The following is a 59,812-nucleotide window of genomic DNA, read 5'->3' as shown; positions in this document are numbered from 1 at the left end:
TATGATTTTATTTTCACCACCTGCAAACTCACAAAGAGCTCTTAAAAGGCACTTTACCTCCTCGTTGCTCCATGTTTGCCCTCTGCTCATTTTGTTTTGGATACATTGCTTGTTCCCTTTGTTAAAAAATCAAACATGGCATCTTGTCATTACTTCCTGTTTTTGGTTCGTTTAGAAATATTTGGTCCGTGTTATGTACATATTTTATTCAAACTGCACCAGAGTTCATTTGGAAGCGGAGCGAGACTCATCTTTTTAGCAGTCTTGGCCCGATTGTTCGGTGCGCACCAGAGTTCAGATGGCAGCGTTCACACTACACTCAAATGAACTGCACCAACAGAGCCAGAGTTTGTTTTAATCGAACCAAACATGACAAGTGTGAACACACCCCTTTTAGACTTTAGTTCCATACACTTAAAAAAGGTTCTTTATTGGAATCCAAGGATTTCATTAAGAACATCCATGAAAACTTTTAATCACATTGCATTTTTTATAGTGATTTCATTATTAAAAAAACATAATAATATATTCAACTAAAAATGAAAAAAACCTCAGGCCATCCAAAATCCAAATGATTTATTTCTTCAAAAGAACAGCTTTGGAGATATTTAGCATTACATCACTTACTCACCAGTGGATCCTCTGCAGTGAATGGGTGCCATCAGAATGAGAGTCCAAACAGCTGATAAACACATCACAATAATCCACAAGCAATCAAGCACACAACTCCAGTTCATCAATGAATGCCTTGTGAAGCAAAAACCTGTGTTTGTAAGAAATAAATCCATAATTATGGAACATGGTTTTAACTTTAAACCTTACTTCTGGCCAAAATTCCAGTCCAGAATTCATAGTAACTCTTCTTCCAATGAAAAAGTCCATCATTTGTTGTCAAAATCCTTTATTTGTGACCCTGAACCACAAAACCAGTCAATAGGGTCCATGTTTTAAAACTGAGATTTATACATCATCTGAAATCTAAATAAATAAGCTTTCTATTGATGCAAGTTAGTTAGGATGGGACAATATTTGGCCGAGATACAACTATTTGAAAATCTGGAATCTGAGGGTGCAAGAAAATCAAAATACTGAGAAAATCGCCTTCAAAGTTGTCCAAATTAAGTTCTTAGAAATACATATTACTAATCAAAATGAAGTTCCAATATATTTATGGTAGGACATTGACTAAATAACTTCATGGAACATGATCTTAACTTAATACCCTAATGATTTGTTCCATAAAAGAAAAATCGATCATTTTGACCCATACAATGCATTTTTGACTATTGCTACAAATATACCCATGCTACTTAAGACTAGTTTTGTGGTCCAGGGTCACATTTGTTTAGAACAGTTATTGTCTTGTCTTGATCAGTGCATATTTCTCTCCTGATTCAGACAAAACGGCAGAAATCAATATTATGAATAGAGGACTAACAGTTTAGCAAAGCTTTGAAGTAAAAAATTAAAAATCTTGTGGATTATTAAGATGTTTTTATCAGCTGTTTGCTCTCTTATTCTGACGGCACCCATTCACCGCAGAGGATCCATTGGTGAGATCCATTGGATGGCCTGAGGGTGAGTAAATTTGGCGTCCTTTATTTTTAAGACGGTAAAGAAGCGCATGCACACGGCAAGTGCATTTTGTGTGTTTACAAAAGTTTTAAACATCGCACAGCGATCGTACGTGAGCTAAGTTCTCGCCTACACATCTCCCTCCTCCCTCTTCACCGTTAATGAAGCCTGTTCAAACCTTGTAACTGCAACCTTGTAACTGCGCTTGCTTTTTTCTTTCTCCTTAGTCGCTCAGGCTATTTTTAACACCCAGCAACAGTGCTCATTTATTTCAAAACGCTTTCAGTTTTCTATACGATTCTAAATATACCGCTCAAGGACAAACACATCCATATGTGTTCGATGGACTTCTTAAACTTTTAAAGACTAGCATTACATATGTTTCATTGGGGCATCAGATGCCTGCTTATATTTTGGTTCTGGCAGACATTCATCACCTCTAGGTGATGTGATGTGTCAGATTTTTTTGTCCTAGGGTTAAATAAGCCTGAGTCACACTTCCTGTTTGTAATATTTCACATCCTATGTGGTATCTGACTGCCATTATCCACATCTTTTTCCTCTTTTTTATGTCCAGCCTGTGCAATTATGGCTATTACTGATCAAATAACAAATCTTTTAGACTTTGAACTATAATGGATGTAAATACGCGGAACAAGGGAAGACTGTTATACCGCCATAGCATTTGACGTCGTTCGGAACATATGCTATCAATATTGATAAAAAAAGTTGCTGGATGATGTGGACCTGGCCCTTGGGAGACAGATCTCAGCAGAGAGGGAACTGTCACCCTAACCCTTGAGCTCCCACTGGACTTCTTTATTTATTACGTGGGTGGCACGGCCATCTGCTGAAATCTGAAAGATGGGGGATGGGATTTCTTGGAGAAAATGTGTAATGCTCATAATCTGTTCACATGTACGTCTTTTAATATGCGTTGAACTTTGGTCATTTTCGAAGAATTGACGGGACACTTGAGTAATTATCTCACATTGAATCCCGAACACGACGAAATAGTGGCTTTCCAGGAAAAATCTCGATTCAGCTCAGATGGTTGAGCTTCTTGGCTTATGTTGTGTATGGCACAAAATCCATCCTAATTTGGACTCCATATTCAGGACAATATGGATAACTTTGTGACTACAGCACTTGCAGTATCCCTGTCTTCGTGTCTTTTTCTACACGTTCTTTTTTTTATTTAGGGGTTTATACTAGAAGCTGATACTTGACCATCTCTGTATCTCTGCACCCATGGCAACAGAGCTGCAGTATCTTAGTAACTAAATTTGCGCATTGCAAGAGATGCGAAATGATGCTTGTTCTCAAGCAAACCAGTAATTTAAGGAGTCAGAGCATTTAACCTCTATCCCAATGAAGTCCAATAATTGGAATTGAAGTGACTTTTATTAAGAAAACTAAGAATGGAAACTCACTTTGTCAGTGCGTTCACACCTTTGGACCACCTGGAAGGTCACATTCTGATTCTTTCTGGTTTCAAGAAATGTTTTTCACCTTGTCATCTTTGTCAAAATTGTACACCTGATTTGCATGGGAAGGAAATGGTTCAGATTACTAAGGAAAAAAGGAGGGGAAAGGTGCAATTTCAAATTTCATGACAATTAAGAGTGTGCATCTGTTGTTTCAGTCATTCATGGTGATCAGAGAATAATATGTTTTAATGGCTCGATTGTGACGTGTTATTTGAGGGGGTGGATGGGAAAATTACTCTCCTCATAACCCAGTGTAACATTACCCTTCTAAACGGCAAAAATAGCTCTTTTATTTTCCTCTCGCAGAATGAAAATAACTAACCTTGTTATTTTTAGAGAGAATACAGCTATTTATAGACAGGCATATAAACATTTGTTTATTCTAAACAAATGTAAATGTTAACCTAACATATATTCATTTGAGTTTCGCTGAAAACGATCACAGCCACAGCAAAACAGATTATAAAAAGGCTTCTACTGAATAGGTTTCACAATAATAAAAATTCTGTTATCATTTACTCATGTCGTGCCAGACCTGTACGCACATCTTACTTTGACTGAACACAATAGAAGATATTTTAAAGAATGTTGTTTGCAAAAGAGAGATCGTCTTACTATTGGGAGATGAGAGGGTCTGGAGAAAGCATAATTGTCAACTTGGATCACATTACAGACTTGACATAATTGAATTTCAGTCACTGCGACACTCCGGATACCATAGAAATGAATAGGAAGTGTCGTAAGCTGAATTCCACCAGTCTGTGACTTCTATAAAGCAATTTTTTTGGGTGTAAACTTTAATAATAGCTCAATCCAAAAGTACTGTTTAGTGTAAAACATGTTGAAGATTAGCCAATAGGCTCTTGATTAAATAAATGATAAGCTATTTCCTTAAAAAAGCTGTTTATTCAATACAGTAAAGCTTGTCCTCCATTGACATCCATTAAAAAAAAAACAGCGTCTGGTCTCCTTTCATGCGCCGCAGCATTTAATTTAGCTGTTGCGCTTTTTTGGCTAAAAGTTGCAGGCTTGCCTTCTAGTGGCTTTGGTTTAGGTTCCTTTTAATGTTTATTGTAGTTTTTTCAGTCTGTTGGAGCAAGAACTGTTTCTTGGAAGCCCCTTTCCACCACTATAAAAAAAAAAGTAATTGTGACTTTTTATCTTGTAATTGCGAGTTTACATCTGATGTCAGAACTGCATGATATAAACTCACAATTTTTCTCAGAATTGTAAGATATAAACTTGCAGTTCTTAAAATTAGCTATTGCAAGTTAAAGTCAGAATTTCTAGATATAAATTCGCAATTCTGAGAAATTAAGTCAGAATTGTGAGATATAAATCGCAATCTTAAGAAATGAAATCATAAACTCGCAATTTTTCTCAGAATTGTGAGATATAAACAGTAATTTTGAGAAATGAAATCATAAACTCGCATTTTTTTGCAGAATTGTGAGATATAAACCTGCAATTTTGAGGAATGAAATCTTAAACTCACAATTGTGAGTTATAAAGTCATTTCGAGAATTTTTGAGAAACTTGCAATTCTGGCTTTTTCTCAGAAATAAGATATAAATTCGCAATTTCGAAAAATGAATTCAGAATTGTGTGATATAATCTTGCAATTGCAAGTTAAAATTAAAAAATGCAGGATATGAGCTCACAATTTTGAAAAATCACAATTGTGAGATAAACCTGATAGCACACGTACATCACAGAGACATCTATTTGACGTCTACATTTACATCTGCAAGACACATTTTTTAGAGTGTTTGCTCATATGGAATACGTCTGTTGAAACTTTCAAATAGATGTATATTAGATGTCTTTAAGATGTTTATGATTTAGAATGTATGTAAAACTGACATCTGAAAGACATCTGTCAGACGTTTGTACACAGCAGATGCTTTCCAGATCAAGAGATCTTTAACAGACATCTTGCAGACGTACGTATGCTATCTGGGAAACTCGCAATTCTGAGAAAAAATGTCATATTGTACACATTTCTGGAGGTTTATTTTAGTTGTTGATGTCCTTAAGAATATATATTTGCGGTATAAGTGCCAAAATCCATCTCAATATATTTTTACAGCTCCTTTTTTAGGAGCTCTGTCAAAAACAGGCCGATTTTGGCCCATCTAATTAATATTCATGAGCCTCTCTTCTGATTGGCCTGTTGTTTTCTGAGTGACGCACAGCCAGGCCAACCACAGGTAACTACGTCATGTATGCTGTAAGCGAGCTCAGATCAATACAGAGAGCCCAGCTTGCTGGTACTCAACAGGATATTTCAGAATGATCATTAATGTTTTTTCTTTTTCAAACACCGAATGCAGTAAGCTACATAACTGTTGCTTTAGTAAAGCCCCTTTCACAATGCGCGCTGATTCTGGAAAATTACGGGAACGAGCGCTGTGTGAACAAAAGCCAGAACCATAAAGGCAGTGTTGTAGTGATGATGCAAGTTATCATGCGACTCTTCACAACGAAAAAATACGTGCAAAGTGGAACGAAGCGGCGATCGGGCAGAGCCAGCTCCTCACTATCAGCGCTGAAGCACAGTTTGTTCAGGTTAGTTTCGGTTTAGTGAGTCGTACGCGTCGCATTACATCTCACATCCAAACGTCACATGTCTTTATGGGTTGTGTGTAAAGCACGAACAGATTCCGGAAAACAACTGTGAATGAACCAAATCAAACAACTCCGGAACAAATCATGGGACACATTATCCGTGTATTTACCGGAATCGCTGTGTGAAAGGCTGAAGTTGACTTGCCAGTGGTCTCTTATATTAACGTTGTTCGGAAGCCTGTGCAATGATGTAGTTTCCTGACATCCATGGACTGAACAGCGTTTTCTTGACTTGTTTTCGTGTTGTTGTTGCTCAACAATGTTATGGACGCGATGTTGTCTGGGTTTGACAAAAGGAGGTTGGGACGGTGGTTGGTGCTGGGGTGGTGACTGAAGGCGGCGACTGAGTAGATCAGACGTCACATCTTTACGGAAGTCACAGCTGCTCGTGAAAATGAACAGCTACTTTAAGCAGGCTGTGTGCAGTTTACTGTAGATTGACTGCTTTGAAACTCATATGGTAGTTACATAGCCCCTAGACCTCAGTTATCATGAAAAAAAAAAAACAGGAAATTTAAATTTTGACAATATGGGACCTTTAAACATAAATATCTCACAATTCTGACTTTATATCTTGCAATTCTGACTTTCTAATTCTGAACTGTTTGTTTATATCACAGAATTGTGAGATAAAAAGTCGCAGTAACATTTTTTTATCTTTTAATCAGTCTTTTAAAATGGCTTTCATAATGTTTAATTACCAACATTCTTCAAAATACCTTCTGTGTTCCACAGAAAAAAGTCATTAACACTGTGTCTACACTGCACGCGACAAAGCGACTGTTGCAAACTATTTGAACTTTGTCTGGGATTCATCAGGGATTTGTTGTTGTGTCGCGCCACATCCAATGTAGACAGCATTACTAAATATAATGGTGGGCCTATTTCGCAATATTAGGCTTAAAATCTTACAAAACCAAAGAATGTAAAATATTAGAGCATCATTATCTGATATGATTGTCAGTGTGCTCAGCTACTCCTATCACACCTACATCCATCTGCTGCACTGCCCACAGGCCCTCTGTGCCAACACTGACCATCAATGAGCTCATCATTTCACTGCTGGAGCTACACTAGGCCAAATTCACACTTGTCATTTGACAATACACTACATGCCGTTATAATTAACACACAGATCCTTTCACACACATAGCAGTAATAAATCAGACGCTGACTCAAACAGAACTTCCTACTGTGTGTGAGATGACCAGTCCATTGATGAATTTATGTTAATGAATGTCCTGCAAAAACATTTTTGGTACTCTAATTAGCATTTACAGCTATCGGTTTTCATATTGTAGTCATTTTGTTGCTTTCTATTCATTAACTTCTTTACTTTTTGTCAATGAAGTATGGTAAATGTAAATCAGGATGACTTTAAAGCTTTTAAAGTTGAGAATGGGCTTTCCGAAAAAGAGTGTTATTAAGTATAGTAGCCCTAAAATAACACAAGTAAAAATAATATAAATGTGACATTTATTTTTTTATTAACTTTTGACCTTAAACGTGACTGTAATAATGGTTCTTTCAGCTAATATCAAAACAGGTAAAACTCAGCATGTGTCCACCAGTGTTACACTGTCACCATGTGGAGACACCTGAGTAATACAATTTACTTTATTTTGATCATAAACACTCACAATCAAAAGAATATTTAACCAAATTATTAGCATAAACACAAAATGTGAGCATAAAGACCAGAAAGGAAAAATAAAGATCATAAAAAAAAAACAATTGAACGAAGGATTCGATTGTTTTACTATAACAATGTAATTATGCAAAAAATAAAAGTCTGAGTAAACACAAGCAGAAGAAATTCAATAATCACAAGAGAAAAGGCAACAATTTATGTAAGAATGGTTTCACTAATTATTTACATAGAAATTGGTTCTTTTAGAGACCTGGATTTTTCTTTTGTTTGTTAGTGTTTTATGAAATTACACTAGATGAAAGTTCTCTGGAATGTGTTTTGTATGTAGGTTAGATAATTATTTTTAGTTTTCGCTGGTACTAATAAGAAATTCTATCTTGACGCATCGTATTGAAATATCTGCCGCAGATATATGTGTGTGTGTTTGTATGCTGCATGTATGTGTGAGAATGACAAAGTGAGAGGAATGAATGTTCAGATGCTTTAGCGCTTCCCAGAATAGGCCTGCAGTCACCGGCCACAAAAAAACATGATTTCACATCATTAGGTGGTGAATTGTAGAACTGTGTTGCCAATTTTCAACACATAATAGCAAAAATAGACTAAAAAAAGAATTAGAAAAAATACTCTGTCATACAGTGTTTGTCCTACGTTTGTTTCTCCATCTCTCTCTCCTCAGAAAGCATGAGGCCCAACATAAACGGAGAGACGAAGAACAGAGCTGGTCTGGTAGTTCATGAGAGGATTGACAGACACCATCTCCAAATCGAGAACGTACTCCTTCGGTCCAGTCACTGCTCTGGCCAAAACCAACATGGCACTGATGTTGTTGATTTGCTGGAAACAAGAAATGACAAAAGTCCAGAATGATGAGAATCTGAGATTTTTCATTTAAACTCAGACTGAAAGTTTTGGGATTTTCAAAACTTAAAACTAAGCTTCAAACTAAGAAGTGAAAATGTTAAATAGGACAAACATATTTAGAATACTGCACTATTTTAAATCACTAACCAATATAAACAAATATGTGTTCAAGTATTAAAAATGTTCTTTTTTAAATTAAAACTTTTATTCAGCAAGTATGCATTAAATTAATCAAAATCGACACTAAAGACATACAGCTGAGGTCAAAAGTTTACATACACCTTGCAGAATCTGCAAAATGCTAATTATTTTACTAAAATAAAAGGGATCATACAAAATGCATGTTATTTTTTTTTTTGTACTGACCTGAATAAGATGTTCACATAAAATACTTATTACTTAATTTATAAAAATGACAGTGTTCAAAGGTTTACATACACTTGATTCCTTATACTGTGTTGTTACTTGAATGATCCACAGTTTTTTTTGTTTAGTGATAGATGTTCATGAACCCCTTGTTTGTCCTGAACAGTTAAACTGCCTGCTGTTCTTCAGAAAAAACCTTCAGGTCCCACAAATTCTTATTTTTTTATTTTTTTTATTTTTTTTTTTTTTTTAGCATTTTTGTGTATTTAAACCCTTTCCAACACAATTTTTTCACTTATGCTTTAGAAGGAAACACAATATATTAAGAGCTGAAGGGTGAAAACTTTTGAACATGTGCACATTTGTCTTATTTTGCCTAAATATGATAATTTTTCATTTAATATTGCCCTTTGGAAGCTACAGAGGATACTTTCATGTTTCCCAAAAGACAAAATAAGTTACATTTACCCTAATCTTCAAATTCAAAAAGTTTTCACCCCGGCTTCCAATTCATTGTGTTTCCTTCTGAAGCATCAGTGAGTGTTTGAACCTTCTGTAATAGTTGCATTTGAGTTCCTCAGTTCCTCAGTTCAAAAATGCTGAAAAACCAAAGAATCTGTGGGACATGAAGGATTTTTCTGAAGAACAGCAGGCAGTTTAACTGTTCAGGACAAACAAGAGACTTGAACAACTATCACAAAAAAACAAAAACAAAAAAAACAGCTGTGGATCATTCAGGTAACAATACAGTATTAAGAATCAAGTGTATGAAAACTTTTGAATGAGTTCATTTACTCTTGTGGAATACATGTAAATGTCTTTTATGTGAGCCAGGTCAGTACTAAAAAAAAAAAAAGGCAAAAAAAACAAACAAACATGCATTTTGTATGATCCTTCTTATTTTGGTAGAATAATTAACATTTTGCAGATTCTGCAAGATGTTAACTTATTTACCTCAACTGTATATAATGTTGCAAAAATTTAACTAAATGTTTTTTGAGCTTTCGTTTTATCAAATAATCTTGAATTTACACATTTTTTTTCCACGTTTAATTCTTACACAATTATTAGACGGCACAGCTGTTTTTACAACATTGATAACAAGAAATGTCTCTTGACCACCAAATTAACATATTAGAATGATTTTAAAAGGATAATGTGACACTAAAGACTGGAGTAATGGTAATGAAAATCCAGCTTTGCTATCACAGTTATAAAATACATTTTAAAATATATCAAAATAAAAAACAATTGTTAAAACTGCAATAATATTTCACAGTATTACAGTTTTTACTTTATTTTTTATCAAAGCATAAAAGACTTCTTTTTAAAAAATATGGACCCAAATGAACCTAAAGGAATGTAATATAATAAAAAAGAATGCAGAACAAAACCATTTTCACCAGTATTTACTCTGATTTTTAAACTGTGTTGTGTCTCTGACTAACCCGTATGTAGAATTCTTCATTTTCATCTCCAGAACGAATGCGGAAGGAGTTGTAAGCTCCTGGATAGACACTTGTGGCCTGGATCTGGAAGATGTCAGAGGGAACGGAGCGTTCAGAAGTGATGCTCATGTATCGATGCACAATGGAGAAGGGCATGTCACGACACTCTGGCTTCACTACTGGACATATACAACGACTGGACCGAAAGAAAGTGATGCAAGAAAAAAGAGAGAGGGGTGTTAAAGAGATAATTCACCAAAAAATGAAAATTCAGTCATTAATTACTCACCCTCATGTTGTTACAAGACCTTTGTTCATCTTCGGAACACAAATTAAGATATTTTTAATTATATAATAGACACTCACTTCTCTGAGACCTGGACGTAGGGGTCCTGGCAGTGGTTGGAGCTGACACACTGATGTCCACCATGGATGTTCACACAGACCTGTCCCTCCCCACACTGATGAGCGCCTGTCTCACACTCATTTATGTCTACACACAGAATTATGACAAAATGAAACCAAGTGAAATATGATTATATGAAACAAGTTTAAAAAAGGCACTTTGTTTCAGTACCCTGGCAAAGTCGTGTTCCAAGTAGCTCGTAACCTTCTGGACAAACACAGGAGAATTTTCCAGGCTCGTTCACACACTGAAACTGGCAAAGGAAACTGGAATAGCTGCACTCGTCAATATCTGTGAGGAGAGAATGAAAGCCAGTTACATTCAGCACATCATCAATTGGTCAAAAACTATTAGGGTAATGTCTTACGCACTAACCATTGCATGAGAAGCCGTCGGGTCCTAGGTCATAGCCTTGTTCACAGCGACACAGGAACGTACCATAACTGTTGTAACACCTTTGCTGACAAGATGCTCCCATCTCACACTCATTTACATCTGATGACAAAGACGAGACACGTTAGAAGCTTGTGTACTGAAAAAAAGACAGAATTATAAGCGATGGCATCGTCTATCAGCCCAACCCTACAATACATACGTTGATATGGTGCTGTGAGTATTTAATAGGGTTTGTACAGATACTGTAAAATGAAATTCCAGGACTTTTAAAGGAACACTCCACTTTTTTTGGAAATAGGCTAATTCTCCAACTCCCCCCGAGTTAGTAAGTTGAGTTTTACCGTTTTGAAATCCATTCACCGTTCTCCTGTTCTGGCGATATCACTTTAAGCGTAGCTTAGCATAGATCATTGAATCCTATGAGACCAATAGCATCGCGTTCAAAAATGACCAACGAGTTTCGATATTTGTCCTATTTAAAACTTGACTCTTCTGCAGTTATATCGTGTACAAAGACCGGCGGAAAATGTAAAGATGCAATTTTCTAGGCCGATAAGATTAGGAACTACACTTCCATTCCGGCGTAATAGTCAAGGAAGTTTGTTGCTGTAATATGGCCGAAGCAGGCGGAGTAATATCACGCAGCGCCTGAAATTAGTTCCCAGCTAGGTAACTTCCAATGAGGAACGCTCCCTGTGCATGCAGTTGGTCATGTTGTGCTGCGTGATATTACTGCGCCTGCTTCGGCCATATTACGGCAGCAAACTTCCTTGACTATTACGCCGGAATGGGATTGTAGTTCCTAATCTTATCGGCCTAGAAAATCGCATTTACATTTTCCGCTGGTCTTAGTACACGAAATAACTGCAGAAGAGTCAAGTTTTAAATAGGACAAATACCGAAACTCATTGGTCATTTTTGAACGCGATGCTATTGGTCTCATAGGATTCAATGATCTATGCTAAGCTATGCTAAAAGTGATATCGCCAGAACAGGAGAACGGTTGATGGATTTCAAAACGGTAAAACTCAACTTACTAACTAGGGGGGAGTTGGAGAATTAGCCTATTTCCAAAAAAAGTGGAGTGTTCCTTTAAGGACTTACTTCAAACAGAGATCTCACTTGTCCAAATTCTCTTTCAAATTAAAAAAATAAATAAATAAACTGAAAGAAAAGTCAAAAAGTCAAATTTAAGTACTTCAAGCGCTTTAAGCACCTTGTACAAACCCTGATTTAAGACATATTGCTGCTGCACAAATGGCATATATGATAACCCATAACAGATCCATACAGTTGGAGCTGGGGAGGTGGAGGGTTTTAGAGGAACTCTGAAAGCATGCAGCGAAATGCTCTAGTGGATGCTAAAGCAGCAAGCTCATTGGCTGCGCATACAACATGAACCAATCAGCTTGTGCCAAGTACTTTAACGCTGTGAATATTATCAGTTTGGTCTCAAACTCAATTCCTGGAGGGCCGCAGCTCTGCAGAGTTTAGCTCCGACCAGGTCCAACTCACACCTGCTTGAATGTTTCTAGTAATCCTGAAGACCTTGATTAGCTGGATCAGGTGTGTTTGATTAGGGTTGGAGCTAAACTGTGTAGAGCTGTGGCCCTCCAGGAATTGAGTTTGAGACCAATGATCTAGAGTTTCATGACAGACCTTGGAATTAATGATATGAGCATGTAAGCAAATTTTGGTTGCTGGAATATGTATCTGGTTTTTAAGAACTTACCAACACAGGATCGGTTGTTTCCTGCTAGCTGGAAGCCAGGCTCACATTCACAAGAGAAAGATCCTGGCACGTTCACACAGCGATGCTGACAGTACCTGTACCTGCATTCATCGATATCTAACAGATACAGAGATACAGAAGCATAGAAGCTTAATCTTATGCTAAATTAAATGGACCATGTTGATTCTTGACCTCAAAATGCTATAAATCTTGAATTAAACTCTGTAAAAGTGGCAATTAAAGATGCAAGACAGATGTTAAGACACGTTATTTGTGACCCATGACCACAAAACCAGTCATAAGGGTCAATTTTTTGAAATTGAGATTTATACATCATCCATTGATCCACACTTTCCATTGATGTATGGTTTGTTAGGACAGTATAGGACAATATTTGACTGAGATACATCTATTGGAAAATCTGGATATTGAGAAAATAACCTTTAAAGTTTTCCAAATTAAGTTCTTAGCAATGTATATTACTAATCAAAAAGTTTTGATATATTTATGGTAGGAAATTTGCAAAATATCTTAACGGAACATGATTTTTACTTAACATCCTAATGATTTTTGGCATAAAAGCAAAATCAATTATACTGACCCATATAATGTATTTTTGACTATTGCTACAAATATACCCATGCTACTTAAAACTGTTTTTGCTGTCCAGGGTCACATTTGTTTTCTTACCCACACACTCTATGCCAATCTTGTTGTAGCCTTCAGGGCACTGACAGGTGTAGGTGCCCACAGTGTTGATGCATTCCTGGCTGGGCTGACAGTCATGCATGTTCAATTCACACTCATCGATGTCTGTCCAAAACATGACGAAGAGCTTCAGGATAACATACTGATGCACATATACAATATAAAACCATATAATTTCCCTGAATTTGGCTTTAAATAACTCACCCATGCAGCTTTCTCCTTGGGCTCTGTAGCCTACTGGACAGGGGTTAAAGGAGTCATTACTCTCCACAGGCACGCTGGGCTCTGATTGGCTGGTGGTCTCAGGTGCGGTGATCACGGAGGCGGAGCGAGGAAGGCACAGGTAACCACCGTAGTGATTAAAGCATTTCATCTCTCCCTGACAAGCCTGCTGTATAGTCTCACACTCGTTTATGTCTATTTAAAGAGAACAGAATTTAGGTTTATATTCAGTTGCATTGCTGTCTGCAGGGTCAACTCATAGATTTCATCAAAAATATCTTTATTTGTGTTCCGAAGTAAACGTAGGCCTTACTGGTTTGGAACGACATAAGGGTAAGTAATCAATGACAGAATTTTCATTTCTGGGTGAAAACTATTCCTCTAATTAGGGGCCAAGCACCAAACGTGCGTAGGCACCTATTGTATCCGTTCTGTTTCTTCTTATTATTATTCTTCCGCCGCAAGTCTATGGCAGCCCCTAGAACCGCTTGCGGGAAAGTTGTATAATTTGGCACACTGATAGAGGACAGTCCCAACATTAACCATAGCAAGTTTGGAGTTTCAAAAATTCAAAAATCGTAAGGTTTATTTTTTTTTTCTATAATTAATCATTTGTAAAACCTACTTTTTCGAACTCGTCCTAGACGGTTTGTCTGATTTTCACCAAAATTGGCTCAGATCATCTTCAGACCATGCTGGCAAAAAGTTATGGAATTCAAGTTGATTGGACAAACAGTTCTCGAATAACACGCTAATTAATTCTACGAAAAGCATGCAAAAATGGATGTGAGGCCATATCTCCTGCAGTGTTACGTCACAGTGCCACCTAGTGGTCAAGAGATATGAAAATTGGCTATTTTTGCTTATAACTTTTCAGTGCTTTGGCCAAAAATCTCGAAACTCATCCCGTTAGATTCGGAGGAGCATGCCGAGTCGAACCATATGCAATTTTCCCATGTCAGCCATTTTGGGCGTCAGCCATTTTGAATTTTGTTATAAAATGCTATATTTTACAAACGCAATAACGTATCGTTACGAAACTCGGTATGTATCTTCGTCACCATGCCCTGACAATACACAAAAAGTTTGGTGGCAGCGCCACCTTGTGGTCAAAAGTTTAGAAAAAATGCTAATAACTTATGAGAAAAATGACTTATTGTAATGAATATGATCTCAAAATATTCCATGGGTCAGGCCGAGAACATTGATACCAATTATGCCAAAATTGGCCTAACTTCCTGTCCGCCATTTTGATTATTGTAGAAAACCTACTTTTTCAAACTCCTCCTAGACCGTTAGTCTGATTTTCCCCAAACTTGACTCAGATCATCTTCAGACCACGCTGCCAAAAAGTTATGGATTTCGTGTTGATATTCGAAACCGTTTTTATTTAACGCATCAACGAATTCGCTGAAAAGATGCCCAAGTGCATCTGAAGCTGTATCTCTGCAAAGCTTTGAGATATTTGCACCAAATTTTGTATGTGGCATTGTCACCTCACACTGATTACTAGACATCAATTTGGTAACAGCGCCTATTGGTCAAGAGTAATAAGCCATTCATTAACTGCTAATTTTGAAATTTCCAAAAATGCTAATAAATGTAGATTGCATTAGCCTATTGTAATGAAACTGGTCTCAAAATATTCCTTGGGTCATGCCGACAACATAGATACCAATTATGCTACAGTTGGACAAACTTCCTCTCCGCCATTTTGATTCATGTTGAAAACATACTTTTTCGAACTCCTCCTAGACCGTTCATCCGATTTTCACCAAAATCGAAACAGATCATCTTCAGACTGTGCTGATAAAAAGTTATGGATTTCATGTTGATAGATGAAACCGTTTTTTTAGGCTTGATGCTAAAATGATTCTGAGGCTTTATCTCTGCAAAGCTTTGACATAATGACACCAAACTTTGTGTGTGCCTTTGTCACCTCACACTAAACACACCACATCGTTTTGATAACAGCGCCACCTGTTGGTCAAACGTAATAAGCCATTAAATCATGTCTGTAGGCGTTCTACATAATTTTTCTGTCATTTTGACTAAAATAATCTTAAAATGGCTTCCTTTCACTCAATGTTGCAGTTGGTCTGGTGTTCCATGCCATCCTTAGCTCCTCATTTTCCCTTTGAATGCTTGGCCCTGTAATTGCTGCTTGCAGCTATATTTTTTATTGTGTTGTGCTTGGTTGGAATATGTTGTATCTAGAATATTACACTGGGACAGAAAGTATTTTAACATCAAAAAAACATAAACATAATTTAGCCATGCTTTTATATGAAGCAGCTTTTTAGACCAATAAGACTTCACAGTGGGCGGGGCTACCTTGCTTGTAATCGTCTGTGCTTTAACATGTTGTGTCAATTCAGGACACAGTGTATTTTAAAATTCAAAGATGCAGCCAGACACAGGGGCAGGACAGAGGGATTGTGCATGTGACATTTAACCAAGATAATTAGAGGAGAGATGCATCACTTTCTCATCATCTCTCTCTCTCTCTCTTTTTTTCTCTGGCACATGACCTTCCACCCACCTCGACAGAGTTGAGTCTGCACGTCCCACTCATAGCCATCTGTACACTCCTGGCAGAGAAAACACACTTTATTATGTGTTATCTTTAATCATTAGCAGTCACACTCAAACACTTGTATTGACAGGAACATGATTTCTAATGCAAACTGATGTCTGATAGTATACAATACCACAACCACACTATGCTGAGTTACATAGGAAGGTACTTAGACATGTACATGTTCAAGCATGAAGGGGGATGGAAGAGGAAGAGAGAAGAACAGGGAGAAATTGTCACAATTACTTACAGTGTAAGAGTCACGTTCAGCAGGAGACTGACAGATTGTAGCAGGAAGAACAACCAGACCCACGCAAAGTAGCACATATGTGGCCTTCATAGTTACCGGGTACAGGACATTCACCCTGCCACACACACAGCTGGATGGATGAACAAATGTATAGCTGTCGTTAAGAGGCCCAATAAGAGAAAGAACAGACGTGCTATGGGGGTCTGTTCTGTTCCCGTCGTCTCCTCTAGGAAAGTAAGGAGGGGGCAGACTGACAAGTGGGGGTGAGACCTTGTAAAAAAAAAATAACAACAAAGGTAATTGCAAATAAATGTGTTAACAGGAATAGTTATTTTTTAAGCAGTGAAAGTGCCCTGTTGAGAAGGCCAGCATTGCTGATCACCTCCATATGTTTTGGATACTGGTGTGCTGGTTAGGATTGTTAGCTAGCTTTACAATTTACACTTACAATAAAGTTTAGTGTTTTTTAACAGCATTTATTAACCCTACTGAAAAGCTGGTTGGCTGGTCTTAGTTGGTTTAAGTGGACAAAAACCCTCTAAAGCCTGCTGACCATGTAAGACCATCAAAGACCAGGCTGGATGACCAACTAAAACCAGCCAGCCAGCTTAGGCTGGTTTTAGCTGTTTGTTGTTTTCATTACTTGAAATTAATTTTATCTGAAATAAAATAGTAAAAAAAAAAAAATTTAGTTTCAACATTTTTCATTTTGAATTGAACCTAATGCACCAAAAAAACTAAAACTAAAACAATATTTAATAAAAACTACAGACGTGTTAAAAAAAAAGATAAAAACACAACAAAATTACTAAAACTAAATTCAAATAAAATAGAAAATATAAAAATAAAAACAAATCCAAAATGTTAATAAAAACTACACTACCAAAGTTTTTGGACAGTAAGATTTTTTAAATGTTTTGTAAGGAAGTCTCTTTTGCTCACCAAGCCTGCATTTATTTGATCTAAAGTACAGCAAAGACAGTAAAATTTTGAAATATTTTTACTATTTAAAATAACTGTTTTTTATTTGAATGTATTTTAAAATGTAATTTATTCTTGAGATTCAATGCTGAATTTTTTGCATCATTGCTCCAGTTACATGATCATTCAAAAATCATTCTAATATTCTGATTTGCTGCTCAAAAAACATGTATTATTAGTAGAAATTTAGCGTAGACATTTTCAGGTTTCTTTGATGAATAGAAAGTTCAGAAAAACAGCGTTTATCGGAAATAGAAATCTTCTGTAACATTATAAATGTCTTTATCATTAATTAAAAAAAACATTATACTGACTTTCGAATAGTTTAGTGTATCATGTTGCAAAAGCATTTTATTTCAGATAAATGCTGATCTTTGGATCTTTTCATCAAAGAATCCTGAAAAAATGTGTTTAACTGTTTTAAATATTGATAATAACAATAACAAAAAATATTTCTTGAACAGCAAATCAGCATATTAGAATGATTTCTGAGGGATCATGTGACACTGAGGACTGAAGTAATGATGCTGAAAATTGAGCTTTGATCACAAGAATAAATTACATTTTAAAATATATTCAATTAGAAAACAAAAATTTCTAAATGTTACTGTTTTTGCTGCACTTTGGATTAAATAAATGCAGGCCTGATAAGCAGAAGAGACTTCTTTAAAAAAACATTAAAAATCTTACTGTTCAAATACTTTTGACTCATAGTGTAGGTTGTATTTAAACCACCATTTTTTAGAGTCTATGGCTATAATTTTTCAACAGATATTGCCCCATGGCATATATGATAAATATTAAATGCGGGTTTGAGATTTTGATCTTGCTATAACTAGGCAGTTCTTAGAAACAAGACAAGTCGGTGCATATAATCAGATATTGCATGACGGATTTTCCATTCCTCACATTCAGTGATCTGGAGATAGTTATTCACACATGCATCTCATCCTGACTACTGTATGCTTAAAAAAAGTTCTAGTTGAGTCAAATACAGTGTATTATTCAACATCACAGAATTGACATCAATACATTACTTTATAACAACAAAAGTAGAAATAGCTCTTTGAGGTAATAACTGGCAGTTACCACTTTTTACAGTATTTTTATTTTAAGGCCTTATTATTTGTTTTCATAGCTGTAAAACAAATCACAGACCACCTCAGATATCATTATCCCTCCTGGATTCTCATAACATCTGCCTACACTTGTGTTTCAAGACTAAAGATGATCTTTCTCTGTAGCTGTGTTTGCTTTTACGGTTACATTTTAATTGCTCTTGTACATCACTTGTTTTTATATGCCTTCTGTAAATACAGAATTTCCTTTGATTTCTAGGGACTTGCTCTACTGTTTATTCTGGAACGGTAGAGTTGGCCTGCCTAAGAGGCAGAAACATGGCCAACATCTGAACTCTACAGGATATGACTACACAGGCAATTCCATGCACTCAGATCCGTCCAAAAACAAGCCAACATCCTTGTCAGTAATCATTACCTACAACTGTTTTCAATTCAAACTAAAGGTTTCTGCCACATCTAAGCATTGCTCTGACTACATTTCTGTCACTCACTTCATTATTATAAAGCAAAAATGAGCTTCAATGTCTTGGAATAATAAACATTTCTCATGGATGCTGCATTTCTCAATAATCTCACTTGTATTATATACTGCTATGTAAATGCTGTAAATGCTCAGGAGTCAAATACAGATGGTTTTAAACTCACTTTCTGAAGTCTGTCCAGCTGAAATTGTCTTGTTCTTCTGTCTCCGTCTTCGTTCAGTTAGAGCTCTGTGACAACAGACAGGACCTAGGCAGGGATAGCTGTTTAGAAGTGTATTACGAATGTGAGGAAAGATGCAATGCTATAGAAAGGAGCTTAGGACGTCCCACTTCTTTCCCTCCACCCACTCCTGAACGTCCCCTGCATCTCAGCCACCCTTCACCCTCCTGCCTTGTTTTTCCTCCAGGCCCCAAGGATTCAAATTCCTAGTTTCCAGACCAAATCCCAAATACATAACTCAGGGAAGAACAAAAAATCCAAACCAATCCATCTGGGTTATATTAGGCAAATCCTGTGCAATTACTTCCCATTTTTAATACACTTTGCCTTATTAACTTTCATCCCGGTGGAGCTCGCTTGAGTCCGACACTGCTGGATATTTACTGGGGGATGTCGAAAAGGAATGCAGACACAAATTAACAGGGTAGAAAAGGAGGCAAGGCCTCCTGATTTAACTGTAAAACACTAACTGGTGCCAAGAACATCATGCGTCTTGATTACACAAAGGTTTGAGCACCATTAAGACAATGGCTTTGATGGAAACAACAGAGGTAGCCTACTTTCAGAAACAGCAGGAGTGCTGGGGAAAGTTCCCGTGAGGACTCTTCTGCAGAAATTTGGAGGAATTTTCCATGACCATTTGTAGGGGGTGACAGCTGTCCTAGGTCTGGCCTTTTATAAGGTAGTAAAAGTGTCTCCTCATCCATTCACTTTAGAGCTGACCAGCCAACTGTAGCCCCCTGCTGCTCACCCACACCCGCTGGGCACACAAACAGGTAGCTACTTCACTGTGGGAAAACACTGATCACATACACACTTTGAGATAATTAGTCTACTTTACACTCTATAAAATAAGGGTTCCTAAAGGGTGTTTTTGCAGAAATGCCATAGAAGAACCATTGTTGGGTTCCCCAAAGAACCTTTCAGTGAACAGTTTCCTAAAGGAGTAAATTAAAATTCTGTCATTAATTACTCAGCCTCATGTTGCTCCCAAACCTGTAAGACCTTCGTTCATTTATGAAACACAAATTAAGATATTTTTGATAAAATCCGAGCGCTTTCTGACCTGCATAGACAGCAATGCATCTGATGCTTTCAAGGTAGTGACAAAATAGTCCATGTGACATCAATGGTTCCCAAAGAAAACAAAAACAAGTTTATTCAAAAATTCATTTTCTTTCAGTGTTTCACACGTGTTTCACAAAAGTAGCTCAACGCATTTCATCAAAAATATCTTAATTTGCGTTCCAAAGATGAACAAAGGTCTTAAGGGTTTGAACTGACATGAGGTTGAGTAATTAATGACAGAATTTTTATTTTGATGAACTATCGCTTCAAATGAGTAGTTCACTTTCAAAACAAAAATTTACAGATAATGTACTCACCCCCTTGTCATCTAAAATGTTCATGTCTTTCTTTCTTCAGTCATAAAGAAATTATGTTTTTTGAGGAAAACATTTCAGGATTTCTCTCCATATAATGGACTTCTATGGTGCCCCCGAGTTTGAACTTCCAAAATGCAGTTTAAATGCAGCTTCAAAAAGCTCTAAATGATCCTAGATGAGGAAGAAGGGTCTTATCTAGCAAAACGATAGGTTATTTTCTAAAAACATTTACAATTCATATACTTTTTAATCTCTACACAGAGTACACAGAGCTAGACAAGATGAGCATTTGAGGTTCAAAGGTATATAAATTGTAAATTTTTTTAGAAAATAACCCATCGTTTTGCTAGATAAGACCCTTCTTTCCTCGGCTGTGATGGTTTAGAGCCCTTTGAAACTGCATTTTGGAAGTTCAAACTCGGGGGCACCATAGAAGTCCAATATATGGAAAGAAATCCTGAAATGTTTTCCTCAAAAAACATAATTTCCATACGACTAAAGAAAGAAAGACATGGACATCTTGGATGACAAGGGGGTGAGTATATTATCTGTCAATTTTTATTCTGAAAGTAAACTACTACTTTAAGGAGGTTTTTTTTTCTCAATATAAGGAACCTTTAGTGCAATGAAAAGGTTCCTTGAATGTTAAGGTTCTTCAGGGTGATTCTAATGACCACTTTTACAAACAACAAACAGAGCAGATTTGTGGACAACACTATTTTTTTTACTTAAGTTACACCTACTGTACAAGAATACTTTGATGTACAAAGTGAGCTGAAATAGCAACATTTTCAAACGAGAGAACGACTGGCTTTTTAATGGTCTGAAGAAAGATTTGGTCAGGCTAACTGGAAACCAGCATTGGAAATCTGTTCTAGTCATGATACATTTTCAGAATGCAGCTTTTGATGACACCCATGTATCTGTCCCATATTACTTGATGCCTAAGGGGAAAAAAAGTCATATTTTTAGAACATTTGAGAACATGTGAGAAAGAGATCACAAACACACATAAATGCATATATACCAACCTGAAAGCCTCAAGTGTGTGTACAGAGCTGCTGTAGTGTGTGAGGAAAAGTCTGAGGTCTCCAATTGTCCACTTATCTGACCGACATGGTTCAATGAACTGAGAGAAGAAGCGATAATTATTCTGTCACACTCAACCTGGGAGTATTCAGGGACAAGTATCACCTCATGGCATATAGCTAATCTATAGTTTAACTGCATTACCTTCTCCACAAGATCGATGAACAGATCGCGGACATCTTTGGTGTGTGTGAGTTTTGAGGCGATGTTAACTAGAGCTCTTGACAAATTCTGAAGTTCACCCCCAGCAATAAACATCCATGTAATCCAACATAAATAAACAAATTAATAATATAAAAAGTCAATTGTAGGTGCCCTTCCTGAATAAAAATATTACTATTTAAAAAAAAATCTTAAAAAATATCTGTGTCTGTGTTTAAAAAAGTGAAAAAATTAAAAACATCAATTCTTCTCACCTTAAAACTGGTCTCCATCTCACTAAAGACTTTAATTTTCCCTCTAAGCTGTGCACACACCAAGCTATAATGTTAGTAGAGAGGAGAGATATGTTAGAGAAAGTGTGTCATAAGCATTACACATAACCATCTGAACAAATAATTTGCATGCCTTTTGTGTTGGTCCAACATGTCCTTATCATTCACCAAAACTTTCAAGTCTTTCAAGTCATGCAGAAACTCCTTTTCCAGATCAACATCCATGTCTTCCATCATGTTGTCTAAGAAAGCATGAAAGAAAGAAAACAAACAGCATGAGAATGCATATACACTACCTGTAAATCATTTTCTTTTAAATTAATTTTGCTTCCCTAACAGATTTTGGGGAATACTTCCCAATTTTGACTCTTCCTTTTACCACTAATACAAAGACACTCACCAAAGCTCATCTGAAATATATCCTGAATATGATGCAATCTGACAGTAGTGTTTTTTTTTTTCGTGAGTGAACTGTATCTTTAAGGTGAACATCTTACCAACTGCCCCCACAGTCCAGTAGCTGATGAGCTGACCAGCGCAAAAGGCAAAGTCCTGGAAAGACAAGTATTGTAGCTTTCTCTTCCCTGTCTCGAAACGGCTGTTAGCAAAGAACACAATGGCAGCATAGTCCCTGCAGAGAGACATGGCTGAGTCAGTGAGAGGACAGGGGAGAGTGTGAAAAGTGTGCCAGGAACAGAAGAGAGCGTATGAGGAGAAAGATGAATGAAGGAGAGAGACCAAGCAAAACAGTAAGAGCATGAACACAACGGAAACATACGTTTTATGATGTGCCTGTGTGTTTTCTAGGTTTTGGCAGGTTTACGATTGCTTTTAATTATAACTCTTAAAGCTTACTTTGGTGAAGCTGGTTGTATTAAGTCGCACATCACAAATTTATGTAACCTCATGTAATTCATTTTTATCTCTAGAACAGGTATGAAATATTGTGCTTGGCTCATATTTATATCCCTTGAATTTGAAAGTTAGAAATGGTCACAATTTTAATAGGTAGGACAGCTGCGTTTTACCACTAGTCATACGCTTCATTTGGCCCTATGTGTGAAAGTCTCACCTTGCCAGAACATTTGACAGGAGAAAGTGACGCTGTATGTTCTCCACTAGGGGGCCTTTTAGCTCTTCCACCACTTTAAACACACGCTTGAAATTGTCAAACTGAGAAAATGGTAGAGAAGTTAAAACAATGCATCTTCCTTGATTATCATCTTGATTCTGAATGAATAAATATTTAAATACTTACTAAATATAATAATACTTATTATTTAATATTTAAGTAGTGCACATTGACAACATTTATGTAAATAAATATGTGAATAAAATAATAATAATCATTATTTAATATTTTTAAGTATTGTACACTAACATTTATGTAAATTATTATGTAAAACAACAGGAATTATTATACTTATAAAAATACATATGCATACAATAATATGATTATTATTGTATGCATATGTATCTCAAATGAATGTAATGTATTTCTGTAAATTAGTACTGAAATAATAACAATTATTTTACTTTAATATTTTTATAAGTACTGTACACTGACAACATATTTGTAATATATGTGAATATGGTAATAATAAGTGTTATTATTATTATTATTTAATATTTCTAAGTATTGTCCACTGAAATTTCTGTGAATAATGTTAACAAATGTGTACTAAAATAATAATAAAAATTATTATACTTTCATATTTTAAGTATTGCACACTGACAACATATTTGCAAATAAATATATATGAACACAATAATAAGCAATATTAATATTTCCAAGCATTGTACACTGTATTTCTGTAAATATGTTAATAAATTCATAATAAAATAATAATAACACAATTTTTTAAAATCATAATCAATCACAATCATTTAAAGATTAATTGCTGTGCACTGACAACATAACTGTAAATAAATACATATGAATAGAATAATACTTCTTATTATGATTTGTAAGAATTGTACACTGACAACATTTTAGTATATTAGCATGTTAACAAATCAGTACTAAAATTAAAATAAAAATTTACTTTAATATTTGTAAGTACTGCACACTGGCAATACATTTGTAAATAAATATATATGAATATGATGATAATAATAAATATTCTAATTTAATGTCTAACTATTGTCCACTTAAATTTCTGTAAATAATACTTAAATAAATTAGTACTAAAATAATAATAATTATTATTATACTTTAATATTTCTATGTATTGCACACTGACAACATATCTGTGAATAAATATATAAGAACAAAATAACAAATATTGTTATTCAATGTCTGTGAATAATAGGTTAATAAATTAGTAATAAAAAATAACAACAATTTTTATAATAACAATCAATCATTTTTATATTGACAATCACAATCAATCATTTAAAATTTAAGTACTGTTCACTGACAACATAATTGTAAAAAAGAAATTATGAATATAATAATAACTGCACGTATTGTATACTGACAACATTTTTGTAAAACAATATGTTAATAAATTAGTACTAAAATAACAATTATTTTACTTTAATTTTTCAAAGTATTGTCCACTGAAATTTCTGTAAATAATGTTAATAAATTAGTAATAAAAATTATTATAATTTTTATAACAATCATTCATTTTTATAATAACAATCACAATCTGTCATTTAATTTCTAAGTATTTTACTGACAACATAATTATAAATAAAATATTATTGGTATTATTTGTAAGTATCTTACACTAACAGCATTTCTACAAAACCACATCACTAATCATGCAATCCTTTCTTTGTGAGACATTCAAAAATACAAAAGGCCAGAGTGTCTGCAGCACCTGTCGACGACAGCTCTTGAGTGCAATCCCAGTCTTTGAACTGATGTCGTCCAAGTCTTTTTTGGTCCCTTTGGAGAGTTTCTTACCCAGCACCTCCCTTGCAAATGCGCTATCAAACTCATAGTACCTACAAGACAAATGTGCCAACAAACAAACAGTGACTAAAACTAAAAAAGCAACAATATTGTAAAGCACAGATGCAAACTAGCATGACCGCAGACCTCTCAATAAGCATGGTTTGACGGTGAGGAGGGATCTGGAACAGAAGCTGATTGGCCACTTTGGAAGGAGACTGGAGGAGCCGCTCACACATCTGGAATGTTCTGAACTGGTCCATTGTGTCGCTGTGCAGAACTTCTGCATTGGCTTCACACTCCTGGAAGTCACCTGCTTCCATCCGTATCCTCACTGCATCTGTGACTATATACAAACATTGAAGAGTATATCATTACCTAAAAAGCAAGCACTACAAACTCATATGCAACATTCAGAATCCAAAATGTATTAACCTGAGTGTCCATCCAACCACAGTTGGTACACGTCTTCATCCAGGACAGTGGTGTTCCCCACAAAAACATCTAGTTCCACAGACATTTTCTTAAAAGCAAAAACAAATATATATTTAAAATATATATTAAAAATACTGTTAGCAAATAACGTAATGAAACAATTTAACAAATACAAGTCATAGCTTCTTTTTATTGAGTTGTAACAACAAAACGAATCTCAAAATGGATTTTAAAATGATAATTGTACCGTTCAATGCTCAGTTGTCGTATTACACTGTTTATATGTTATAGGTGTTTTAGAAGATGTGTAGAGGTTTAAAACGCGAATCTAAAGTGATACATGAGAACTGTAAACTGATGATGATGATGATAAAAACTTACCGTTTATTACCGTATATTATGTTCTGCACTGGAAAGTCAGTCAAAAAAGATAGTGTTAGCTGATGTTAAAATACTGGAGGAACTGTCGTCTGCGGTATCGCTCTCTAGGACGCATCTGAGAGCTGAGCTTATTGCGCAGTTAGAATTCCAAACACGCACGTACAGGTCTGTTTATGCGTTTTGTAGTAACACAAACAAATAATACCAGTATAGTCTATGAACCCTGACTGATACTGTTATATATGCAAAGCTGTCAAACTCCTCACAATCGTCTGGATCCAGTTTCGGGTTTTACTCAAGCTGAACTACATTCTCTATGGACATTGCCCTCCGTTGAGCGTTTACGCAGGGCCATTGAGCGTCAGCTAATACGTGACTGCCACCTGCTGTTGAGGAATAAACAAAGCACAATGTTGTAACCAAAACTAAAGCAGATAAAACAAAATGTGCAGAAATGCATTATGGAAGCCCGTTTCCGCCACTGAATAAAAAAAGGTAAGTTTATCTTACAATTCAAACTTTTTTTCTCTTAATTGCGTGATACGAACTTGCAATTCTTACTTTTTTCCTCAGAATTGTAAAATATAAACTAACAGTTGCGTGTTATAAAGTCAGAATTGTGAGATATAAACTCGCAATTCTGAGAAATAAAGTCAGAACTGCGTGATATAACATCACAATTGCCTAAGCTGGTTGGCTGGTTTTAGCTGGTTTAAGCTGGTTTTAGCCTTAGCAGGTTTTTTTCAGCTGGGAATTGTGGGTTATAGATATAAATTCGCAATTCAGAGAAATAAAAGTCCCAATTGCGAGTTATGTGCATTTTATGTCTCACAATTCTGAAAAAAGTCTATATCTCTAAGTCTAAAAAAAGTATTTTATGTCTCACAATTCTGAAAAAAGTCTATATCTCTAAGTCTAAAAAAAGTCTAAAAAAAGTTTCTCATTCTGAGAAAAAAGTCAAAATTTCGAGTATCATGCAATTCTGAAAAAAAGAGTCAGAACTGGGAGTTTATATTACATAATTCTGAGAAAAAAGTCATAATTGGGAGTTTATATTTCATAATTCTGAGAAAAAGTCGTAATTGGGAGTTTATATTTCATAATTCTGAAAAAACAAAAACAAAATTGAGTTTGTATCATGAAATTCTGAGAGAAAAGTTGTATTTGGGAGTTTATATCTCATAATTCTGAGAAAAGTCAGAATTGGGAGTTTATAACTCTGAGAAAAAAGTCAGAACTGGGAGATTATATCTCATAATTCTGAAACAAATTAAATAAAATCAAAATTGTGAGTTTGTAAAATATATTTCTTAGAAAAGTCAGAATTGGGAGTTTATATCTCAATATTCTAAAAAACAATCTGAATTTGGAGTTTATAAATCATAACTCTGAGAAAAGTCAGAATTGTGAGTTTATATTTCATAATTCTGAGAAAAAGTTGTAATTGGGAGTTTATATCTATATATTTATATATTATATATTTATATTCTGAAAAAAAAAATTGTGAGTTTGTATCATGCAATTCTGAGAAAAAAGTCAGAATTGGGAGATTATATTTTATAATTCTGAAAAATATTAAATAAAATCAAAATTGTGAGTTTGTATAATATAATTCTGAGAAAAAAAAGTCAGAATTGGGAGTTTATATATCATAATTCTGAAAAATAATAGTCTGAATGGGGAGTTTGTATATCATAACTCTGAAGAGAAACAAAAATCTGAATTGCGAGTTTGTATCAGATAATCCTGGGGAAAAAAAGTCAGAATTGAGAGTTTGTATTTTATAAGTCTGAAGAGAAACAAAAATTGCGAGTTTGTATCAGATAATCTTGGGGGAAAAAGTCAGAATTGGGAGTTTATATCTTAATTCTGAAAAAAATCTGAATTGCCCATTTGTATCATGAAATTCTGAGAAAAAATTAAATTAAATTCTTAATTTATATCTCATAATTCTGACTGGAAAAAGAATTGTGAGATTAAAAATTGGCAATTACCCTTTTACATTTTTTTATTCAGTGGTGGATATGGGCTTCCATAATGCATAAACCTAATACCCGTATTACTTTAAGTTTGTCCTTGTTTAATGTTTCTGGCTTAGACTTTTAGGCTTACTCAAGTACTTTATTCAGCAACAGCTAAATTTAACAACAGACTAAGGAAACGTGTATTAAGGCATTTTTGATCAAATATCTTTAATGTTAATTGACTAAATCTGCAACTTTACCAAACCAAGTCTTAAAGAATTATATTTTCTTAGGTATTGATTTTCTCCTAAAATGTCCTCCCGATTTATTATTTATGTTAAAATAAAGCTTCAATTGGTGTTGGAATAATTGTACAATTTAATGATATTTTGGAAAAAAATACATGAACATAATTTTGATAATGTGAATGTAATATATAATAATATTATATATGATAATATTTATAAAAAGTACAACACTTTTTTATTAGCCATTTACTACCGTTCAAATGTTTAGGGTCAAATTTTAAAGAAATTAAGGTAACACGTTACAATAACGTTAATGTACTAACATGAACAAGATATTTATTACACTATTTAATCATCTTTGTTAATATTAGTCAATAAAAATACAGTTGTTCATTGTTTGTTCATGTTAGTTCTCAGTGCATTAATTAATATTAACAAACATCTTGTGATTGTAATAATGCATTAGTAAATGCTGAAACTAACAGTAACTATTAATAAATGCTGTATAAGTACTTACTAATGTTGATAAACGAATTCAGAAAATATATAGCAATTCTATATATCAAAACAATATATTAAGTGCCACAGCCTTTTTCGAAATTAATAAATGTTACAATAATTTAAAAAAAAATGTTTCTTGAGCAAAAAATTTTGAATGATTTCTGAAAAACACTGAAAACTGGAGCAATGGCTGCTGAAAATTCAACTTTGCCATCACAAGAATAATTACATTACACAAAAATACAAAACTGTTATTTTAAATCGTAATAGTTTTTCACACCATTACTAATTTCACTGTACTTTTGAATAGCAGTGTATATTAGCTATTCACCTATGATACAAAAAATTTGATAGAGAAACAACAACTTCTGAAACTGTGGTTTATTATGAAAACAAGTAAAACGAATTGTGCATGCAAGATAATAATTCTCAAGGTATCACTGAAATATATTTTAACATTTCGCTTTCTTTAACAAATATACGCTTATTATGTTATATAATCCACAGCTGATCTGAACCAGCAGACTCAGCACTAAACATGACCAGCATCAGTATTTATTCTATGTGTGGGTCATTTAACTTGCAGATGGGCATATGTGCCTCAAAAACCAACTCCAGCCTCTCTCTCTCCCTTTCAAGAGCAGCGATCTCTTCCTCCAGTTGCGTCTTCACATGTTCCAAATGATCCGTCTCCTAAAAAGAGAAAGCACAAGCTCAGGACATACGGCTAATGGCTAAACATGGTTTATAACACAAATATAATAAGTACTAATCTCACATTCTCTAATGTGTCTATACGCATCCGACGACGGTCTCGACACCTGGCAGCTGCTACTCTGTTCCTTTCCCTGCGGATCCTTATCCTGTCAAGCTCCTCAGAGGACATCTATAAACGGCCGAGGAGGTGTTAGCAAAGCAAGGCCATTCCAAATTTCATTTAAGAAGTCTAAAAGAGTGATGGTGCTGCCATCTTATGGTTGACATCAAGAAAAAAAAAAACACACTTCCAAATATGCTGTTCCTGTTACTCATCCTTTGGCACCAAATGACAACACGATCCATCCATCTGAGTCTGCGCTTTAAGATTCCCGCGCAAATACTACAGCGCTGACTCACTCCTTTGTGATTCAGGTGTGAGTCATTTCACTCATTTACCATAAATGAATGAATCACTGAAACCCTTCAAGTTTACTTTCACTATTTTCTGCATTCTAAACTCGGAAATATTAGAAATATCAGTAACTTACATGTTTGTTAGCTTGTGCTCCTGCACTGTCCCCCATTGATCCGTTACAGGGCGGGTCAGGACTGGGGCACTGTGACAAACAGGGGCAGTTAGGCATGGCGGTGGGTGTGAATGAGGAAAATGTTCCCAAGGTGGAATCTGATTGGGAAAGTACAGAGGACTGGAGAAGCCATTGAAGATCTGGACTAGATGAAATTACATCAAGATTTGGGGTGGATGTAGTGTCCTCAGTAAGATTCTGCAAAAATAAATAAAAATAATACAAATTTTTATTAAAAGTTTGAAAGTGTAATAATGTTACAAATTACACACATTTAGGCTTAAAAACAGTTTAAGAATTGTTACAATACAATTCAGAATTCTTCTGTTCTGCTGTATTATTTTTGTTTGATTTCTTTGATTTAAAAAAATCAAACTAAATATCTTACAGTATTAAAATAAATAAATAAACAAATACGTACCGAACGTATGTGAAGAGCCGCTGAGTTTTCCAAGTCCATCCATGCTGGAGAAATTTGGGAATCGTGCATACGATAATACGATTCTCTTCCTTCATTATGATTCATTATGATTTAATCCGATTCGTATTCTTTGAGTTCATATTAGGCTATTTATGTTGGTTAAATTCGCTTAAATCCATCTTCGCTGCTTAATTGCAATACAGGCCCACGACGGCAAAAAAACGCTAGGAGCCAAAATAACAAAACTAGGATAAATCCATCAGAGCGAATGTTGAAAAAATAAATCAAAACACGTGCTACAAGATTTCTTAAAGTGTTTCAACGCCTCCTCACACCCACACACTCTCCTCCCCATCACTGGAGCATCTATCTTTTCCAATCTGCCGCCTTTTCTCCTCTGTGGACACTGAAGTCTCTCTAATGGATATTGCTTATGAAGACCTTCTTGGCAATAGCGCCAACTGCTGTCACTGAAATAATATCCACTAGGAAACCGAGTAAATATCCTAAGTTTAATACTTGTGGTTTAAGAGCTACAGAAGCTTCCGTAGCTAACACCCTTCACATGTTGAATTTTACTTACAGACATCTTTCGCCAAGTGACGTGTAGCTTTGAAATGTATGAATAAGCGAACCGTTGAAGAACTGGAAGGATATCCGTGAATCACTGAACTGGGTAGAAAACAGATACATGCCGCATGTCATGTTTCACGGCGGGCTGGTCTGTACTGTAGAAAAAAATTAAAATTACAGAAAAAAAACGTGAAATTTCACAAACAAACTCGTGGATGACAATTACTTGTATTTTATCAACTAAATAAATCGTTTTCAGATCACCATGACTGCATGTCAGGGTCATCTGTTTTGAAAATATCACGTATTTTATTCTTTTAATGAAAAGACACATTTTGTTTAAACATTTGGTCAATACAGTAACCCTAAAAATGTCTTAACACACACTCACACAGACCGACAGACGGACAGACAGATAGATAACTAAGCTAGATAGATAGATAGATGGATTGAAGGATAGATAGATAACTAAGATATAGATAGATAAATAACTAGATAGATAGACAGATAAACAACTAGATAGACAGACAGACAGATAGATAAATAAATAATATAACACTTTTCAAGCAACTGCTGAAAAAAATCATCTCTTTCTAGACTATTTTCCTCAAAAAAAATGTTTTCCTCTTTTCTTATTCCTCCCTTAGCTTCTACTTATCTAAACAATGCCTGATATATGGTATTATGAGCACTTCCTATGTTGATCTGCCTTTTTAGGATGAATTGCTTGTTGTATTCCCCAATTGTTAGTCTCTTTGGATAATACCGTCTGCTAAATAAATAAATGTAAATGTATAACTAAAATAGATAAATAACTAAGATACAAACAGATAGATAGATAGACAGACAGACAGACAGACAGATAGATAAATAACTAGACAGATAGATAGATAGATAGATAGATAGATAGATAGAAGGATAGATAACTAAGATATAGATAGATAAATAACTAGATAGATAGATACTGTAGATAGATAAACAACTAGATAGATAGACAGATAAATAAATAACACTTTACAAGCAACTGCTGAAAAAAAATCATCTCTTTCTAGACTATTTTCATTAAAAAAAATGTTTTCCTCTTTTCTTATTCCTCCCTTAGCTTCTACTTATCTAAACAATGCCTGATATATGGTATTATGAACACTTCCTATGTCGATCTGCCTTTTTAGGATGAATTGCTTGTTGTATTCCCCAATTGCAAGTCTCTTTGGATAATACCGTCTGCTAAATAAATAAATGCAAATGTATAACTAAAATAGATAAATAACTAAGATACAAACAGATAGATAGATAGACAGACAGACAGACAGATAAATAACTAGATAGATAGGTAGGTAGGTAGGTAGGTAGATAGGTAGATAGATAGATAAATAGACAGACAGACAGACAGACAGAGAAACAGACAGATAGACAGACAGATAAATAGATAGACAGACAGACAAATAACTTGATAGACAGACAGATAGACAGACAGACAGATGATAGATAGATAAATAACTAGATAGACAGACAGATAGATAACTAAGAGATAGATAGATAAATAACTAGATATAGATAGATAGATAACTAAGAGATATAAATAACTAGATAGACAGATAGATAAATAACACTTTTCGACTGCTGAAAAATCAACTTTCTAGACTATTTGCCTCAATAAAAAAAGTTTTCCTCTTTTCTTATTCTTCCCTTAGCTTGTTTAAATAATGCCTGATATATGGTATTATGATCTTTCACTATTCCTATCATTGACTTCCTGTTGATCAGCCACTTTAAGATGAATCGCTTGTTGTATTCCCCAATTGTAAGTCTGCTAAATAAATAAATGTATAACTAAAATAGATAAATAACTAAGATACAGACAGCAAGACAGACAGATAGACAGGCAGACAAATAATTAACTACATAGATAAATATATACACAGACAAATAACGAGATAGATAAATAACTAGATAGACAGCCAGAGCAACACATAGATAGATAGATAGACAGATAGATAGATAGATAGATAGATAGATAGATAGATAGATAGATAGATAGATAGATAGATAGATAGATAGATAGACAGATAGATAGATAGATAGATAGATAACCACACACTCGCTCTCTCTAATAAGAGGCTTGGAATGAAATGTATAAGAAATGAGTCCTACAAATAAGAGTATTTTAAGGACAAAAACCTGACACATATCTTGAAAAACAACATCTGAACAATATCTAGAGGTGTGGTAAAAATAAGTAGCTCTGTTCCCTACCTAGTTCTATTAAATTATTAGAAAATAACGCAACCCTGACATGTCAATCTGTTTCGTGCCGTGACCGCATTACCACTTCATATAATTCAATGGCCCGCTGCCAATTATTCCTTACTGAGTCAGACATCAACGCCACTATAAAAAAAAAAAAAAGCAAAGACAACTATAATTTGATCTTAGTCATAACCATATGACTAAGCCTATGTGTCATAACTCAGATGGCAGAAAAAACTTGTCAGCACAAATCCCAGGTAAAAAGTTTTATTATGAAAAGAAAAGTTAGTTTTTTCCTCTTGTAAATTCAGCACTTGTTTTTTTTTCACCGAAGGCAAAACATAAAACAAAATAAATAGCAGATGTATGATACATCAACAGGGCAGCACAGACACACAGGGGTATAAATGATGTATTATAAGGGTCTGTAGGCCCCAACAGTAATGTCAAATAGTTTAGGATTGTTTAGTGTCCCTTCTTTGTCCAAAAGGAAGTAGAACTTGTACCCTTTGATTTTAAGAGGAACAAATGAAGGTGATTCCTGTCTGTGCGCATGACAGGTCACTTGAGTCAAAGGCACAGTTAGATGGTGAGCTCTGAGAGGTCCCAGCGGTGATTGTGTAGATACTGTGACTTTTTCACCTCCCTTATGCAGAATTACACGACTCACAGAACGACGGCTGAACAATAATGCCAAGCCAACAATTCCTCCACCTACAACCGAAAAAGAGAGCTTTAGAGAGCTGGAATACATTACAAAATGCAATATAATCAAAAAACAAAGGTAATGCTTACCAATAATTACACATCCAAGAGTGAATCCATACCTCCAGGCATTTGAACCGAGGTTCATATCAAAACTGAAAAGCCCTCCTAACTCAGTTCTGACCTTTTGAGGTTCACTAGTATCTTTTCTTGTGTCTCGTAGACTTGTGAACGCAAAATGAGCCAGATATGCCCAAAATAGAAACTGGCCAGAACAAAATATGCTCAAAAGTCTGAAGAAACGCGTCCGGTCGTGTTCGAAAAGAATAACATCCTTTGCAACGGCAGTAGACGTAAAGTTATAAGCATTTCTGACTGAATTCACGCGTACGTGGCAACGTAGTGGATTCAATATGCTTGTGATACCATTGACTTTCACGAACTGGGTCGCTGTAGAAACGAACGCTCTCGAAGACTGAATACCTGTCAGTCGATAAGCTGATATAAATGTTCGACAGGACCTCAGACCGAACAACAGACACTGGATACCCATGGTTTAATAAAACGATTAGTTTTCAGTAATTCTCTAAAATACTGACATTTCAAACATGACACATATATGTGCGTATTTTATTATCTAACATGCCGAGCGCTTTGAATGGCACCAGGTCGACGCCATGTTTGTGCTCTTTTACACTACGGAAGCCTCATTAGTCTAACTGTTCCAGTTCACGTTTCTGCGTTTTTCTGAAAGAGATCTAGCGCTTCAATATAATCTATAGACAAACAATACTGTGTTTTCCAAAACCTTTTTTTGTTTATTGTTTATTACAGCAAAAACAGTAATATTGTGAAATATTCTTACTGTTTAAAATAACGGCTTTCTATTTGAATATATTTTAAAATGTAATTTATTCCTGCAATCAAAGCTACATTTTCAGCATCATTACTCCAGTCTTCAGTGTCACATGATCCTTCAGAAATCTAATATGCTGATTTGCTGTTCAAGAAACATGTATTATTATTATTTGTACCATTATCATCAACATTTAAAGCAGTTGAGTCATTTTTTTCAGGATTCTTTGATTAATAGAAAGATCCAGACATCAGCATTTATATGAAATAAAAATAATAATATTATATGCTACACTATACCATTTAAAAGCTTGGAGTCAGTATAATTTTTATTTTATTTAATAGTTTTTTGGGAAAGAATTATAGAAATAGCAAGGATTTAGAATTTAGCAAGGATGCTTTAAATTAATTTAAAAGTGATGATAAAGACATTTATAATGTATATAAATATAATACCAAGATTTCTATTTCAGATAAATGCTGTTCTTCTGATCTTTCTGTTAATCATAGAAACCTAAAATAATTCTACTCAGCTGTTTTTAACATAATAATAATGTTTTTAAGTAGCAAATCAGAATATTATTTCTGAAGGATCATGTGACTGGAGTAATGATGCAAAAATTTCAGCTTTGAAATCACAGGAATAAATTTTAAATTATTCAAATACAAAACAGTTATTTTAAATAGTAATTTTTTTTTCAAAATTCTACTGTTTTTGCTGTACTTTGGATCAAACAAATGCAGGCTTGGTGAGCAGAAGAGACTAAACCATTTAAAAATGTATCTATTTTTTTAATCTATATGTTTATGATATAATAATATGCTTATGCAATTTATTCCTTGTTGTAAATGTTGGCCAAAACAAAGTTTTTTTCTCATTTAATTGCTTACTTAGCTACGTGTTAAATGCTTCAAATTGTTTTAATGATTACATTTTGCTGAAATGCCTTTAATGGGCTGTTTAATGCCAGGCTGTGACATGCTCTGCTTTAATTTGTACAGTAAAGTGGCTTTAAACCTACTCTAAGAAACGAGTGACCCGGCATGCAAAAGCTTGCCATGTATAAAAATAAACCATATCCAAAAGTAGGCTACCTATATTCCCTTTTATCCACTGATGTAACATCAACAAAGTTCCCATACACATTGTATATATAAACAGACCACTGTATTCATTTTCAAAGGGTACTTTAGAAACAGATGGAGATTGCAGGGGTGTTTGTGTTTTCATTGTGTGATTGTGTGTGTGTGTGTGTGTGTGTGTGTGTGTGTGTGTGTGTGTGTGTGTGTGTGTGTGTGTGTGTGTGTGTGTGTGTGTGTGTGTGTGTGTGTGAGTGTGTGTTTGTGTGTGTGTGTGGGAGGGCTGTTCACTCTTATCAGATCTTATTTTGAGACATTAACATGCTGCAAAGTGCAAACAAATTTGCATACAAAGGTCTCATCGGTTACAAAATTGTAATGTATTGTTTAATGTAGCAACGTGGTAAGCAGTTCCTTAATCTTCATATTGCCTATAAAATCCATATTTTCAATGACTAACGGTGTCTTAAAACTTTAGTAGACTAATTAACGCGACAGGACACGCCTGCCCCCCTGCTGATAGCCTACTGTTACAGCAATACACCCTAACAACACACACCCACCTATATACAGACAGACAAGTCCACATAAACAAAGAAGCAGACCCATATTGGATCCACACCTTACTGAAAACCCTACCTGAAGACATAGGCTACTTTAAAAAGTTGATAAATGGACTAACATTACATTACAGTCTGCTAAAACTAACACGAACTTGTTAATATTTAATAACCATTCACCTTTCTCATTACGGTTACGTTAACATTACTTTTGAGAACCGGTTTTACCTGTACCTGCACTGCGCCGTTATATTTCTGCGCATGCGCAGCCTCACCTGGCGGTTTCCTTGTTATAGAGAAAGCGATAGTTGTGAATAACTGTCGAGCTGTAGGTTGCGAGAGAATCCTATTTAGGAACTTAGACGAACATAAACCACTCGCTAGGTTTGTCGAAAATGCCTCGCGCATTCCTGGTGAAAAAAGTAAACGTCGCTGGCGAAAAAAGAAGCTGGAGTGAGATTCCGGATTCGGCGCGGGGGGACGTTTACATACCTGGTGAGTCTCGTTCGTGTTTGCGTGTCACTGGGTGGGGAGTTAAAAGAATTTATTAGTTATACTTTATTACGTAAGTAATTTTATTTTGACAATGGTTGTTGCTGTTGGAAAGAGATCATTTGACAAATGAAGTTAGACTAAGCCATAAGAAAAATAGTTTCTCGTTGTCTAAAATGTTATGATGAGGTATTGTTTTATAAAGCTATTACTTTATTATAGCTATATCATTTTTTTATATGTTAAAATGTTTTATAAATGGCTTAATACTGATATGACCTGTAGTGATTCTTGCATTAAATAATAAGAAACGTGGAGCTGGACCACAAAACCAATCATAAGGTTACATTTTTTTGTTTTAATTGAGATGTATACATTATCTGAAAGCTGAAATAAAGCTTTCCATTGATGTATGGTTTGTTAGAATAGGACAATATTTGGCTGAGATACAACTATTTAAAAATCTGGAATCTGAGGGTGCAAAGTTGTGCAAAAATGTTCTTAGCAATGCATATCTCTAATCAAAAATTAAGTTTTGATATATTTACGGTAGGAAATATACAAAACATCCTCATGGAACGTGATCTTAATATTCTAATGATTTTTGTCATAAAAGAAAAATCGATAATTATAAGCCTACAAATTGCTACAAATACCTGTGCTGCTTATGACTGGTTTTGTGGTCCAGGGTCACAAATGAGAACCTGAAAAAAGTGCACCTGAGTCGCCAGTAAATATCTGTTGATGTCTCTGCTCCGATTTAAAAATCTCTTTGCTCTTTCTGCCCCCTAGAGTCAATTTTTCCACCGTTTGTACATGAAGTCTCTGAGGGCAGCATTGCGGAGTACTTCTGCTTCACAACTGCACAAAAAAACAACACATTTCTACAGGTACAGTCACATGTTTTGTCTGCACAGCTGCCATCTTCTGCTGCACAGAGTCAACCTGATCACAAACCAGAATGCCGCATGAGGACCCAAAGAGTGCCTTACTTGCGCTCAAAGATAAAGGTGAGCTGACAACTCTTTTGGATTAAAACTAGTGCTGTCAAATCGATTAATTGCGATTTACTAAAAAAAATTATTTAGTACTGACCTGAATAAGATCACATGAAAGACGTTTACATACAGTACACAAGAGAAAATAATTCAAAAGTTTACATACGCTTCTAAATACTGTAATGTTACCTGAATGATCCACAGCTGTGTTTTTTGTTTATTGATAGTTGTTCATGAATCCCTTGTTTGTCCTGAACAGTTAAACTGCCCGCTGTTTTTCAGAAAAATCCTTTAGGTCCCACAAATTCTTTGGTTTTTCAGCATTTTTGTGTATTTAAACCCTTTCCAACAAGGTCTGTATGATTTTGAGATTCATCTTTTCAAACTGTGGACAACTGAGAGACTCATATGCAACTATTAAATAAAGTTAAAACACTCACTGATGCTTTAGAAGGAAACACAATGCTTTAAAAGCCAGGGGGTGAAAACTTTTGAACAGAATGAAAATGATGTGTACATTTTTATTTTGCCTAAATATCTCATTTCTTTCAGTTAGTACAGCCCTTCAGAAGCTACAGAAGATACTTAAATGTTTCCCATAAGATAAAATAAGTTAAATTTACCCTGATCTTCAAATTCAAAAACTTTTCACCCCTCTAGCTCTTAATGCGTCATGTTTCCTTCTGAATTTTCAGTTCAACTATTATTTTCCCTTGTGGACTATATGTAAATGTCTTTTACATAAAATATCTTATTCAAGTCAGTACAAAAAAAAAATAACATGCATTTTGTATTTTATTTTGGTAAAATAACATTTTGCAGTTTCTGAAAGGTGTATGTAAACTTTTGACTTCAACTGTATATGTATATATAAATATACACACATACATGTATATATTTGAGAAATAAATGTAATATATTGACATTTATATATAATTTAAATCATATACGAATACATATATATGTATAAATATTGCACATGTATAATGTAAAAACAAAATTTTATTTTGGATGAGCGATTAATCGATTTGATAGTGTTTGAAATACACATTTTTTTTTGTGTGTGTGTGTGTGTGTGTGTGTGTGTTTTTAAGAACATCTTCCTCCATTGTTCTCCCATATTTAGATAACTACAGGGAATATGCCATCTCTTCTACCAGTCATCCAAGAAAATGCAAACAAATTAGCAGATATACCACCCGCTGCATCAGTCTTATCATGCCAGGTGTGCCAGAAGACATTCACTAGCGCACGTATGCTGAAATGCCACAGCGAAACAAAAAAGTACTCATGTGAGCACTGTGGAAAAGGATTTAATGATGCTTTTGACTTGAAGAGGCATGTACGCACTCATACGGGTACGTTAGCATTTAAATTAATATATATATATATATATATATGTGACCCTGGACCACAAAACCAGTCATAAGGTTAAATTTGACAAAACTGAGATTTATACATCATATGAAAGCTCAATAAATAAGCTTTCCATTGGTGTATGGTTTGTTAGGATAGGACAATATTTGGCCGAGATACAGCTATTTGAAATCAGAAATCTGAGGATGCAAAAAAATCAAAAAGACTGAGAAAATCACCTTTAAAGTTGTCCAAATTAGGTTCTTAACAATGCATATTACAAATCAAAAATTACATTTTGATATGTTTACAGTAGGAATTTTACAAAAAATCTTCATGGAACATGAACTTTACTTAATTTCTTAATGATTTTTGGCATAAAAGAAAAATCAAAAATTTTGACCCATGCAATGTATTTTTGGCTATTGCTACAAACATACCCCAGCGACTTAAGACTGGTTTTGTGGTCCAGGGTCACATATATATATGAATATGCAAGTTTGTATATTTTCATGTCTAACTTTCTTCTCAACTTATAATATACAGGTGTGAGACCTTATAAGTGCACTCTATGTGTTAAAGCCTTCACTCAGCGCTGCTCCTTAGAGTCTCATCTGAAGAAGATCCACGCTGTCACTCAACAGTATGCCTATAAAGAGCGTAGGGACAAACTGTATGTGTGTGAGGAGTGCGGCTTGACTGCACAGACACGGGACGGTCTGCAGAAACATCTTCAAGCTGAACATCCACAGAGACTGATAAAAGGCAACCATAATCTGATGCATATTGTGGAAGGTGACACATCACCGTGTTCACCTGAAGCCCATCAAATATAGTGCTAAAAAAATTGGAGGACTTTGTTGTTGTTAAATTATAATGAATCATTTAGTTCCACACATGCACTTTTGTACAGTCAGTAATTCTAGGCAGAAGCAAATTGCTTAATTATTGCAATTAGGAAAATAATTTTGGATGTATTGTATTGAATAACAAGTTATGCTGAGGCAGTAAAGTGTATGAAGTCATAGTACACACAGAAATAAAATTCTGGTATGTTTTTGTTTGTTTGTTTGTTATTTTTGTTATGAACACATTCTCTTGAAAAGTGAGTGCCTACAGCTTACTTAAAAAATACTTAATATGCAACTATTAATATGAACTTTAAAAGAATAGATTTAACTGACAGTAATATTTTTGGAGACTTAATTGCATGTTATTTGTAATGTATTGTAATTTAAATTTGTATTAAATTCAAATAGAGCTTTCTTGACATATACACTACCTGTCAAAAGTTTTTGAACAGTAAGATTTTTAATGTTTTTTTAAGTTTCTTCTACTCACTGCATTTATTTGAATCAAAATACAGCAAAAACTGTAACATTTTAAAATATCTTTATTATTTAAAATAACTGTTTTGTATTTGAATACATTTTAAAATGTAATTTATTCTCCTGTGATCTAAGCTAAATTTTCAGCATCATTACTCCAGTCCTCGGTGTCACATGATCCTTCAGAAATCATTCTAATATGCTGATTTACTGTTCAAGAAACATTTTTATTATTATTATCCATATTTGAAACAGTTACGTAGATTTTCCAGGATTCTTTAACGAATAGAAAGATCCAAAGATCATAATTCATCTAAAATAAAAAGGTTTTCTAACATTGAAATCACATGAATAAATTACATTTTAGAATATAGATAAATAGAAAACAGTTATTTTAAATAGTAAACATATTTCAAAATTGTTCTATTTTTGCTGTACTTTAGATCAAATGAATTAAAAGAGACTTCTTTAAAAAACATGAAAAAACTTTTGACCAGTAGTTATGTAGGACTTATGTACATCTTTAGTGTAATTTCATAATTATTCATATTGTCTTTGAAATATGGTTTATTTGTACTGTTAAATGTACTAAAAATAGGCTACTTTAATGTCATTTCTATTGAAAATGTATTTAAATATGTTTAAAGGAACACTCCACTTTTTTTTGGAAATAGGCTAATTCTCCAACTCCCCCCGAGTTAATAAGTTGATTTTTTTACCGTTTAGAAATCCATTCAGCCGTTCTCCTGTTCTGGCGATATCACTTTTAGCATAGCTTAGCATAGATCATTGAATCCTATTAGACCAAATATCATCGCGTTCAAAAATGACCAACGAGTTTCCATATTTGTTGTATTTAAAACTTGACTCTTCTGTAGTTATATCGATTCAATGATCTAAGCTAAGCTATGCTAAAAGTGATATCGCCAGAACAGGAGAACGGCTGAATGGATTTCAAAACGGTAAAACTCAACTTATTAACTCGGGGGGAGTTGGAGAATGAGCCTATTTCCAAAAAAAGTGGAGTGTTCCTTTAAATATGTTACACATTTGTAATGATAATCTTGCAATTGTATAGATTAAAACATAGCCTATTAATTTAAATGTAATGCTAAATAGCAGTATGCAGTTAAATACTTTACATATACACATCAAAATAAGTGTACTTGTTAAAACTGATTTACTTTAAGGTTTTCTGATTTGACATTAGTAGCCTATAGGTTTTCATAAGAAATAGTCATGAAGCTGTGAAGTCTTTAAGTAAAACTGGCGTTTTGTTTTATTAATAGCCTAGGGCCTATAAAATTATCTGGATATGCTGCTTTTATATCCACCATTTACCTCAATGCGGAAGTAATCTTATAGGTGCATGAGAAGAATAACAATGTGCAGTAAACTAAAAGGAGTAATTCACTTTCAGAACAAAAATTTACAGATAATGTACTCACCCCCTTGTCATCAAAGATGTTCATGTCTTTCTTTCTTCAGTCATAAAGAAATGATGTTTTTTGAGGAAAACATATCAGAATTTCTCTCCATAATGGACTTCTATGGTGCCCCCGAATTTGAACTTTCAAAATGCAGTTTAAATGCAGCTTCAAAGGGCTCTAAATGATCCCAGCCGAGGAAGAAGGGTCTTATCTAGCGAAACGGTTATTATCTAGCAAAATCGGTTATTTTCTAAAAACATTTACAATTTATATACTTTTTAATCTCAACACAGAGGGTAAAAAGTATATAAATTGTAATTTTTTTTAGAAAATAACTGATCGTTTTGCTAGACAAGGCCCTTTTTTCCTCGGCTGGGATCGTTTAGAGACATTTCAAGTAGTTCAAACTCAGGGGCACCATAGAAGTCCATTATATGGATAATTTCCTTACGACTGAAGAAAGAAAGGCATGAACATCTTGGATGACAAGGGGGTGAGTATATTATCTGTCAATTTTTGTATTGAAAGTGAACTACTCCTTTAAACTGTTTGCACTACAAACCATTTTGTTCATAATTAAGACAATACATTAAAATAATATGGTAAGATGGACCAATTTGCAATTTCAAGCACCAAAACCAGCTCTTTTGTACTGCTAAAAATAGCTGGATGCTGATGAAACCGGAAGCCACACCCCTAAAATTTACAAATGGTCACGCCCACTCTTACGGTAAGAAAAAGGTGGATATATTTTTAAGGTTTGAAGTACACAACAAATGCACATTCAATACAATCAAGACTTATTTTTCACAAGGGTTGGCCATTTGTCTTTATGCTAAAACTGCAGCTTTAAATTTGTAGCTATATAAAACAATTTCTGACTATTAAATAACCTCTAAGAAAACTAAAACACTAACAAGACCTGAATTGAATACTGTAACCTCGCGCGCTGTGAGGGTTGGTATGAACTGGCCAATTATTAGGATTTGAAGGCGCGTTTAAGGATGACGTCAGAGTGAAGTCCGCAAGGAGACCGTTCAGGTGAAAGGAGGTTGAGGTGGAAAATACAGGATGCTCGGGAAGAAGAGTCCGAGGATTCCGTCATTTCACCATTTCGAATTGTCGTTATATTAAAACGCAGAGAATATAACAAAAGATTAATCTCGCCGCTTCTGACTACGACACACCGTCATCGGCAGCCTTCGACCAAAACGGCTGTGCGGAGCGAGGCGCGAATATGATGCACACGCTGTTATCCAGCCATCGCTCTGTGTCGAGCTTGCGATGCTTTTGTCACGCAGGCTGAGGGGAAATCAAGCGCAACAGTTACCCGTTATTCTTGGACTAGAATCCAGGAGAATCGCTATTGGGATAAGGTGATGTGATAACCTCTGGAAGACACGAAAAGGAATGGACGCATCGTTTGGGGATGCTCTTGTGTAGTGAACGTCGCCACCATAGAAACGTGGTGGCACTCGCCGCTGATGGGGTGAAATAGGTTACCGAGAGGTCCTGACGGTGGACCGCAGTGCTATTTTTCATCCTGGACTGTGTGTGCCGTGATAATACATGTTAGAGAAAAATGCAAGGGGTGACGGTGACGGGAGAAGCGCCTACATTGAATGGGGGCGGAAGGGAGGAGGTAAGGCGTGAAAATGTTGGTAAATAAAAGCATGAGGTTATTGTTGCATTACGACTATGTAGAAGGTGAAATATGATAAAAGGAAAAGTATAGACATTTATGTTTTTACACTGTTTTTAACATTATGTTGGAGGCATTGTGAAATCAGTACAGAAAAATATATTATTTTTTAGCTTGCCTGTAGGCAAGTGTGCAAGAATGAAAGGAAATTAATCAAACGGTTTTATTTATAGTAAAAGTGGGTTATTGCTAGGCTATCTATTTTTACTTATGTTAGAATCAAATATGTTTAAATAAAAAAATATTACAGTGCATATTAACAGACTTAACACCTTTTGACATAATATCTAATTAAATTGGAACTTAAATTCCTTTATTTTTTACCTAAATTGTATATATATAGGCCTATTCATTTGCAAAAACAGGTATCTCTGTTTATTAACAATGTTCAAAAATCATGCTTTTTTCAATCTCCATAAAACTGCAGTTGGGTTATTCTGATATAAAATAATAACTAAAAATACAGCTAAATATATAACATAATAAAAAACATGATTTTAAAAAAGTAATCTGTTTCTGCAAATAAACTGTTCATACACATACACACACAGACATAACATATATATATATATATATATATATATATATATATATATATATATATATATATACGCACAAATACAAAAAAGCAAATGATTTATATAACTAATAAAATGCTTAGTACTAAATGTAGTGTGATCAAGCAAAAGCATTTCTTGGTTTATTTAAAGTCACCTTCATATTTATCTATTCTGTTGTATATATGTATATATCTCTTATATGTGAACCTGGGCCACAAAACCAGTCATAAGGGTCAATTTCTTGAATAATAATTTGTTAAGATAGGACAATATTTGGCTAAGATCCAACTATTTGAACATTTGCAATCTGAGGGTGCAAAAAAAATCTAAATATTGAGAAAATCGCCTTTAAAGTTGTCCAAATGAAGTCCTTAGCAATGCATATTAACAATCAAAAATAAAGTTTTTATATATTTATGGTAGAAAATGTACAAAATATCTTCATGGAACATGATCTTTACTTAATATCCCAATGATTTCTACAAATACTGTATACCTGTGCGACTTAAGACTGGTTTTGTGGTCCAGGGTCACAAATGTATTTGCAAAGGGAAGAAAATTGGTACAGCAGAGAGTTAATCACATTGAGAAAATATTATTTTCAATGTCAAATCATGCTGTGCATTAAAACTGCATTTCTTTGTGCATTAAAGAAGGTGTTATGTCAGTTAGATTTTTTTTAAACTAAACACTATTTGCTTTTGTTATGAGACATTTGACTTTGTTTAATCTGGATTGCAAATGCCTGTTTATTAAGGGGGTGGGGCCTGTAACCTGTCTATATGCTACGTCACCATAGGAACGATGAAAGCTAGTAGATGAAAATGCACCCCCATTACTTCCGTTTCTCTGTTTTGCCAGATCTGTGATGTAAAGAATGATATCATGCATCTAATACAGAGAGGATTGGCTAAATACGTTCTTATAGCTTTTTGCCTTCTGTTTGTTGACACTCAGAGAAACCAATCTGCAAATGGTTTATTTATGTTAAGTTGGATAAAAGAAAATACCTTAAAATTTAAAAACTACACCGCATTAAATACGTGCATTGAAAACTAGGCTAACTTAGATTTTCTCACTTTGATTTTTCCCACCTGGCTCACAGCATTTGTCTTAGATAACCGGAGGTCAGGTCTCAGTGGGACCGTTCATTATTTTCTGGGCGGTTATTTATCCAGTGTAGTTCATTAAAGAAAATCCAATAATTAACACACACACTTTTCTAAGCACACACGGTGCCTTGGATGAGTTGAAATGCATTCTTTGTGACAATACAAGCCTTCTCTCTATTCTTTCTCTCACTCACACCCTCAGTTGCTGAGTTTACCCCTCATATACTGTTACAGACCGATCGATAGACTGAGAGACAGTGGGGGATGGGAAGATTTTGTAATCATTATTGAGTTTTCATAATGTTTGTGCTACATTGTCACTTACAGACGTATTTTAGCTGCAGCTATTTCTGTTTAGTGACAGCTCTCAGTTTACAACGTCTGATGTTCAGCTGTTCTTCGTACAGAGCAGTATCTGCCAATGAGTCTGGGTGCTTCGTTCGTGTTGCTTTGTGGATAAACGCATCTCAGTGAGCACTCGCGTGGTCGGATAGAAATAGATGTTTATGCTGACAAGGCAATTAAGACTTTAAGAGGGCACTCAGACCTTCCTGTTTTAATTTATGACTCTTCTCTATCTCTTTCTCCTCTGCTATTTACGATCATTAGTGTATCCACACGCCTCTAACTCATAACTAGTTTCTCTTCTAGCTATCCACTAATTAGTGTGTTTTGTAGCCCAACCTTTGATGCATTTCACTCTCAATATCATTTGTTCAGACTGAATATTTTATGAGGCCAGTGTCCTTCGTCTGAAAATATTGCACTCACAAATAGAAATGAAAGGAAAGCCTTTACCAGGGATGGCAATCGTAAAGAATTTCCTCTTAATGACTACAGTTTATTAATGATTCTGTGTCATTGACAGATTTTACAATATTTTAGAGGTGGCCTAAATAAAATCCAATAATTGCAGTTACAGTTCACCCAAAAAAGAAAATTCTGTCATTAATTATTCACCCTCATGTCATTCCAAACCCGTAAGACTTTTGTTCATCTTCAGAACACAAATGAAGATATTTGTACTTCGAAGATTGACACAGAAGAGAAGAAATTGTTGAATGAAGTCATTATTTTTGTTTTCCTTGCACACAAAAGTATTCTTGCAGCTTTATATCATTATGGTTGAACCACTGATGTCACATGGAGTATTTTAACAATGTCCTTACTACCTTTCTGGGCCTTGAATTAGTAGTTGCGTTGCTGTCTATGCAGGGTCAGAAAGCTCTTGGATTTCATCAAAAATATCTTAACTTGTGTTCTGAAGATGAACAAAGGTATTACGGGTTTGGAACAACATGAGGTTGAGTAATTAATGGCAGAATTTTCATTTTTTGGGCAAACTAGCCCTGTAAGGTACTAGGGTAAATAGTACCTTATAGTATCTCTCAATATGAAGTCCATGATACAATATTTATTGCAGTATTTAAAAAAAAGACAACTGGAGACTTGGAAAAAAGATGAAAATTTTGTACATTTTAAAGTTAAATTATTCTTTGTAATGTACAATGAGAGTTCAAAATTAAAAGCTCCAACCTATGTTCTTAACTAAAAAAAACTTAAGTGAATTGACTTGTTCCTGAACTTTAAAGGGGAATCAACCCTCTTTTTAGTTGTGGTATACTGTCTCAGTCTAAATTACATTCACTTAAATGCTTTGACACTGCAATCATGTTTGTGCATTAGTGCGCACCTCTATTTGATCACGCCACGTCATTATTCGGTATAATTTATTCTGCCTTTTCGCTTATTCCGCCGAACACCGAAAGAGCTCTTTTTGCTATTTTCGGCCAAATAATTTCGGTTATCGAACATTTGGTGCATCCCTAATATTCTGACTTTATAACATGCAATAAACTCGCAATTCTGTGAACATAACAGTCTTTTTTACCCCTCAAATCTGGACTTTATAACTTGTAGAAAAGTCAGAATTTCAAGATACAAACTCACATTTGAGAAACAAGTCAGAATTATGAGTTTTTATCTCGCAATTCTGACTTTATTTCTCACAATTATAAGTTTAAACCACGCAATTTTTTAGAACAAAATGTCAGAATTGTGATTTCATGTATCGCAATTGCGATCTTATATCATGCAGTTCTGTGAATAAAAGTCAGATTTGTGAGATTAAAAGTTACAATAATATATATATATATATATATATATATTTGGTGTTTTAGGAAGCCAAACAAATTAGAATATAATAATAATAATAATAACAACAACAATTTTATATTATAGTTATTCCTATGACAGTAACAACCATATATTGTAAAACTGTAAAATACTGCACTGTAAAATAAATGAAAATGAATAATTCATAGGTATAGTATTTTTGCTTTACACTACAGTAGGGAAATTACAATACTTCTTTCCTAATTTCTACACTTGAAAGGGATATTTTCGAAGTTGGACTGCAGTAACATTACCCATTTAAACAGCTGTCAGCAATTCATACTGCACTTTTAAGCTTTTATTTTGACGGAAATGGCAGTAGAGCTTTTATATTGATGGAAAACTCCAGCTTCAGTAAAAACAGGCTTGCAAAAACACGTCTGACTACAAATCTAGTGAAAAGCTGTAATCATTCGCCTCAAAAATAAAGCATAACTGGTGGCCGTTATGTTCCCAAATGCGTGCTAAACTCACAGCACAAGCAATAAACAAATTCACTGCATTCACTGTGAACTGAGCCTTTTGAGGTGCGGAAAACACCAGATCATGAGTGTCGCCTGATCGAAGTGCGCGCTTCACTTTGAAAACAGACTTGATAGAGGAATTAAGCCATATTGTGCTTTTGTTTTTAGTTTGTTTGACAGATACTGTGTCAAAGCATAATGGCCCAAAACACAACTGTAAAGACCTTGTATGTTAGAATAAGAAGTTTAAATATGTTTTAAAAGCTACACTTTTTGCCTTATTGAAAAGGTATCGTCCCAGTGACAGCTTTTGTACCTTTTTTTTTACTATGAGACTGGCGTGTGAGCAGATTAAACAAAAAATATACGAATACGATTTTTACCTCAATATGAATAAGAATGTTTCTCAGTACCCAACCTAGACTTTATGCACAACTAGCAAGTAAACTCAGTTAAAACCTATTGGAAAGCACCTACATTTGGGCTTGATTTTATGCCCATCCATGATGCCTCTCATGTAAAAAGCATTCAAATGCACATGACCACATGACTGCAAGCATTCTCAGGACATCTAAATAATTGAACCTATTAGAGTGGCTCTGAAATAGCAAACTTTATCCACTATTTATACATCACTGCCATTTTGTTCTAGGCAAGTGTCGTAATCGCAGCCTCCAGTATTGAATCTCACTGAATATCATTCACATCTCTTAAGACACATTTTCTTGTGGTACCAACACTAGCCTCGCACTCTCCCACAACTCAACCTCTCTGAGATGCTGTACAGTGAAAGCATCTAGAGAATAAATAAATAATTTGTGATAAGGTTGCATATTTGATTGAAATTTGAAGGAGTAATGATACTTTGTAATCCAAAATATATTCAGTGTATTACCTTTACATAATATGCTGTATTATCACATTTCATGCTTCAAGTCGCCATTATTAAAAACATGCGTAGCTGTCAGCTTGTACTCATGGTAAAGCTCACTGCAGGCCCTAATGGATTCTATCTCTCCCATCCCAGTTTGCTCTCTTGTCCTTGTAAAAGGAACAATTAAACTCCTGCCAAGAGGAGCACAGCCTCCATGCCACGCTTGGGCTGCAGCCTGCTTTTAGTGCTGCAGTTTCTCACAGCAAGGGCATTGCTCGTACTACTAGCTGATTTATGTGTGCAAGTGTATGTGTGTGTATTATGTGAAGAGACAGCAGGGAAAAAGGACAAAGATAGGACAAAAAAATAAAATATTGCAGACCAACCGTAGAAAGCCTAATCTTTTTGTGCCATGAGAAACTGTATGCCTTGTTTTTTTTCTCCCTCCTTTCTCCCTCCCTCCTTTGGACTCATCTTTCCTCATATGGCCACAATACCTCAAGCGGCCACTGGGGTCAGACTAGGCAGTAGAGATCCATATGCATTTAGTGGAGATGATGCACTCAGTGATGTCTAAAAGCTTCTAGACTTCCTCTCCACAGTCATACAGAGCGTTTTAAAAGGAGACATGGTTTGGGTTACGAGCAGCCAGGAAATGTATTCAGCCCTCAGGAGAATGATCTATTACTGAGTTCTCTCTGCTGCATGTCAGAGTGGATATAGCAGGCCGTGCTTCACTCAGCTGGGCATGTTGTAATACAAATGAAATAAACTAGTTCCCTGAATCATCTAAAACATGGGTTCAACAGAGTCCGGGGACCCCCAGGAGGCTGCAAAGGAGTTCTAGTGGTTCTGTAGAAAGGAAATGAATAAGTAGGAGTGCTTGTCTCTCATAATTTTTTTTAAAGATAGTTGTTTTGTGTCTTTCTAGGGGGTTTTTCATCATCATTCCCATCTAAAGCAAAGTGAACAATATTTATTGTGGAAAGTGCCATACAAATACAGTTGAATCAAATAGTTTTTAAAGGATAATTATTGCCAAAATGCAACCTGGGCTGTTTTTTTTTACTGTAAACGAGACAAACACATATCTAAAAGCATAATTACGACAAACGAACCGTTTTTGAGATTGACGTGATTTTGTTTTGTTTTCAATGGCCGGTGAATGGGAGTACTAGGGGAATAAATTTGAGCGCATCAAAATCGATATTTTTACAACACTAAGAAGGCTCGACACACCATGACACTTTGCTTGAAGTATCGCCTGGGTCTCTACACATGAACTCGAGCATTGAGAACATTGTTTGTGTACACAGAGTTTACTAAAAAGAAAGGTTTTGAACAACTCACTTTCACTGTTTGAGTTTCTGCTCGCGGCCGTCTTGCCAGTAAAGAGGTGTCGATCTCCGAATGCGAATGAATGGACTCCATAGGATGAAATATTACTCTTTTTACAACTAGAAGGTTAATGTTCACTGTAAACAAAATCTGTAGAAATTACAGTATTACTGGCAGCTGGTTGCCAGTAACTTACTGTAGATTTTAATTTATGCTATTTACTGGCAACAGTTTGTTCAAAGTTAATTGAACATTAAACATTAACAAGTCTTTATCTTTACAGAATAAAACTAAAATAACAGCCTCATGCAAAGCATTCTGGAAACCAAAATCTGAAGGAAAAAAACAGAAAAAGGTTGATGAAGGTTTCTGGTTCCCAGAATGCTTTGCAGTAGGTTGTTATTTTATAGTTTTATTCTGTAAAGACAAAGACTTGTTAATGTTTAATGTTCATTTAACTTTGAACAAACTGTTGCCAGTAAATAACATAAATTAAAAATCTACAGTAAGTTACTGGCAACCAGCTGCAGAACTACAGCAAATTTTTTACAGTGTTGTTTTTCACTTGCGACAAAACAACGAATTAGCCGTGCATTTATATGGAAATATGCTTTAGGAGCTATCCATCCTTGCATTCGGAGATCGACACTTCTTGACTGGCAAGACGGCCGCGCCAGCGAGCGGAAACTCAAACAGTGAAAGTGAGTTGTTCAAAAACTGTCTTTTTAGTAAACTCTGTGTACACAAACAATGTTCTCAATGCTCGAGTTCATGTGTAGAGACCCAGGCGATACTTCGAGCAAAGTGTCATGGTGTGTCGAGCCTTCTTAGTGTTGTAAAAATATCGATTTTGATGCGCTCAAAGTTATGCCCCTAGTACTCCCATTCACCGGCCATTGATCACAAAACGAAATCACGGTCAATCTCAAAAACAGCTTGTTATGCTTTTAGATATAAGTTTGTCTCGTTTACAGTAAAAAAAACAGCCCAGGTTGCATTTTGGCAATAGTTATCCTTTAATACACAACATCAGTTCAGTAATGGGTATGGAAAAAGTAAAATTTTTCATAATATAGTTTTGTTCTTGTACAATGGCAATAATAATTGTGAAAACAAATGTATTTACGATGCTTAGTATTTTTCACACAGTTATACACTACCAGTCAAATGTTTTTGAACAGTATGATTTTTTATGTTTTTAAAGAAGCCTCTTCTGCTCACAGAGCCTGCTTTTATTTGATCCAAAGTACAGCAAAAACAGTAACATTTTAAAATATATTTACACTTTCAAATTATTTCAAATAACTGTTTTTTATTTGAATATATTTTAAAATGTAATTCATTCCTATAATTTCAAAGCTGAATTTTCAGCATCATTACTCCAGTCTTCATCACATCATCTTGAAATCATTCTTATATGCTGATTTGCTGCTCAAGACACATTTTACATTCAGATTTGATTGATTTGTTTACAAAATTGCATTGACTGCTCTAAAATATGAGACACCAATGTTTAGGAGTTAGGACACATGTTTTTTGATAACTGTTTCATTTCCTATTTGGGCATGTGTATATGCTTTATTTTAAAAACAGTATCATAGCTTTAAACTGTATCTTGTTATGATTTTAAATCTGTATTTAACCTCATTCAAAGTCAAAAGAGGTGCTAAAGTCTGATTTTGTGCTGGCTGTGCTTTAAAATGAATTTTTTATAATATTAATTCAAGTGATGAAGGATTTTGAAAGTCTGACAGTAATCAGTGTTGAGTTCTACTGAGACCCTGCCTGGTTTGAATGTATGAAAATGATTAGCAGTTTTTTAGAAAATTTTAGAAATTTAAATTTAGAAAAGTTATTAAATGTAATCAGTTACATTACTTAAAGTAACTGAAATAGTTACACTACTTATTACATTTTAAATAAGGTTGCTAACTTGTAATCTGTAATCTATTGCATTTCCAAAGTAACCTTCCCAACACTGAAACATTTTTTTATTTGTTGTAGTATTAAAGGATTAGTTCACTTTCATAACAACAATTTACAGATAATGTACTCACCCCCTTGTCATCCAAGATGTTCATGTCTTTCTTTTCTCAGTCGTAAAGAAATTGTGTTTTTTTTGAGGAAAACTTTTCAGGATTTCTCTCTTTATAATGGATATGGATGGCGCCCCGAAGTTTGAACTTCCAAAATGCAGTTTAAATCAAAGACTATAGAATACCCAAGACATGTCACTAGTGTAGTTTTGAATGGGGAAAAATGCAATGTTCATTATGGCCGCGAAGCCCCGCCTTCTTAGTGAAAGAGCCAATAGTTGATTAGTAAAGTCAGAGCGTCACTGCAGCTGCCGTTAGAAGTCCCGGTTGATATAGAAACAATGGGCGCTCTAAGACGTGCACTCAGTACTGCGCGCGCGCACTGGCTCATCTAGCCGAAAAAAAGCGTTTTTTTAACGCTATTGGAGCACAAGGAATCACATTTATGAGGCATTTCTTGTTGGATTTCTTTGAAGATTTAAAATATGAAATTTTATCGTAAGCTTGGTGAACAGTTTTGGAGAATTTGATGTTTCCCCATTCAAACAGATAGGAGCTGCACTTGCCTGCCCAAGAGGCGTTTCAAAGATGGCCGCCGAGTGACATGACTTGCCTTAAAGGGACTTTGGTTTAAATGCACTTAAATGCAGCTTCAAAATGCTCTAAACGATCCCAGTCGGGGAGGAAGGGTCTTATCTAGCGAAACGATCGGTTATTTTCGAAACATATTGACTATTTATATGCTTTTTAACCTCAAATGCTCGTCTTGTCTCGTCTCTGAGCAGTATATGTGTAGTCAGTAGCATCCGGGTCAATGCAGTTAGTCTAAAAACTCCCATGTCGTTTATGTCTTCAATGTCAAAATCGTCTTATAATGCTGTTTTTACCTTTTTTTGTAAAGGGAGTTTGATTTTCTTTTATGTTCACTTTGTAAACACTATGTTGGTACTTTTGCAGCAATCTAAGGTGATTTTGAAGTTAGGGAAGAAAACAAGATGGGAGTTTTTAGACATACCCTAACTGTATTGACCTGAACACACAAGGTGCGTTCCGATCGACAGGGTCCCTACGCAGTGTTCACTGCTCCCTACTCCCTTAGCACGGTATATCCGTTGAAGTGGACTTCGCTGACAATAATCGCTCATTTGGAATGCCCTGGAACGTCATCAAAGCAAATCAACGGCAGGGTCACGTAGATTATGATTTAACATAAATAGATATTGTAATTTATTTTACTTTCAAATTTAAATACATATAAAATACATATAAACGTATGTATCTAAAAAAAATATAGTCCAAATGTATATGTTTAGAGCGTTAACACATTAACAGATTTTTGTGGTCTTATCTCACGCACTTTTTTCCCCCACACACATATCCTGTGATAACATTAAATAAAACAAGACAGAGCTTCACCCCACCAGTTTTACTTTCATTCATAAAATACAATATGCAAATGTAACATGAATCGCCATAACCATTCATAAACATTCTAATTTGTATAATAATAAAAACATTTATTGCAACCGCTTCATTTCAGAGCCTTAAAAAAAACTTTAACGGCTCTGCTCCATCATTACTTCTAACTGGTGACGCGGTGCGCAATGACAGTTGGGTAGTTTTCCCCGTCCACTTCCTGTGAAGTGAAGTACCGATGTTCCCTTATTCCCTATGCCGTTCACAGTGCCCTTCAAACTGAACATGTTCGCTCCCTTCGGTTTGGAATCTCACTTAAGATGGCGGAATACTCTGTGAAGTCCACTTCGCAGTCCACTTACGGTCGAATGGAACGCACCTACAGACTCACACAGATTTCGCATGCGCTGCGCAGAGATGAGACAAGACAAGCATTTGAGGTTAAAAAGTATATAAATTGTCAATTTGTTTCGAAAATAACCGATCGTTTCGCTAGATAAGACACTTCCTCCTCGACTGGGATAGTTTAGAGCCTTTTGAAGCTGCATTTAAACTGCATTTCGGAAGTTCAAACTTCGGGGCGCCATCCATATCCATAATAAAGAGAGAAATCCTGAAATGTTTTCCTCAAAAAACATAATTTCTTTACGACTGAGCAAAGAAAGACATGAACATCTTGGATGACAAGGGGGTGAGTACATTATCTGTGCATTGTTGTTATGAAAGTGAACTAATCCTTTAAGTTGTAGTATTAAGTTGTAAGTATTAAATCAATTACAATTCATTTTTTGCAACAGGGGCAAGCAGTGGGGGTCTTTTACAAAACCCCTATGGCAATAGGAGACTTTTTTTCAGAATTTGTTTTGTTTTGTTTTCCCCCAGAGTTGCAATATAAACTCACAATTGCGAGTTATAAAGTCAGAATTGCAAGATATAAACTCAAAATTCATTTAGCTATATCTCACAATTGTAATTCTTTTTCTCAGAATTGAGAGTTTATATGTCACAATTCTGACTTTATAACACACAGTAAACTCAGAATTCTAATCACTCTTTTTTCCCGTCAAAATGGAAAATTATAACTCACAATTCCAAGTCTATATCTTACAATTCTGAGAAAAAAGGTCAGAATTGCAAGATACAAACTCGCATTTGCAAGAAAAAAAATTCAGAATTGCGAGATATAAACTCGCAATTGTGAGTTATAAAGTCAGAATTGCAAGATATAAACTCGCAATTCTGAAAAATCGTGCAATTGTGAGAAATAAAGTCAGAATTGATTATAAACTTAAAATTCTGGCTTTTTTCTCAGAATTGCGAGTTTATATCTCACAATTGTGACTTTATTGTGTGTGACTTTATAACAAGCAATAAACTCATAATTCTAAGAATATATCAGTCTTTTTTCCCATCAAAATTGGACTTCATAACTTGCAATTCTGAGTCTATATCTCACAATTTTTTTTGCAATTCTGGAAACATATCAGACATATCTTTTTTCCCCTCAAAACTGGACATTATAACTTGCAGAAAAGTCAGAATTGCAAGATACTAACTCACATTTGTGAGAAACAAGAATTATTTATTTCGCAATTCTGACTTTATTTCTTAAAACTGTAAGTTTATATCACACAATTCACAGAAAAAATGTCAGAATTGTGAGTTCATGTTTTGCAATTCTGACTTTATATCTCACAATTGCAAGCTTATATCATGCAATTCTGAAAATAAAAGTCAGATTTGTGAGATAAGAAGTTGCAATAATCTTTTTAATTTTTTACTTTAATTTTTTTATTATGAAATGGCCTTTCATAATCTTTGGCATAAAAAAGTAAAAAAAAAAAAAGAAAAGAAAAGAAAAAACACTGTACTGTATCTGTAACATGTATCAAAAGTGTATGAATTTCTGCCAGAACTAATTTTTACATTTTCTTTCTGTCTTTCTCTCCTGTTCTCTCCTGCTCCCCTCTGCTCTCTTTCGGCCCTGGCATCTATTCACTCCCATTCCGTCCAATAACCTCCGACCCATCTGTTCTTGTACCCTACCCCATTCACAATTTCTAATCCATCTGCACAACCCTCTGTCCTCTGCTCATCCTATATTTCCATCCACATCCGCTCACCCTCTTCCCACCTACAGCAGCGTCCCCTCAAGCAGTCCCTGAGTGGCTCACTGTGCCGAGAATCCCACTGGAAGTGCCTGCTACTCACCTTGCTGATGTACGGCTGCTTTGGCACGCTGGGCTGGTGTTCTCTATACCGCATCACCGTAATTACTTTTGACGACCAAGCCTACTTCTACAAAGGCAACGCCCGACTCTATCATGACAGCCCGTGTTCCAACGGCTACGTCTATATACCCGTAGCCTTCCTGGCTATGCTGTACGTCGTCTACTTGGTGGAGTGCTGGCACTGCTACTCGAAAACCGCTAACCTTGCCAAGGTGGAAATCACAGAGGTGTACGACAGGATACAACGGTTGCAACAAGCCACACCCTGCATCTGGTGGAAGGCCATTAGTTATCATTACGTACGCCGTACTAGACAAGTAACGCGCTACCGGAATGGAGACGCCTATACAACTACACAGGTGTATCATGAACGAGTCAACACGCATGCGGCAAGCTCCGAGTTTGATTACTCACGTCTCGGCGTCAAAGACGTTTCGAAAGAGCTGCAGGGATTGCTAGAACATCCCGTCACTCGCTTGCGCTTCACCAAGTGCTTCAGCTTCGCCAGCGCCCGTGCCGAGACCGCCTACCTCACTCAGCGAGCACGCTTCTTCGGGGACAATGAGGGTTTGGACGACTACATGGAAGCGCGGGAAGGCATGCACCTTAAAAACGTTGACTTTCGAGAACACATGCTGGCATTCCCCGACCCAGTGCGACCGCCTTGGTACACCAGACGCTGGGTCTACTGGCTGGCCTCGGCTTTCTTGCTATCGTGGCCTCTTCGTGTGATCGCAGAGTACCGTACTGCCTACGTCCACTATCATGTCGAGAAACTGTTCGGCGAGAACGAGGACGCAAATGACAATGATAATACGGAGACGGGTAATTACTGTACTGGCTTCGAGCACGGCACTGGAGGTCCCACTCTGCGCGTCATATCCCGAGTCAACACGGTGGATATGACCGAACTGGAATGGCACATTCGCTGCAACCAGCAATTGGTGCCTAGCTACTCCGAGGCCTTGCTTATGGATTTGGATATGAATACAAACAGACCGTTGTCAGTTGCAATGGCTGCACGTATGCGACGCAATTCCAGTTACTTCCTTCAGAGTTGCCCCAGGTGCCGGCGCTCAACAAGCAGTTCTTCGCTCCCTTCCTGGTTCAGAGGGAACATGGCTGCGGGGACAAACTCATTCCCTATTAGACCCGCCGGTAGGCTTTCTCTAAGTCGCAGTGGTTTCTCTCTGGGCCGGTTGCATACCGCAAGAAGCCGCCATCCCTGCCTGTTTCACTCAAGGAGCCTTGGAGGTGGGATGGGCGGCCGTGTGGAAGAAGGTGGTGGGGGTTTCCTTGGTCTTGGTTTTAGAGTGCCAGATGAGGAAAGGAGGGGTGTGTTAGAGAGCGAGGGGCTAGAAGATGATGACGTCGAGGAGACAGGCCAGGAACAAGTGGAGGACAGGGAGAACGGAGAGCCCAGGGAGGATGAGAGAGACAGGCCACCTACTTACCAAGATGCTCTGTACTTACCGGTGTTAATCATTCACGGGGAAGAGAGCTGTCATGGGGGGCATGGCATTGACACGGGTTAAAAGTTCCAATATGATGTAAGGATCGATTGAAGTGGCTTTCGATAAGTAGAAGCAGATTGACATCTGGAGGCAGATGGGAGACCGAGAAGTCAAGGAAGAAAGGGGAGTTTTAAGAAAGGTTGAAGAGACTGATTTGTGTCTCTGTGTAACAACCCTGACTTTGTTCATGAATGTGTAGAATTGAAATGAAAATAATGTACGGTCATGTCATATCCACGTCGATACAGACAGACCCTAAATATATATATGTAGTACATACCTAGAAAATACTGATAGGCATGGAACATCAGTGTCCTATATCGATCTTAATGTCCTATTATTGAAATCTCTGGCATATCATGTCCATAACAAACTAAAAGATCAGCGTGTCCTCCTTTTGACCATGGGAGTAATGTACAAAACATGAAAAGCTTGGCGTCTGCAACCTGCTTTTAACATTGCGAAGCAGTTTTTGCGACTCCACATTAACGTGAAAAAGCCATGCTGGTGTAGTTTTGTAAATCCATGCGTCGACAACATACAAGTAGTTTACGGGAAAAAGGGGCTGTTTGAAGTAAACGTTAGTTAATTCAGACTACTAAGGTAGAGCAGATGAAAACAAAACCAAATGGGCCTCAGGGGGAGAAGTATAAAAAAAATTAAAAAATCAAATAAAAGTAGACCTAATAAAAAAGGATGGTAAAAGATCAATAAGTGAATGTAGGCTGGTGAATTGTAATCCCTCACTGTTTGACACTGTGCTTTAATCCACTGTCCTGGCTAATGACTTCTTTTAATCTCGTTCTTTTTAATTGCCTGGTAGAAGCACGGTGCTTATGACTTCACTTATCTCTGCCTTAGAGGTTTCTTATGTCAGCCTCATGTCTGCTGCAGCCAATTGAAAGTAGATCAGTTTAGCAACTCAATGTATTCCTTTTTATTCTCCTGCATACATTTGTTTTTCTATCAACTTCTATTGGTTTTATATTGAGCTAATGTATTTTCTATCCCCTGCCCTTAAAACTAAAAGTTTTTGCATTTTTAACACATTATTTAGTGTGTTTATAAAACCAGTGTCCTTGATTTGGGACATCCATCCATCCATCCATCCATCCATCCATTTGTAGGCCTCCACATTCATTCCTGGACTGTTAGAATGTTTAAAAAGCTATTGGATTAAGCTTGTTTCAGTTTAATACAGCTATAAAATAGACAACACATGATACAAAGTAGGGCAACAATCCACCATCCCATGTAGCCACCTCAGTGATATGCACTTAGAAGAGCAAACAAGCTTAAAAATATAAGTGTAGGTCAGTAAAAGCACAAAGCGTCACCTACTTTCTAAACAGTGCAGGGATTGAGTTAAAATAAGCTGTCCTTGGAAACACTGAAGGAACGAATGTATAAACACAGCCTTGCACATGGAGAGGATATTAAAAAAGGTAAAAAAAGTAAAGTCTAAAGCACACACCAAGAGCATCCCTCTATTGTTCGTAGGGTTTCTACTAATCAAGTTATTGCTAATACGTCAACAGCACTAGCATATCTTTCAGCGATGAGGAAATGATTACAGTGGACATGACCATGATGCTCTTATTAATAAAGTCAAACCATTAACAATGTGTTCATTGAGTGCTTTATTATTTTTATTTATTCATTTATGTGACTAAAACTGCTGTATTGAACGCACTGAATGTAAACAATGGCACTGAACCGAATGAAACTCGCATATTTTGGTAATTATTGCTGCTGAAAATGATCAATTATTGTCATATTTTGGGCTGTACTAAACGGTCAGACCAGGAAAAACAATTGGAGTACTATAGACCACCAAAAGTTATAACAAATTAAGGAGAAGAGTGCAAAAAATTGTCTTGAGGAACAAAAGGCGTTTATGGTTGGCCAAACTGAGGCAGGATTTTCAAGGCAAGAATCTTGACAACAGTTTGTTCTTATTTCCGGTCAGGTAGGTGAAATATTAGGCTAATATCTTAATTATTAGGCTATGCTCAAACACATCTTTACCACCTATTAACTTTAGTCGGTCAAAATATTGCACCCTTACCTGCTTACTCCTTCTCGATATGATTTAGCAGCTTCCACACGTTTTTTCCGTGGTTTAAGACAGCATAAGTTAGCAAAACAAAGTATTCAGTAGTAACAAATCGTGAGGTACAAAACAGCTTGTTTTGCTGCTTGATATTGCAAATATGTCTGTCTTACCATATTACTTTAATGTAGTATCCTAATTATGAACACACTGGTTTGCAACGCAAACAGTTTTATCGTTTACTGCACGTTGTTATTCTTCCCGCCTTTTTTCTATTGCGGCTAATGAACCGGAAAATCTCGCCCATAAGCTTATGGTACTTCTGCGTTGAAGAATACGAGTTTTGACAGAACCTGAAAGTCATAGATGCTGCCTTTGACTTTGAATGATCCTTTAGTATTAATTAATAATGCTGTGAAATTCTGGATTTAGTCTCAGTAACTCTAGGCTAAGGACCAGAGTTGTTTTTAGGGTTGGATCAATGCAGACTTGGCAAACGCCTCAGTTCTTGTTGAGACGTGCTCAGCAGTGTTTCATGAACAGTGCAATTGTTATATAGTCTATGATTACGTAATTGAATGCATA

General features: G+C 35.5%; 5 protein-coding genes across 6 annotated transcripts; 2 read left to right on the top strand and 3 right to left on the bottom strand.

Annotated features, from left to right (window-relative positions):
• Nucleotides 1–7,157: 7,157 nt before the first annotated feature.
• efemp2b (EGF containing fibulin extracellular matrix protein 2b) lies at nt 7,158–20,467 on the bottom strand. 2 transcript variants are annotated; one of them, XM_073824145.1, is made up of 11 exons: nt 19,023–20,467; nt 16,315–16,584; nt 16,029–16,077; nt 13,469–13,681; nt 13,247–13,369; nt 12,557–12,673; nt 10,804–10,923; nt 10,600–10,719; nt 10,389–10,515; nt 10,023–10,218; nt 7,158–8,181 (listed from the first exon to the last, which is right to left on the bottom strand). In XM_073824145.1, exons 2-11 carry the CDS (start codon nt 16,402–16,404, stop codon nt 8,020–8,022), a joined length of 1,317 nt encoding a protein of 438 aa, XP_073680246.1. In that variant the 5' UTR covers nt 16,405–16,584; nt 19,023–20,467; the 3' UTR covers nt 7,158–8,019. The 2 variants fall into 2 exon arrangements, with proteins under 2 accessions (XP_073680246.1, XP_073680247.1); XM_073824146.1 differs by having other exon boundaries at nt 16,315–16,444.
• Nucleotides 20,468–20,563: 96 nt separating this feature from the next.
• Nucleotides 20,564–26,038, bottom strand: fibpb (fibroblast growth factor (acidic) intracellular binding protein b). Its single transcript, XM_073824147.1, has 11 exons — nt 25,706–26,038; nt 25,325–25,412; nt 25,037–25,235; nt 24,816–24,942; nt 23,060–23,160; nt 22,485–22,618; nt 22,121–22,229; nt 21,970–22,033; nt 21,698–21,784; nt 21,496–21,593; nt 20,564–21,408 (listed from the first exon to the last, which is right to left on the bottom strand). Exons 2-11 carry the CDS (start codon nt 25,407–25,409, stop codon nt 21,339–21,341), a joined length of 1,074 nt encoding a protein of 357 aa, XP_073680248.1. The 5' UTR covers nt 25,410–25,412; nt 25,706–26,038; the 3' UTR covers nt 20,564–21,338.
• A 7,163-nt stretch (nt 26,039–33,201) lies between these two features.
• On the bottom strand, nt 33,202–34,351 carry tmem223 (transmembrane protein 223). The gene is made up of 2 exons (XM_073825164.1): nt 33,744–34,351; nt 33,202–33,662 (listed from the first exon to the last, which is right to left on the bottom strand). The coding sequence occupies exons 1-2, from the start codon at nt 34,204–34,206 to the stop codon at nt 33,364–33,366; spliced, it is 762 nt and encodes a 253-aa protein (XP_073681265.1). The 5' UTR covers nt 34,207–34,351; the 3' UTR covers nt 33,202–33,363.
• A 2,078-nt stretch (nt 34,352–36,429) lies between these two features.
• Nucleotides 36,430–40,051, top strand: ovol1b (ovo-like zinc finger 1b). The gene is made up of 4 exons (XM_073823865.1): nt 36,430–36,643; nt 37,433–37,650; nt 38,765–38,996; nt 39,541–40,051. The coding sequence occupies exons 1-4, from the start codon at nt 36,544–36,546 to the stop codon at nt 39,828–39,830; spliced, it is 840 nt and encodes a 279-aa protein (XP_073679966.1). The 5' UTR covers nt 36,430–36,543; the 3' UTR covers nt 39,831–40,051.
• Nucleotides 40,052–42,773: 2,722 nt separating this feature from the next.
• Nucleotides 42,774–58,799, top strand: tmem151a (transmembrane protein 151A). Its single transcript, XM_073824668.1, has 2 exons — nt 42,774–43,394; nt 55,570–58,799. Exons 1-2 carry the CDS (start codon nt 43,335–43,337, stop codon nt 57,193–57,195), a joined length of 1,686 nt encoding a protein of 561 aa, XP_073680769.1. The 5' UTR covers nt 42,774–43,334; the 3' UTR covers nt 57,196–58,799.
• Nucleotides 58,800–59,812: the final 1,013 nt, after the last annotated feature.

Source organism: Garra rufa, chromosome 19 (assembly GCF_049309525.1).
Source record: "Garra rufa chromosome 19, GarRuf1.0, whole genome shotgun sequence".
Lineage (NCBI taxonomy): Eukaryota > Metazoa > Chordata > Actinopteri > Cypriniformes > Cyprinidae > Garra > Garra rufa.
The sequence above is the reverse complement of the archived record's forward strand: the minus strand, read 5'-3'. Positions and strand labels throughout refer to the sequence as shown.

Excerpts from the sequence above, each read along its gene's own strand:
- efemp2b (XM_073824145.1), bottom strand. The coding sequence starts at position 16,404 with ATGAAGGCCACATATGTGCTACTTTGCGTGGGTCTGGTTGTTCTTCCT. Across the intron at positions 10,924-12,556 it reads AAACAACCGATCCTGTGTTG|ATGTAAATGAGTGTGAGATG; the intron begins GTAAGTTCTTAA and ends CTTTGTCATCAG. Across the intron at positions 10,219-10,388 it reads TACGTCCAGGTCTCAGAGAA|TCGTTGTATATGTCCAGTAG; the intron begins GTGAGTGTCTAT and ends CTTTCGGTCCAG.
- fibpb (XM_073824147.1), bottom strand. The coding sequence starts at position 25,409 with ATGTCTGTGGAACTAGATGTTTTTGTGGGGAACACCACTGTCCTGGAT. Across the intron at positions 25,236-25,324 it reads GTGGTTGGATGGACACTCAG|TCACAGATGCAGTGAGGATA; the intron begins GTTAATACATTT and ends GTTTGTATATAG. Across the intron at positions 21,594-21,697 it reads TCATCGATCTTGTGGAGAAG|TTCATTGAACCATGTCGGTC; the intron begins GTAATGCAGTTA and ends TTCTTCTCTCAG.
- tmem223 (XM_073825164.1), bottom strand. The coding sequence starts at position 34,206 with ATGGGTATCCAGTGTCTGTTGTTCGGTCTGAGGTCCTGTCGAACATTT. Across the intron at positions 33,663-33,743 it reads TCTTGGATGTGTAATTATTG|GTGGAGGAATTGTTGGCTTG; the intron begins GTAAGCATTACC and ends TTTCGGTTGTAG.
- ovol1b (XM_073823865.1), top strand. The coding sequence starts at position 36,544 with ATGCCTCGCGCATTCCTGGTGAAAAAAGTAAACGTCGCTGGCGAAAAA. Across the intron at positions 36,644-37,432 it reads GGGGGACGTTTACATACCTG|AGTCAATTTTTCCACCGTTT; the intron begins GTGAGTCTCGTT and ends TCTGCCCCCTAG. Across the intron at positions 38,997-39,540 it reads GCATGTACGCACTCATACGG|GTGTGAGACCTTATAAGTGC; the intron begins GTACGTTAGCAT and ends TATAATATACAG.
- tmem151a (XM_073824668.1), top strand. The coding sequence starts at position 43,335 with ATGCAAGGGGTGACGGTGACGGGAGAAGCGCCTACATTGAATGGGGGC. Across the intron at positions 43,395-55,569 it reads ATGGGGGCGGAAGGGAGGAG|CAGCGTCCCCTCAAGCAGTC; the intron begins GTAAGGCGTGAA and ends TCCCACCTACAG.